This window comes from Ranitomeya imitator, chromosome 8 (assembly GCF_032444005.1).
Source record: "Ranitomeya imitator isolate aRanImi1 chromosome 8, aRanImi1.pri, whole genome shotgun sequence".
NCBI lineage: Eukaryota > Metazoa > Chordata > Amphibia > Anura > Dendrobatidae > Ranitomeya > Ranitomeya imitator.
In genome coordinates, this window is record NC_091289.1 from 45719183 (window position 1) to 45791271 (window position 72089).

General features: G+C 43.8%; 1 protein-coding gene across 1 annotated transcript; it reads left to right on the plus strand.

Annotated features, from left to right (window-relative positions):
• The first annotated feature begins 2244 nt into the window (after positions 1-2244).
• Positions 2245-13161, plus strand: LOC138647664 (galectin-2-like). The gene is made up of 4 exons (XM_069736844.1): positions 2245-2318; positions 8870-8952; positions 10605-10764; positions 12967-13161. The coding sequence occupies exons 1-4, from the start codon at positions 2313-2315 to the stop codon at positions 13111-13113; spliced, it is 396 nt and encodes a 131-aa protein (XP_069592945.1). The 5' UTR covers positions 2245-2312; the 3' UTR covers positions 13114-13161.
• The last annotated feature ends 58928 nt before the right edge of the window (positions 13162-72089 follow it).

Here is a 72089-nt window from a genome sequence, read left to right on the forward strand (position 1 = left end):
GACTATATGAAGATGACAGAGGGAAAAGGACTGATTCTTGCCAATTAACCTTTAATCCAGAAAATGACCTGAATCAAAAGTATTATAATTCCTTCTATGCAGGAAGCCAACCTCACCTGATGCGTAATTTGTTTTCACCGCTTTATCTGGAGGAAGCGAAACATGTATTGGGTGAGGGTGGCTGGTTGCATGTTAATACTTTTGATTTATCTTCTCTTGATGTCTGTTGCTCTCACCTTACACATTGTATTGAGGAGACTTATTTGAGGTGCTATGATTTATTTTTCCTGGCGTTAAAGGGATGTCCATGCTTAGGGTTCAAGTCTGCAGTCACATGGAGTGACTTCAGACTTGTGAATCCTCACAGCGCGCACAGTACACACTGTCAAGATTCTCTGAGGCCAGCGCCGGGAGTGAGCAGTCATGTGATTTGCATACTTCTGGCCACATTCCGACTAGACATATCCATCCTCGTTCAATTAACTCGTATTGAGTGAGGCCGCGGATGTCTAGTCGGCACGTCACTGCATGTGTGAAGAATCCTGACAGCATGCACGCTGTGAGGGTTCACAAATCAGCAGTCACATAAAGTTACTGCAAACTTGAAAATCAAGCCTAGACAACCCCTTTAAAGGGAACCTGTCACCCCGTTTTTTCGATATGAGATAAAAATATGGTTCAATAGGGCCTGAGCTCAGCTTTACTTCAGTACCTTTCATATCCTCTGATTCCCCACCTTTGCTGCAAAAATACCTTAGTAATCTCTCCTTTTTCGTATGTCAACCACCCCGATCCGGTCCGATGGGTGGGGCACTGGAGAGATTACTAAGGCATTTTCTCAGCAAAGGTGGGGAATCGGGGGATATGAAAGATGCTGATGTAAAGCAGAGCTCAGGCCCTAATGAACCACATTTTTATCTCATATCAAAAAAACGGGGTTAAGTTATTTATCTGTACTGTACTACTTCTTTATCTAGTTAGCCTGACCACTTTTTCTTCTGTACTTTTTCTGATATTGTTTATTATCTCTTTGTTTTATATACATATATATATATATATATATATAAATTTGATGAATACAATCATGATTTCATTATTAATCTATATATATAATTGTCTAAGGGTTTTTCCGTCTGTCTGTCTGTCTGTCTGTCTGTCCTGGAAATCCCGTGTCTCTGATTGGTCGAGGCCGCCAGGCCTCGACCAATCAGCAACGGTCACAGCGACGATGATGTCATAATGGTTGCCATGGCGATGATGATGTCATAAAGGTTGCCTCGACCAATCAGCGACGGGTACAGCGACGATGATGTCATAATGGTTGCCATGGCGATGATGATGTCATAAAGGTTGCCTCGACCAATCAGCGACGGGTACAGTCTGCCGAGAATTCTGGAATCATCATTGTCCATATACTACGGGGACATGCATATTCTAGAATACCCGATGTGTTAGAATCGGGCCACAATCTAGTATATATATATATATATATATATATATATATATACAGTATATTATATTGTCAACTCCATACAAGTAAATGGCATAGTGGTAAGGTAAAGCTCCTTCCGTTACCAGTTTAAGGGACTGCAACAAATCAAAAAGTAATGGCTGTATCCTAGTGATTTGCCATCACATGTTATAATGGGTTGACCCTTTACGGTTCCCTACTGGGAGAAGGCGGAAACTGGCCGTTTTGCTATGCTGACGGCTCGCTAAAGAGGCATTAATGGTTAGAAGTGTGAGTAAACAGGTAATGCGACACATTACGATAAAACATAGTATAGAACAGAATGGGATCATTATCTGAAAATAATGCATCTTATATTAGAGATTTTCACAATCTTAAAAGCTATTTGGGGATTTTGCAACTATGGTAACTTTTCATTTTCTATAGCCAGGAAAACCTATTATCCATAAAGGTGAAGGACACGTTGGACATTCGCACCTCCCTAATGGAAATTCTTTGTTTGAAGCCTACATTCCGCATTGATTTTACCTGGAGAAAATAGCCGTCTGACTCATTGCAAACACTGGTGATGTCTCTACATTTGCAAAATCCACAGTCATTTTATATTGCAGATTATTGTATTACCGCTGCCCTAAGGTCACACTAGTCACCGAAAAAAAAATTTCATGTGCTGTTCACTATAGCCGTATTTGTCAGAAGGAAACTGCTCCAAAGTCCTCAAGTTAATATTCAACCAGCGATGATTACTGTATATGACATGTTATATAAGAAGGGTCAGTGTCCGGGAAGGTTTTACTTCCCTGCGGCTTCTCTATAGACGCTCCATCTATCTCTCTGCACCATGGCTGTAAGTTACTTATTGTTTTTTTTTCACACTTCCACTTTTCTTTTTCTTGTGTATCATCATTATCTGCTTTCTAGAATCGAGATATATTCCTATAATGATATACATTCAGAGTGACTCAGACATTTATCTTTACCTTATGTCTGAGCAGGACAGCTACAGTAATTGATTGGCAGCTGTAACTTTTGGCAAGAAAACCTTTTCTGAGGTTTTCTGAGGTTAATTAAAATGGTCTTTTTTTTTTTAGCTCCACTTTTGATCAATTCGGTCATCCTCATACAAGTAAATTAGACTGATTAGTAATTACAGATACAACTCAAAGACTAGAATCAAGAGTAGTCCTGGTTCTGGATAAAAGCAGGTCCGACTTTACAATCCCATACAACATTTCCTACATTGCCAATGATGGCGGAAAATCAGGTCATAAATATAAGAAAGTGTTAGGCCGGAGTCACACACACCGCAGGGAAATACGGTTCGTATTTTACATGCGTAATACGCAGAAATGTTTCCAAAATAGTGATCCGTATGTCATCCGTAGGTAGGGTGTGTCAGCGTATTTTGTATGAAATATAAATACATATATATATATATATATATATATATATGTGTCTCACTGACATATATATATACTGTATACCCCTATACTATGTGTAGACATTTATTCTACCTATTCTTCCCTGTCAGTATGATTTTACTGTACACCCTACTGAATTGCCGGCTTTTCTATAGAACACCGCTGCGTATTTCTCACAAGTCACACTGTTGGTCCATGTGTAATCCGTATTTTTCTCGCCCCCATAGACTTTCATTGGCGGATTTTTTGCGCAATACGCTGACAAACACAGCATACTGCGATTTTCTACGCCCGTAAAATACGGCAGAGAAATATACGGCAGATAGGAGCTACCCCATAGAGAATCATTGGTCCGTGTGCAATGAGTAGTTTTTGCGCCTCTCATACATCCGTAAAACTCGCTAGTGTGACCCCGACCTTATATCTAATTGTGTACCCGAAAAAACATAGATATCAGTGTGATATTGCACTACGTATGGCACATTGAACCAAGAGCTACATTATAAGGGTTCGGTCACACGTTCAGTATTTGGTCAGTATTTTAACTCAGTATTTGTAAGCCAAAACCAGGAGTGGGTGATAAATACAGAAGTGGTGACTATTGATGAGCGAGTATACTCATTACTCGGGTTTCTCCGAGCACGCTCTGGTGTCCTCCGAGTATTTTGGCGTGCTCGAAGATTTAGTTTTCGTCACCGCAGCTGCATGATTTGCAGTTGCAGGACAGCCTGAATACATGTGAGGAATGCCTGTTTGTTAGGGAATTCCCACATGTATTCAGGCTGTCCAGCAACCGCAAATCATGTAGCTGCATAGACAGAAACTAAATCTCCGAGCACGCCAAAATACTCGGAGGACACTCGAGCATGCTCGGGAAAACCCGAGCAACGAGCATTCTCACTCATCACTAGTGGTGACTAGTGATGAGCGAATATACTCGTTACTCGAGATTTCTTGAGCATGCTCGGGCGTCCTCCTATTTTTTAGTGCTCGGAAATTTAGTTTTTATTGCCGCAGCTGAATGATTTATATCTGTTAGACAGCATAAGTACATGTGGAGATTTCCTAGCAACTAGGCAACCCCCATATGTACTTATGCTGGCTAACAGATGTAAATCATTCAGCTGCGGCGATGAAAACTAAATCTCCGAGCACTAAAAATTCTCGGAGGACCCCCGAGCATGCTCGGGAAATCTCGAGTAACGAGTATATTCGTTCATCACTAGTGGTGACGTGTTCCTATTATACTTTTCCTCTGATTGTTCTTCTGTTGGTTTTGGTTTAAAAATGCTGAGGTAAAATTTTAACCAAACACGGATAGTGTGACCGTAGACTAAAGCTCCAACACATCACAGCTTACACCATTTGAGTTTAGGATTGAGGCAAATGAGGAGCAATTCGGACTCACCCCCAGCTCAGTCACCTACTCAGACAGATTTGCCATAATTATGAAACACGAGAAATTATCACTTTAAGGCCATGCTCAGAGTATTTGGTCAGTATTTTACCTCAGTATTTGTAAGCCAAAAGGAGTGGGTGATAAATACAGAAGTGGTGACGTGTTTCTATTATACTTTTCCTCTGAGTGTTCCACTCCTGGTTTTGGCTTATAAATACTGATGGAAAATAATGACCAATTACTGAACATGTGAATGAGGCCTTGAGGACAAGAGAAGCTTGAAATTCTTGCTTTATTTTTTTATTTTTTGCATACAAAAGAAAAGAAGTCACACTGATATGAAGAAAAATTTCAAAGACCAAAAATGGAAGAAAATCAGATTCAGCACTCTGATGAAAACTGATCCAGGCTTAACAGGATATTAGATGCTCCTAGTTGTATGCACAACATACAATAAATTCTATAAATTCATGATCTTTAATATGTCTGTAATACGCCCCCCATACACATTATACTAATGTAAACCTGCCAATATCGATAGGTTGGGCCGACGATCTATTGTACATAATACCAAAGAAAAAAGTGCGATCGAAAAGCACCCAACAATAAAATTAAGAAAAATATAACAAAATCTTTATTGATTGGTTATAAAACAGGACATTTGGCAAAGCCAGGAGGAGAGGAAAAAAGTACTCAAGCCACAATGTGCACAAAGAAACGGCAGGGGTACAGGCATGAGGACCATAACCTTAGTAACAGAATATAATAACAAAATCCCTTTTAGGAGATATGACTAGAATCCATTTGTATTATATCAATCAAGGGAAGAACAAGAGTACAATATTATACCAGGCCATGCCAGGAAACATAGGTGTAGACCATAGACATAGTATCTCTAGTAATGGCCGCACAAAGGCTGACCCAAATTAGCTACATAGTTACCTGAGCAGGCACTGGAAGGCGATAGTCCGCAGCGTGTACCCACCCCAACGCGCGTTTCGGCGTGATGAGACTTTCTCTTCGACGATCTATTGTGTATGGGAGCTTCAGACTATTGATTGTCGGGTTGGTTAAGGATTTGACATGCTGATTTTGGACTGCTGATCCTTTTGCTCTCCTGAAGATAACCCGCCTCCAGAAATGTCTTAGAAAGAACAGCGGAGCGAAATGAACCCTCCTGTGTATGTGAAAGTCTGGAGAGATAGCCGCTGGCTGAAGTTTAATTTGGCCAACAGCCACTTATTGTGTTTGGTGGGCTGTAGTCGCCAGGAAAATATGGAGTACACACAGTCCTCTAGAGATGAGGGGTGATAGGGGTGATGTATACAGAATATTATCTGTATGCTCACTAGTATGGCACCAATACACACCATGTCATAAATGGGGTGTAGAACACATCATATGCTATTGTGTCATGCCTCTGACGGGAGAAGGCAGATGTTATTGATAAAAAGTGTCAGCCATATTGAATTTAAACATGCCCTCTCCTGGGAGATAAACATCCTTATTATCCCGTATCATGTAGACCTGTAAAGCAGTAGCCATTGAATCCCCAACCCTTGAGTGAAAGCAAAAATGTCAGCTGCATGCACAATTTAAATATACCGGTGTATGTATATATATATATATATATATATATATATATATATATATATATATATATATATATATATATATAAACAATTACCTAAATGGCAAAATAGTGCATATATTAAGCTTTTCTTGACAAGTAAATTCCATTCGCAAGTGCACTGGTTGACGTATGAGTGCACTTGCAGCTCTCCTTTGTTTTTCCCCACTGCCACACCCTGTTCCTTGATTGATAGTGGAGAACAGGCATGACATTATGCAGCAGAGCCTTTGCCTCCATTATCAATCAATGGGGAAGCAATTGTTGGAGAAGTGAGGAGCAGCCGAGGACTGCCAGTGAATTACAGTGCACTTGTGGACCCAATCGGTAAAGAGCAAATTTTGGCACAAGTGCACCATGTATGACACCCTAATAGATATCTTTAATGATAAGATCACTGGGCTTTCCTTGTAATGCATAACTAGAGTGGGTCCTCTAGAAAGATACTCTCTTTTTATCAAAGCTTTATTTTGAGTTATTAATCAAGACCCTGATGGAGCTACGCCTCTCTATTAAAGCACCACTCCAGTGTTTTTATATTTATAATTACACCCCTGGAGTGGTGCTTTAAATGTAATTCCCCTGTCCCTGTCTCATACTCTCCTGCCGTCACCTTCATCCTTTTTCAATGTCTCTCCCGTCGGTCTCCGGCGAAAAGTGACCTGCCGGCAGCTCCATTGTTTCATGGTGCACATCGAAAGTCACTTTTCAACACGAGTCTACGACAGCCTCGTTCTGGCTCTCATAGACTTGCATTGAGTTCTTGTGACTTAATTTCTGACTTCCGGCCAGTCAGAAGTTACTGGCACAAGATGGTGTCATGGAACCGATACAAAGTGAAGCCGCCGGGAAGTGAGTATAAGAACGGGGAGCAGGGGGCTTACATTTAAAGCTCCACTCCAGTGCTGAAAAAACCAACGCTGGAGTGGTGCTTTAACGTATATTTCTCTAAATGGAAATGTCAAGATGTTTTCTATCAGATATTCCGTATAAGAGATCTGGCTAATTGTAGGGTAATAAATACGCACAAGTAGGTTTTTGAGAAATAATTGAGATTGATGACAAACCATTTTACTGTTCATGCCCCCTCATACACAGTGCCCCTTCCGCACCCCTATGACCTCTGCACCTTGCAGATTAGATCTGCCCTTTATTCATCTTTGATATGGAGCAGGTGGTTATCGGTACATAATTACCTCTGTTATTTCTGCTTTTATAGTCGCATCTTATCAAGTTGTTCCCTTAACCTATTTAATGATTGTGAAGGGACATGGGAAAACAGGAAGCAATTAATGGTGCACAATTCATCTTCTTCAATGGCCTTGTTAGCTAAAACCCTGTTCCTCTTTATACAAGAGACGTAACTTACAGAATTTATTCGACAGCTTGTGATTTGCCTTTTATCATTTTTATTTACTGTGTCTAAAGGTGACATACTAATGGAGTCCTTTACTATTCCTATTAATTACAAATGCATCACGTGACTACATAATTCCTAATGGGTAAAAGAGAACCTGTCAGGGTTATTATGTAATGTAAAGTAAAGACACGGCTGTAATGGTGCTGTAATACTGATTACATCGGTACCTTTCGTGAAGAAATCTTCTTTGTGGTTCTTCTGCAATCAGCATTTTAAGTTTTGTGCTCATGAGATTATGGTGCACAGGGGCCGGACTGTGCACTGGGTCTCCTCTTTCCGGTCTGTGATTCCCCGGCCCTTCCGCCTACCTCCAGTCTGTGAATGACAGGTCACTGCTAAGATTCCAAACAGAGGAGGCAGGTCATTCACGGACCGGAGGAAAGCGGAGGAGCCAGGGAAGGGAGGAGAAGACCCAGTGCACAGTCCGGCCCCTGTGCACCGAAATCTAGTCACCAGAAAACTTTAAATGGTGATTAAAGAAAAACCACAAAGCGGAATTCTTCACCAAAAGTATCAATGTAATCAGTAGCAAAGTGCCATGTTTTTACGTTACAAAGTCGTGCTGACAGCTCCTCTTTAATTACTGTTGAATAATCTAATTCTGCATAAATCAATAGAAAAACTGATTATAAGAAACTCACTTATCGGATAAGTATGCACTTCTAAGCCACGTCTTCTCCTAAACTCATCAATTATTCTGAAAAATTACAAAAATCCATCTTTGTCAAAACAGGGCACAAGGGCAACTTTCTGTGGTCCCAACTGCCTATTGAAGTTTATGGAAAGGGGAGGGAGGAGAATGAAGGAGTAGCATCGAAAGGGAGAAGCTAAGATATACACACACAAAGATGGTGCTGCTAATTTGCAGAAAGTGTTAATCTCACCTCAGTGCTGGATTCAACGCTACACTGCTCAGTACCGCTGTATAATGTATTTACTGCTGCTGCTTTTGTGTGTTACATAGAGACACGATAGCAAGATTCCTTTGTGCTTCTTGCTTCCACCCACAAATTCAGAGATAACGGAATATTAGACATTGCGCCAGCATAAGAGATAGGTCGGGAAAAATACAGGATGTGAGTGATATCATTGGATGGATGATACTCGCCCTTTCAAGTCTATGGGTCCATGAAAAGAATCAAACCACACTCGGATTAAATTGGATAATGGTTTGATTGTAATGGACTGACATAATAAACAAAATGGAAACAGTTTTTTTCTTTCCACCATTGAGGAAATTGGATTTCACTCTTATCTAGCATAATCAGACCGATTTTCTCAGATGAAGAGAAAACGTTTGTGTGACCCTAGCCTTAGGCCCATTGCCATAAACCATCAAGTTACCAATAATTAATTTTGACTCTAGTATTTCATAGTATTTTAAGTGTGAAAGTGACAAGAGAGAAGCCAAATAATTGTGTATTATGTCCTTTCGTGCCTATGTGTGAGCGACATACAATTTGAATGTGTCAACTGAATGCAATGAGGAATTCCAATGTATAACAGTGAATTTTTTTTTATAAAATAGGAGATATTTGAAATGCTGAACCTTGAGCTGTCACAGGGAGAAAGTTTAAAGCTTAAAGGAAAACTTCCAGGAGATGCCAAGAAGTAAGTTATTTGTTCCCTGTAACAATAATGGCAATGACTATCAAGGGGACATCTAACAGGAGGTTTGCTGGAGAACCTGCTTAGTGCCGATTGTCTGGAACAAAACATAGTACCGTAATACAATAATGAAGAATTCCTTGAAACACTTGAATATCTGAATTTCTAACATTATATTTAAACAATTAGTTAAAGGGCATTTGTCAGTAGGATCAACCCTCGTAAGCTGTCCTTTTGGGCATGTAGGTCGTAGGAAGCTGAATCAAATGATACGTTGATATCTGCAATCTGACGTCTTATTCAAGAGAAATCCTTGCTTTTCTTAATATGTAAATGAGCTGTTATGATCTATGGGAGGGACACATATCTCCATCCGGGAGACATTTAATGACAGACAGTTTACTCTCCTGATCTACATGTCTCCCACTGGTAACGCCGCCTATCATTTAAAATAATCTCTGGAGGCAGATTATCAGGGAGATCTATGTCCAGCCCGTAGATCTTAACATTTACATATTAAGAAAAATATTGAATTCTCTGGAATAAGATATTGGATCTCAGATATCAACGTATCATTTTATTCAATTTTCTATAACCTGCGTGCCAATATAGACATCTTAAAGGTTGATCCTGCTGAGAGATGCCCGTTAAAGGGTATTCCCACTTCATCCTTTGGATAGGTCTTCATTATCAGATTAGTGGAGGTCCAACACCTGGCACCTTCACTGGCCAGATGTAAGAGTTTACAGAGTTGAACAGAACAGCTCCATCAACTGTTTAGTGGCTGCTGCCATGTCCCGAGGATCCTCTCATATATGAATTTTCCTATGAGCAGATCTGCCATTTAACAGTGGACTGAAGCTGTGCTTTTCAACTCCACAACTGCTGACATCTTGCCGACAGCGGAACTGATCACAGCCGATTGGTGGAGATGCTATCTGAAGGATAGGTCATCAATATTAATATAGTGGAACAATTATTTCAAGGAAATCTGTCACCAGATTTCATACATTATTAAATAGGTCTCTTAGATCTGATGAGGCTGGTGTGCTTACATAAAAAAATGTATGTCAGAATGGCTATATATTTCTGCTATTTAGATGTTTCCAGTTAGACCTCATTGCTGAATTTACTATCAGGTAGGTAAACTTAAAAAAAATATATTCTACAACAGTTATAACATGGCTTTTCAAAGTAAATACAATAGCCTCCTCAGGTCTTAAATATCTATTTAATAATGTACTGTATTGTGAAATCTGGTGGTAGATCCTCTTTAAAGGTATTTTTTTCACAATTAACAAGATTCAACTAACAATCAAATAGGTGATGATAAATGGTTGATAGATGGGAGCCCCACTATTTATAAGAAAGACCACACAACCACAGTGAGGAGGAGTTTGAATGAGACGATTGTCAAGCATATGCTTTGCCGCCCATATCAATTCCTGTGGGACTGGTGGAGACAATCAAGGACAATGCTTGACTTTTTTGTCAACCACATAGACAGAATAGAGCGATAGGCTCGACCATCGCACCATTCAAACACCTCCTTACTGCACAATGGCAGGCAGGTGCTCTAGTCTCCCATGCTAGTGATAGGCAGGGATGTCAGCGGTTAGAACCTTTGGTGAAAAAACTGCCTGTCTCTTTCACAGCTTCTCCTTCAATCTGGGCCGTAGCGCCAGTGATATAGGCCTACATTTTAGTCCTCGCTTCAACGAGAACACGATTGTGTGCAACTCCAAGCGGAGCAACAACTGGGAAAAGGAGCAAAGAGATGGACATCAGTGCTTTTCCCCAGGGACAGAAGTCAAGGTAGGTGCAATAAGATTAAAAAAGGGCCATGTCTAAGAGGGAGCCTACATATCAGGGATATACATTAGCACTTAAAAAATTCAAGCCAGTATAAAATGGAAAAAGTATCAATTCAGTGCACCACCTATGTATTAGAGATAACAGGAGGCTTCCAGGGTTGACAGTCTGTTGTCTGGGTGTGCTGCACGGAGTCTGCACTGGTCTGGCGTCCAGGTCAAATAGCTCTCAATGGTCCAAAAGGAGATGTTCTCCAGCACCAAAGTGAAGTGGTTAGCAATGCTTAAGGATGTTTTTACCTGAAACGCATAAGCATTTTTTTAATATGTGCACATTCTTCCAAATTTTTTATCCCATATAATTGTCACGCATGCAGGTGGTGTCCGTGGTTCGTAGACCAACTGTGACGGGCTTGCCAAGGAGGGGCGTAGCTAAGCGGCTACTTGGTGTTCACTAGAGCTCCTGATGGTGGAGCTAGGCTTGAGCTGCAGGTAGTCCCCGGTACTGGAGCTGCTGACCCCAGGGATAGGGTTCACAGACATGGTAACAGACTTGGGCTCTGTTCAGACTACTCCAAGGGCAGGATGGGTACTGACAAGAGTCACAGGCAGGACTGGATTCAGAGACTGGTATAACAGTCCACACCATGTGATACATGTTCAGACACACAGGTTTCGGATACTGTATCAGGTACCATCGGAGTGGTTTAAGAGTCAGATACTGCCAATGTAGTTTCGGATTCATGTACTGCTGAATGCGGTTTCAGGATACAGGCCCTAGTCGTACATGGACCAGGGGTTCGAGTTCTGGGCTTGGCCGCACAAGGACCTAGGGTTTGGGCTCTGGGCCTGGATGCACAAAAGCCAAGGACTCAAGTTCCAACTACTCAGGATTCTAGTACACGAGACCTGGCAATGTACCGTTGCACACACTACGCAAACTACAAGAACTATAGAGATAGCTCTGGCACCACCCTATTGGAGAGGGTGCCTTTTAAACAAAATGCCTCCCAGCTATTGGCTGGGGCATCTTTTCAGGTAAGTACTGTGCCTTTAAGAACAGAGGAGCATGCACACGTGCACATGGTGCCTCACATGGATTGCACAGGAGACAGGAGGCAGAGAAAACGCCAGGGTCCATACCGAGTGGCTGGGCAGTGAATATGTTCGCATCCCTGCATGGGGAAGGAAGGAGAGCTTTCGGGAATGCCGGTATTAGTGTCACAATGATGAAAAGCTTAGTTTTAAAGGGAACCTGTCACCAGGTTTGGCCAACAAGAGATACGGCCATCACCTTTCAGGGCTGATATACAGCTTTCTATAATGCTGTTTATCTGCCCCCAACCCGACCTGCAAGAAAAGTAAAATAACTTTTATTATAGTCACCTGTGGGGTGGTCCAGTCTTAGGGGTGTCACTCTTTTTGGTCCGGCGCCTCCCTTCTTGCAATGCCACCCTCCTGCTTGCTTTGTGTGGATGACGCATCTCTTCGGCAAAGCCTGCTCCTGCGCAGCCGTACTTCTCTGCCCTGTTGAGGGCAGAGCAAAGTGCTGCAGTACACAGGTGCCGGGAAAAGTCAAAGAGCCTCGGCGCATGCAGAGAAGTACGCCTGCACAGAAGCGCTGTACCAAGGAGACTGTGAGGATGATGAAGGGAAGCGTCATCCACACGAAGCAAGCAGAAGGATGGGGATCGTAAGAAGATGTGAGGTGCCGAACCAAGACCAGTGACGCCCATCGGACCGGACCCCCCGCAGGTGAGTATAATAAAAGTTATTTGTCTTTTCTTACAGGTCGGGTTGGGGCAGCTATACAGCATTATAGAATAATGTATATCTGCCCTGAAACGTGATGGCCGTATCTATTCGGCCAAACCTGGTGACAGGTTCCCTTTAACTACTTTCTTTTGATGATGGAGAACATCCCCTTTTGGACCATTGAGAACATAAAATGCAGCCGGAGTTTTCTTGATTATAAATTATCCTCCATAATACATTATCTGACTTGACTATGAAGTGGAAACAATGTAGAACAGAGGACACCGCAAACAGCATTAGATAGACCTTATTATCGTTTAACTTTAGTGACATGCGTGGACTTTTGTCCGTGTCTTCTAAAATGTGAACTTCGACTTTTGGGGGTTTCTAAATGTTGTTGACATCTAATATTTATATAAATTTTTATTTGATTTTTTAATTTCTTCCATAGATCTCAATTCATTTTCATGGAGATAAATTTGTTGTGAAACTTCCGGACGGTCATGAGATCTCATTTCCAAATCGCCATGGGTATGATAAACTGACGTACCTGTCCGTCAAAGGTGACTTCAAGGTCACATCTTTCAAATATGAATGAAATGTCACTTGCTACTTTCCACAATAAATCATGTTTTAGCTAATAAAACGGAATGTCGTATTCTTGATTTAAACCAGGAAACTGAAGTTACGTGGATCAATATCACTTGTTTGGGTAGTTTACTGCTGTCTGATACAAATCCCGGAGAAATAATCATACATGCAAGAACCAGAAAAAGAAAAAAAAGCTATCCACTTCTAGGCTTGGATTTCAATCATTTGATCTCTATAGGTTTTTTTTTCCACCAAGTTGGAAGTAAAGTTTAAGTACAAAGATCAAACAAGCAGTAACCAGCTAGTAGACTAAAATAACAGCGTGCAATGCCAGTAAATTGTTTCTAGGGCCAGCAAGATCCTTTTGTGTGCCAAAAGAGGCATGGCTGCAGGATTCAGAGGCAGAATACCACCGCTTTGGAAGGCATGAATGCAGGTTCATCTAATATATACAGTTCATACTGTGCTCCAGCTCATACAAAGACTGCCCTGGAGTCTGGAAAAGAACACAGAAGACAACAAAACTGATATGGAGAACTGTAGTTATGAGGAAGGATTAAAAATAATGTATTTATTTATTTTTATTTATTTTAATAATTTATTTAACAACATATATAAAATAATATATATATATATATATTATTTATAAAATAGCTAAATAATTAGATCTATGTTATGCTGAGAATGAATGTTCAAGAGGGGACACAAAAAATACAAGACAAGAAAGGTACCTCTCCTGTTGAATTAATAATGGCTTAAAGGGAATTTGTCAGTAGGTTTTTTTTTCAATGTAATTTGACAGCAGCATGATGTAGGGGCTGAGACCCTGACGCCAGTGATGTATCACTTACTGGGCTGTGTGTTGCTGTTTCAATAAAATCACTGTTTTATCAGCAGGAGATTATCACTCAGGACTCAGGGCTATGTGTCTTGTGTCTCCTAGTCCAACCCCGCCCCCAGCTGTCAATTAGTGGTGTGGGCGTAGTTATACAGAACTCTGCTAGATCTATTCCTACAGAGAAATGGAGCAATGTGCCCTCAATAAATAAATATAGTGAGACACAAGTATTGTAGACAATCGATGTGCAATTTTTTTTATTAATAACGCACTTATAAACGTTAATATGGGTATCAGTAACCCACAGAACCATACAGGACGAGTACAAAAAGGGGACAAATCCAAGTACAATGCATCCTCAAAACCCGCTCATAATGCTGCAAGTAGTGGCACAAAATGCAAATTGCATCAATATAGATATCTCAAAAACACAAAACACTTCATACAAAGAAAACAGCTCCAAGTGGAAGGAGAATACTGTATATAGTAGTGTTAATGCCATTCTCTAAGTATAAAGTGCCATTCATAGTGCAGTACAATGAAAGTGCTTACCCATGTGGGAGAAGGAGATGTAAGAGGTTGTACTGTATGTACATCTCCTAAAAGACTAAGAACTGTTGTTCGAAACTCGTCTACCCACATTACATTCCCATATAGAGGTTGTGATTTTTTAAGATATGTAATTTTTCTATTAAATATATTTTTCTAATAATTATTAGTGATGAGCGAATATACGCGTTACTCGAGATTTCCTGAGCATGCTCCATGAGAGTCCTCCTCCGAGTATTTTTTAGTGCTCGGAGATTTAGTTTTCCTTGCAGCAGTTGAATGATTTACAGCTATTAGCCAGCTTGATTACATGTGGGGGTTCCCTAGCAACCAGGCAACCCCCACATGTACTCAGCCTGGCTAATAGATGTAAATTATTCAGCTGCGGCGATGAAGACTAAATCTCCGAGCACTAAAAAATACTTGGAGGAGGACACCCGATCGTGCTCGGGAAATCTCGAGTAACGAGTATATTCGCTCATCCCTAATAATTATTTGTGCATCCGCAATGTCAATTACTGTTAACTATCTGCTAGATGTGCAGCAGGGCAAACTGGGATTCTATCACAACTGCTGAATCCAGTAAACTAAGTGACATATCATTGGAATGAGAGTCTCGGTCCCTACATCATGCTGCTGACGGATTACATAGCTAAAACCTGCTGACAGATTCCCTTCAATCTCCAGGAGAGGAAAAATGCCCCCTATATCTTTAGTTATCTGTAGGTCGAAGTCGATTGTTTTAGCCAATGGATATCTCATCTTTTCCAACACCAACGTAAAAAGTAGCGCTTGGCTTGGGAGAGTGCAAGTCTACTTCTACAGAAGATCTGTGGTTATTTCTCCAAGATGTTTGGAAAAACCTCCCTGCCGAGTTCATTAAAATATGCGTGCAGGCATACCTAGAGGAATTGATAGTTTTGAAGGTAAAGGGTGGTTACACCAAGTATGAATTTGATTTCTCTTTTGTTCTTTCACTTTGAATTTTGTTAATTAATAAAAAATATATATGAACAATTCTACTCTTGAAAGCATTCTTACTATGTGCCATTTTTTCCACACCTGGCTAAATCTTCTGCACCGCACTATAGATTTGTTACTGGATTCCTGCAAGCGATGACTCTGTCGAATGCTGATATAAGAGGGTGGAATCGCATAAGTCGCCCTCTTAAATGATTATTTACTGCTTATTCACACTTGTTCGCATTCATACTCGTGATAGTGAATGGGATAGTTCACATGTGATTTTTTTTGCAGACTGAGCGGTCAGTGCAAAATCGCCGAGACATGTTCAATATTGATTAGAGAGTCACAATCAGAAATGCAAGCCTATGAATCTGTGAAAAATCGGACAGGACTAGGATGCCATCCGTTTTTCATGGATTGCTATATAGGACTTTTTGTGTGTTTTTCTTCCAAGAAAAACTGATGGAACTCTGGCCAAAACTGACACACAGACCAAACTCTGATGAAGCTGTGATAAAAAAAAAACACTGATTAAACTCCAATTTCCTCAAAATCACTGATGTCTGTGTGAACAGGTTGCTGAGATGCAACACACAGATAAGGATGAGGCAGAAGTAGCCAACTAAAGCTATTTATGCTCCTAACACAGAAATGAAAGTGTTAATTATGGAACCAGTTAGTTGTTCGGCTGTTGGGTAACAAACCACACAATATTAGCAATAACAACGATGCAACAATTTCAGTATCATATTCTATGTTCAATCTAGCTAACTCTCAGTGTGAATTGCATTTTAGTTTCTTCTGCTTTAACTCCATGGGCGTCACTTGCAACGTTAGGCCCGTCACTGCAATGAGTCCTTCAGAAGTTTCTAATGATTATACTGGCACTAATAGGGCTCACGGGTATTTCCCGCTAGGCCGCAAGTGCTTAGTAACGAGTCACTTGGTACCTTATGTGTGTTCCTAACACGGACCATCCCTGGTCCCTCCTGCTCCCTGTATCATAATTTTAAGCTCGAACTAACAGCCCAGTTCATTTGCATTCCCTGGTCACCATGGCAGATGTCCAGCCCCGTACAATGATCAGCATTCGACCTTCAGTGTTTGACCTGCGGTGTCCGGATATCGGATCTTCACTGGCAAAGACTGAGCTTTGGGTGTTAACCGGGGCAGTCTGGGCTTTGGATCTTGACTATTGCAGTCAGAGCTTTGGTGCTTGGCACCTGGATGGCCTACATCAGGGGTGTAAAACTGCATTCCTCGAGGGCTGCAAACAGGTCATGTTTTCAGGATTTCCTTGTACTGCACAGGTGATAATTTAATCTCCAACTCATTATTTGTGTAGGTGATTAAATTATCACCTGTGCAGTACAAGGAAATCCTGAAAACATGACCTGTTTGCAGCCCTCGAGGAATGCAGTTTGACACCCCTGGCCTACATGATGCAGTCTCCAGCCACTCTTCGATCGCTCTGCCTCTGCGTTCACATGTCCTCCCTGTTTCACTGGTTGGTGCCAACTGACTTCCCACCTTGGCACTTTGGCCTTTTATATTTGGTAATTGTGCCACAGCTATCACCTGACCCAGTGCTCCCTTCAGGCTGGTCCCTCCAGAAACGCTTCCTCCATCTTCTGGTTCCACCATGCTCGATTTGCTTAGTAGATGGCAACATTTGCTCACAGGTGCCATAGAAAACTAATGAACCATATCTTCAGCTCGCCAGCCCCTTACATTTAAACAAGCCTTTCCTTACTCTGCTGTTATCTTCTTGTTCAGGGCAGAATTTATTCGCCTTGTAATGGGTAAAGTGATGTTTGTACCCCCATGTTAGTGAGTCGCCCACCAGGGCAGGGTACTCGGCAACGGGTCCGGTCGCTCTTAATGAGGATGTCATGGTGGCTGCGACCCGCTCCGTGGTGTGGGACTCACTGTAAAAGAGAAAGATCTTTAAAGGGGAATTGTGAATAAGTCTATCGTGACGCTACCTGTGGTGTTCGGTCAATAGAGGGACCGACGCTGCTTTAAAGGGGTCCTCTGGGGGATGTTGTTGCAGCAATGATGGTGATGCTTTCCGCAAGTGAAGCGGGGTCCCCAGGGGTCCTAGAGTGTATGGTGATGATGGTGTTTGCCGGTCAATGAATAAAGGACACAAGTTGTAAAGTCTTTACCTGGTTTGCTGTAGTTGGCAGGCCATAGTCCAGACTACCGGCAACAGATACATTAGGAGTCCAGACAGCCCGGAAACAAGTGAAATCCCCTTGGCAAGTCAGGTTGGGAGCCTTCCACTGTGCGCTTGCTATAGTCCCTGGCTGTCTGTAATGTCCTAACAAGGTCCTGGTTTCTTCCCCTGTCCTGGGACAGGTACCTGTATGGTAGCTTGAGCCGTTCCTTCTGGGGTCTCTGCACAGTGACTCCAGGCTACAGGGTGCTGCTGTACCACAGGCTTAATTTGGGCAGTATACGTGTAGCTCTGTGCCCTCCGGTTCTGCTAGGTGTCCTACAGTTCCACTCTAGCCTCGGGCTCCCGGAACCCGGTCTCTGCCTCCTTGAAATCTCTCCTCTGTGCTCCTTTCCCTTCACTGTCTGCTCCAGACTAAACTAGCTCCTCCACCAAACCAGGATCTTTATTCAGGGAAGCTGCCCTAAAATGGGGTTTTGAGCTCCCCCTCCTGGTCTGGATTCAGAAGGTGTTGTGTGTGTGATTTACCTGCTAAAGAGATCTCTCTTTTTTTCCAGGCATAGCATGACCCTCCCCAAGAAGAAGGCAGCACTACTGTGGTACCTGGGCTCCTGGAGTGCCACATTGGCGGAGTTTCTATGGTACATGTTGTCCAGAGGTTTATGAGTATGGATTTGTAATGCTGCTTTTCAGTGCAGTTGGCGCTGGATCTTCACAGTGGGCGCTGATGGGCTTATCTGGGAACTGACTGAGGTGTATGTGTGTGACATGTTTTTGTGGCGGGTGGTTGGGCGCAGGAGTGAATATGATGCCATGATGGACCAGTCTGAGGTGAGATGAGTATAGAGAAATAGTTTGTGAACAGTACAGGCAGGGATAACTGATGTGTACAATCTGTGGTGAAATACTAGTGACCCCCAGAGTCTCCATCATACTCCTCTTGGGTAGAGAGAGATAAGATGCCTGTAGTATAAACCAGCACTGATGGTGAAACAGACCCAAAGCCCACCAAAAAGGGGTGATTTTAGTCACAATCCCGTGGCTGAGCCAGAATTCGGCAGTAAAGGACATGACTGCGTATGCCGAGTACGGTTTTATCTTCGGCCGTAATCCTAAATACCGCCAAACCCCCGCCATACCGTCCCGACCCGACCCCATTCCTTTAATAAACACACAACCATTTATATTCATTTGGATATTTTGGCCACAGCGGCCAACTTTTATTAACAAAATAACATAAACAGTAATACAATCAGTATATAAATTCGAGGGGAGGGTTCTTGGAGCTAAAAGATCTGGCAAAACCCCCAAAAATGAAGATAGACCACCATGTTACCCTCAGCTGTACATCACCAGCTCGAGGGCACTGTACTTCCCGATCCGGGAAGAGAAAAACCACCAACAGCTCCCAGGGTAAAAACCCCGTCTAGAGCCCATACCAAAATGCCAGATCAAACCCCACACCATTTTCAATTGCCAGTAATTATGTTCCAATTCCTTCCCCCTACCAATCAGCATCAACTCCAAGAACCCCCACCCCCCACCAACTCCGCCACTGTGACAATAACACAAATAAAGATACGCAAAATTATACCCAACATTCTACCATCATAACTATAACATATACATATATGCACATATCCCTTTTTTTTATTTTTTATAAAACTTACACAACTATACAAATATATAAAAAAACCCAGGCAAAAAACAAAGGGGAGAGTGGGTGGGTCTGGCTCACTCTGGCATATGGGAAAGAATGGCGGTTTTCCCGCACTTTCCCTGCAGATCCTCCCTCCTTGAAGCTCCTCCCCCGCTACCATCCACCTATCACAACCCCGTAGCATTATTCAAAAAACCTCCCGGCCAAAATGCAGTCATGGGGGGCTTCCATATAGCTGCGCCCTACTCCAGCCCCCGTCTGGAAGTAGTGGACCTTTAGCAGAGAGCTAGATAGCGGGGAAGGACAGTGAGTGGTCGGAGACAGTATCCAAGAATGATTGTCTCGAGACAGACTGGGACATGGGCAAGGACCTGTGGGGCTGCCTTACAAGACCAAAAGTTTGAAAGGGTCTTGGTGAAGAACCTGTGAAGCCTCATTAAGCGTCAGCTTCACTCAGACCTGGAGTGCAAGCTGTGGCAGAGAGAGGGTAAGCGTGCAGGTTGTACCATTAGCCCACCATGATTCACAGAGGTGGGAAAGGCTGCTTTGTGCTCTATCTAGTTTGAAGTTCTGCAATGTCACAAGTGTATCTCTTCCATATCGGAAACTCTGTAAAGAAATCAAGTTCTGCAATTACAAAGTGTCTTGTCGAAAAGTCAAGAACTCCGCTAGACTGCAGGTGGTGCACTAACACAGCGGCTTCGCTTCCTTACACCATCATTAAGCCAACAGTCAAGATGTACTGTAAGCACTTATAATAAAGAATATAATTTAACATAGCCATTTTATAATATTTTTTTTTTTACTGGAGGGGCCAGAATTCTAAAAGTTGAAAAAGTTAAAACAATTGAAGAATTCAATTGAAGAATGGGCACATCTTTACTTTCAGCCTTGCTAGAAATGCTGCTATCAGTCCACATTCAATAATCAGGAAAGTAGTCTTTGTGTCGGGTAAAGCAGACTTCACTTACAGAATAATTACCCCTCAAGCATCCGTAGATGTTTCTTTTTATCATATATTTATTGAGAATGATAAAATTAAAACTCTACATCATTGCAGATGATGTAGATGATAATATGTATTTTTATTGTCCTCTAAATGCAGTAATGTAAAGGTCGGCCCAAGCAAAAAGAGAAAAAATAACTTTGCAGTGTTATTGCATACACAAACTAATGTCAATGACAACCTGAAGTGGATAAATAGCATGACGAGCAATTACGGCTCATTTAGTCAAGTAGTTTGGAGCAATGACATGTCTAGCGTGCCGCACAGAATGTGAATAAAGCTGAACAATCTGAACATTTATCAAGGGCAATGTGACAACCAGATTGTTTTCTTTTACATTTATTCTTAGAATTGTGACCAGCAATCTGCAAGATACAGGGTACTCTAAGACACAAAAGCGCACAGAGAGGTCAAAAAATACTCTGTTGTAAAAAAATCACAGTAAATAAGCAAGTGCTAGTCAAAAAATGAAAAAGGGTATTTAGTTAATACGTTTTTTTGCAAAAAAAGTATGTTAAGCTGCTCCACCAATCGCCAAGGTATACCCATAATAGAGCAGTCCTGTCTAATGTATATAATCCCTATCTGATGTATTTAAAAACCTGATCATCTGTATAGTACCTGTATGAACAGGGCTCAGAGAGAAAATATCCATGTAGAACATGCGAGATGGAACAGCTCCAATGCAAATGACCCACAGAGGAGTGGTGGACTCCCCAGTCTTGTAGAAACAAGAGAACAATTATAGAACCCAAAACACATGGGCAACTTGCACAGTGAACAAGTCTGTAGAAACCTGTTCACACCACCAAAGAACTTGAAGACACAAAAACGCACAGAGAGGTCAAAAATACTCTGTTGTAAAAAAGTCACAGTAAATAAGCAAGTGCTAGTCAAAAAATGAAAAAATACAGGGTATTTAGTTAATACGTTTTTTTGCAAAAAAAAGTATAAGCTGCTCCACCAATTGCCAAGGTATACCCATAATAGAGCAGTCCTGTCTAATGTATATAATCCCTATCTGATGTATTTAAAAACCTGCATACAGTAAAGTGAGCAAAAATCTACCCAGTGCTTATTGTTCTCACAAGTAATAATGATGTATATGTACCTGGCCTGGAGATGGCATTCTGAGTACTTGTATTCACTGGCCTTGATTCATTAGGACTGACATTTTGTACGCCATGGTTAATAATGGAATAAGCGGTGGAGTAAGATGTGTCGAATTCATTAATGCGGACATGTGCCAACTAGACGTGCTTTACCTCAGAAACGTCTAGTTGGAATGTGGCGGAAATATGCAACTCGCATACTTGTAGTCACATGACTACCTACTTCTGGCGCCAGTGTTGGAGAACCCTGACAGTGCGCGCAGTGAGGATTCACAAATCTGCAGTCACAACGAGTGACTGTAGACTTTATCTCCAAGCCTGGACAACTCCTTTAAGATGTGTGCGACTCTTAATGAATATTGTGGATCTTTCATCTGCCGTGTGCCACCGCCATAAATGTTACTCAAATCATCGACAGAGAGGATACCCAGATCAGCTATTAAATGCCACTTTAAGTAAAGCCAGTGCAGTTTCTCAGAGGGATTTACTGAATAATAATTACAAACACAATAGAGATAACAAAGGAAAGAGATTTATTTTCAATTTTAGATATGGGCCAATGGACAAACACATTCGTTCAGCCATTTTCAAAAACTGGTACCTCTTAGAACGGGACCAGCTGAACGAAAACCTTTAATTAGATACATACAGAAAATCTACCAGTCTGAAAGACATTTTGGTACAGAAAAGATTATATCCAGACTCCAACAATTGGCTTAGAGATTTTCAACCTAAGGGGAACCACAAATGTGGGAATTGATTGGACATACTTATAGTCCTGCCTGACTCTCACAGGCACGACAAAAAAAATAAAGTTGCATTCTGTAGTGCTAAGACATGTAAATATGAAATATATGAAATATGAATAGTGTTACTGCTCTAGATAATGCACGAGCCACCTTCTTCTCTTCCTGAACCGATACTTCCTGCTTCTTTTTCCTAACCAACACACAGCAAGCTGCAGAGGAGAAATGACTAGTCCAAGTGCACACAAATCATAGAAGAGCATTGTCTCTTAAAGTCACAGTGTAATTTAGTTCTCAGCAGGGGCTGACCAATACATATACATCAAGTCCGAGAATTTATTTCATGCAACGTAGTTAGAAACACGTGTGCACAACTGTATGAGGTGCACGGGTAGGTTCCCAAACCATAATCAGCAAATAATACAAAACCCGGCACTCAACTTTGTGGTGTGAAGAAACGAAAGATTTATTATCCCAAATCAGAAAACGTTTCGGTCCCACAGCTGGACCTTCATCAGTAACGTTTACTGGGACAATGTATAGATTCAAGTGGCTAAATGGCCTGCCCGGAGGTTGCTATCAATATAGTATTGGATACCCAGAAAGAGAAGTTACAGCCTATATGGGTGCTGTCATCGCGGCGTCCACCGCTATACATATAGGCTGTAACTTCTCTTTCTGGGTATCCAATACTATATTGGTAGCAACCTCCGGGCAGGCCATTTAGCCACTTGAATCTATACATTGTCCCAGTAAACGTTACTGATGAAGGTCCAGCTGTGGGACCGTAACGTTTTCTGATTTGGGATAATAAATCTTTCGTTTCTTCACACCACAAAGTTGAGTGCCAGGTTTTGTATTATTTATTTCATGCAAAACACATCACCTAGTTTATGTGATTTTTTTGTCCCTACATTTTTTTACAATGGGAAAACAATAAGACCCCTTCCTTTATGTCCTTTTCAGAGAACATTATAAGTCTATCATCTCAGGAAAGGGTTCACTCAGATTGATCCAGCATGTGCAGAAAGCACATTGCTCAGATGTTCACACCGTAATGTTCTACGCTTTGCAGGTATAGAAAAAGTAAAAATCCAAAAATAGGGAGGTAATCACCACACATACTCCTTAGAATGGAATCAATATGGATTATGTGCACATGAGCAGAGGGTCCAACAAGATTTAGTGACAAATTTGACATGTTATTTTTTTATAATTGTATTTGTATTTTCAGCGTTCATTAATTTGTATATCTTAATCACCATTTTTGTCCATAGTGCCTTTTTTCCTTCTTCATTGCATCCAAATTATGGACTGCTAAACATTTCTGGTATAATTTATTATGCAATTGTTGGAAGCATGTGACCACACCCTATCCCTTCTAAGGTCTGCCCAATTTTCAAAAAGTTGGTGAAGCTAGTTGTGACTGGGGTAAAAACATCAAACATTTAATTGCACAAACAAAATTGCTAAATTTCAAACAGTATAGTGCCATAATTGTAGTGAAACAGACTCCTTTGTGTCTATGCCTTTTTGGGTGCATTTGACAAGTGTGCAAGGTATGAAAATACAAAAAATATATCCAAAACAGCATAATTTCATTATGAAATTTACAAGCAAGAGTCGCCACTCCCGTCACGCTTTCGTCCTGCCCCAGGTGCATCGATTTTGGGCAAAACTGGTATGAAAACTCCAAAAGATGTCACATTTTTGTGCAACTCTGCATTGCGTAAACATTTTGTGACTTTTTAAAGCTTTTTACACCAGAATTCTGGAGTAAAAGCTTTGATGAATTGGTGGCCTTTGTGTATAAGAAGCATTTGCATGGTTACTAGAGTACTATACCACCATAATGTATTATTTAAGGCCTACTGTTCTAAATATCAAGAATGTAATAAGAAAAAATAACCAAAAAAAAGCAGAAATCTTGTACTTTTAAACTTAAGATCGGAGATTTCTGCGAAAGATGTGAAATCATCATGTTTTCTTTTAGTACGAATGTTATTGCTAAATATATATTGAGAGCAATGACAGCAGTAATATTTACTGAGATGGTTCCATCGCCACTTGGTCTTTGAAGCCCGGGCTCAGATCTGTCACGTCACTGTCTAGATTGCGCAAGTTGAACATCTGCTTTAAAAATCTTCTCTTCCCTCCAGATAGAGCAGACGTTATTTGCCTCCAACACTTTGTAATTCAGAGATGGTAAGGGGATATATTCTGGATGCTGTCAAAATACATATTATCATCCGTTCTGACCTAGCTCCAAATAATCACAGACAAATCTAGACCGCTGTCAGATAGAGACTGACGGCGGGGCCTGGAGCGGGTCATGGTGATGGCTCTCTACTAACAATTGGCTGGATTGTCACATTCGTTCATCAATAATAGATGAAGTTCATTTAAATTAAATAAATTGATCTGTTTTCCCAGAAGGGTAAAATATTAAAGGGGTTTTCAGGAATAATAATAATCATAATAGCCTTTTATTAATCATCAATATCAGATCAATGGGGATTCCACTGTACACACCTTCGCTGAGCACCTGATTAAAGGGATCTGTGATTGCCATCTTCCCTGCATTGATTTCCAGGCCCAGCTCCTTACATCTCTTAGTGGTTGTGCCGGAAGCTGCAACTCTTTTCAGCTCATTCCATTCAAGTCAAAAGAATTGAATTGTATTAAACCCCCTTGTTGTGGGGGGAATGGCTTTGATGGTTTGGCTGAGGTGTGGGCAGCCGTGGTCCCATGGTTCTGTGCGCCCCTGGTGCAGTCATGTGGTTGTGCGGTGGTTTGTGCTTGGTGTGGCGCTGTGTCCTCGCCTGTTTCCTGCACTGTATCTGACAGAGATGGATTTTATGTTATTGTAATTTGTGGAATTCATGGTCGTTATTTTGATGCATTTCCCCCCTCTTCCTCTCTCTGTTAATCAGCGACTGGTCCGTACGCTCTATCCAGTATTGTTATCAGCGGATATTCATCCTCTTGTCTACCTGTAGTAATAATTCTATAGCTGGTAGTTATGCTGATTAAAGTCGTGACTTTGTTTATCCATTTCCCAGTGTGAAAATGTAAAACTTGGGGCTAACACAATCTTGGTGGTGAAAATGGAATTTTTTTTTCTTCACTGCCCAATGGTATAAAGTCTGTGACACACCTGTGGTGTCAATATAATCACTGCACCCCTAGATGAATTCATTGAGAAGTTTAATTGGTAAAATGGGGTCACATATGGGAGGTTCTGCTGTGTTGGCACCTCAGGGGCTCTGCCAATTTAACATGGCACCCTCAAACAAGTGCAGCAAAATCTGCGCTGTGATATGGCGCTACTTCCCTTCTGAGCTTTGCACTGTGCCTCAAAAGTAGTTTTCGACCACATATGGGGTATCGGTGAACCCAGGAGAAATTTCACAACAAACTTTGGGGTTCATTTTCTCCTTTTTCCCTTGAAAAACACAAAATTTGTATCTAAAAAAGATTTTGTGGGGAAAATGTTTTTTTATTTTTTTTTTTTATTTTCACGGCTTAACGTTGTAAACTCCTGTGATGCACTTGGGGGTTCAAGGTGCTCATTACACATCTAGATAAGGTCCCAAAGGGGTCTAGTTTCCAAATTGGTGTCATTTGTGGGGGATTTACACTGTTTAGCCACATCATGGGCTCTTCAAACACGACACGGCGTCCGCTAATTATTCCTTCAAATTTTGAGTTCAAAAAGTCAAATGGCGCTCCTTTCCTTTCAAGCCCTGCAGTGCGCCCAAACAGTACTATTCCCCCACATATGGGGTATTGATGTACTCAGGAGAAATTGCACAACAAATTGTATGGAGCCATTTCTCCTGTTACCCTTATGAAAATACAGAAATAGGGGGCTAAAAAAGATTTATTTGGGAAAAATTAGAATTGTTTTATTTCCACGGCTCTACGTTTTAAACTTCTATGAAGCACCTGTGGATTCAATGTGCTCACCACACATCGAGATCAGTTCCTTTGAGGGGTGTAGTTTCCAAAATGGTGTCACTTGGGGGGGTTTCCTCTGTTTAGGCACATCAGGGGCTCTCCAAACGTGACATGGCAATCACTGATTATTCCAGCATATTTAAAAAGTCAAATGGCACTCCCTGCCGTGCACCCAAACCGTTGTTTTCCTCCACATGTTGGATATCTGCGCACTGAGGAGAAATTACACAACAAATTGTATGGTCCATTTTCTCCTGTTACCCTTGAGAAAGTAAATAAAAAATTACCGTATAAGCCGACCCACCTAATTTTGCCACAGAAAACTGGGTAAGCTTATTTGAGTATAAGCTTGACTTGAGTATAAGCCAGGTATACATACTCCTCATTCCTCATTGTCTCATCATTCACTACCGAAGCTACCTCGTCACCAACACCGGGGCTCCTGCAACCCTCAACCTATTGTCTCCTTCCCCATAATCCTGTAGAATGTAAGCCCGCAAGGGCAGGGTCCTCGCCCCTCTGTATCAGTCCGTCATTGTTAGTTTACTGTAAGTGATATCTGTAACTTGTATGTAACCCCTTCTCATGTACAGCACCATGGAATCAATGGTGCTATATAAATAAATAATAATAATAATAATAATAATATTAACCCCTTTCCGACATTGGGCGTAATAGTGTAAGGAGAAGAACCCATCTAGGTGTGCTTCCTCTGTGACGGGTCCGGATCTGTTGGGGCTGTTACCTATGTTGCAGGGGGGAAAGCTTAAGGCCCTGGACCGTTCCCGGCAGTTGAGAAAAGGGGGCGTGGCTAAGCTGAGGGAATTGCAGCGTGCGAGTAATCTGACAGTTACGGCAGGTACGTGCAGTGCGCCAGAGGTCAGTATAGGTGCTTCTAACGCAGAATATCGTGATAGAGAAGGCCTAAGACTTGAAGACCAGAGGGCGATAAATGGAGACTGTTGTCAAAGCCTTGTACCGATATCGCTGACACCGCTGACACAGCTGACAGTGAGACAAAGGGCCCATGTACGGGACATAGCCTCGCTCCCACGCAGACCGGAGAGTCTTACCACCCATTGTGAACTTTATCCTGTTAAGCTTCTAAACAGATCCCACATAGGGGAAACTGCCATGCAGGACAAAGACATTGCCTTGTGTATTCTTTCTCCTCCCGGATCCAAAGCTGGCATCACGACCACAAGGAAACATCGCCCACAACAGGACCCAACACGCCATCTTCTCCAGGACCCAGGACGCCATCCTCTCCAGGACAACGCCGAATTTCCACCGCGCCATTGCCTTGGTGCCACCGTTTTCACCCAGGGAATACACTGAGGACTGCTTCGGATTGATAAGTCTATTTCCTCTGAACGTATTGTCTCAGTTACTTGTTTTACTACCATGTTCCACGTTACAGTAATTTGTGTTCAGAAAATTTCCCTCTACTTCTCCCTGCGTGGAGTATCCACTGTAGAATTAAATGCCCTGAAAAATCTTGCTCTGACTACGTTCCGTTACTGCATCCTATGTGCCTGCTGTCTCCTAACACTTGGCGTAGTCGTCAGGATGCAGTCTACATGTACAGACATGGCAGACCAAGCATCTGGGGAGGGCCCTAGGTCCAGTATCTCTTTGGGGGCAATGCTAAACAATCTTCCGAAATGTAATAGGAATAACACCATGTTATGGAGCTGGACTGAAAGAATGATGAGAATGCACCCTATGACCACCATTTTGCAGGCAGAGGTCGCTGTGATGGCTTTAGATGGGGAGGCGAGGGATTCAGTTATGTTGCGGCCCCCCCAGGAATGGGATATCCTTAACAAAGTGTTGCAAATACGGGATGAGAGATGTGCTAATAAAACAGGCCCTGCGGGAATGCTTGCGCGCGAACCCACGCATTAACTTTGCAGAGGTGGGATGAAGGGCGCGCATGTGAACAGGAGCAGGGGGTGACAGTCCCGGCGGCTAAGGTCCGGAGCGGAGTGGTGGCCGTGAATTTAATTGCTGAACCAGAATGGGTGGAAGATTTACGGAAAGAGATCCAATCCATGAGGGAAGATCTGACCGATACTAAAAGGAAGGTGACCTTGTTAAGTACAACCAGCAGCAGAACATTCTCAGAACCGCGGGGTGGAAGAGTATCTCATCGGGAAGAACCCCCAACTTGTTACCACTGTGGAGAACTAGGACATGTGGTCCAGGTCTGCCCACAACGGGGGCGGCCACTACAGCGCCGCCCGGAGCCAGAACAGACCGAAAGGAGAACCAATAGTCCCACTAAGTGTATCCATTAGTATGGGCCAAAATGGATGGATGGGCCGTACTCTGCCTGGTAGATACGGGCTCTCAAGTAACCACGATGCCTGTAATGTACTTTAAATGACACTTCCCAGAAGCCATGAGACCTGAGTGGGGGCCAGTGATCAAGTTGACGGCTGCCAATCAACTACCTATCCCAGCCACGGGGTTGGCATGGATGCAGATTAAGGTCTGCGGCAAAGACCTGGGCCACATGGGAGTGGTGTTAACCGCCGGCGACCCCACACAGGAACATACCGTCAAACTGGGAATGAATGTACTCAGGGAGTTTGGAAGTCTTTTTATTAACGAGTCTCCTAACATGTTCCTGAAACAGTGGAGCCCGCATACACCACAAAAGAGAGTGTTTCAGCAGTTGATCCGGATGACCCAGGCACAAGGGACTACACTGAGGACTGCGTCGGGTTGATAAGTCGTTTCCTCTGAACGTATTGTCTCAGTTACTTGTTTTACTACCGTGTTCCAAGTTACAGTAATTTGTATTCAGAAAATTTCCCTCTACTTCTCCCTGCGTGGAGTATCCACTGTAGAATTAAATCCCCTGATAACCCTTGCTCTGACTATGTTCCGTTACTGCATCCTAAGTGCCTGCTGTCTCCTTGCAATAGCATGCCCAGTAAGCTCTGTTTGGTGTGGGCTCCACCTCTGAGCCCGCACCTTTCTGGGCACATGACAGCTGATCTGTACAGCTAACATGTGCCTGCAACAACCGCTGGTGGAATCGCGATCCACCCGTGGCTGTTATCTAGTTAAATGTGGCTGTCAATCTCTGGCAGCGGCATTAAACTCGTGCTTACCAGAAGCGCATTGCTAATCCCGCCCATTGGTGACCTCTTCACATGATCGCGGGTCACCGATGGGTCGGCATTACAACCAGAGTTCTGCAGCAGACCTCTATGGTTGTTATTTCCAGATTGCTATGAGCGCCACTCCGTGGTCGATGCTATTAGCAAGTGAGCATTTCTGCTGCACACAAGTGATCTGATCATCGCCTGTATGTAGCAGAGCAGATCAGATTATGGCAGCTTCTATTCTCCCATGAAAACTATTGAAGCATGCAAAAAGTTAAAAAAAAGTTTTTAAAAATACAAAAAAAAAATATAAAAATTCAAATCACCCCCCTTTCACCTCATTCAAAATAAAACAATAAAATGAGGGACTGAGCATGGGCCATGACATTAAGGGCTGTGGGGGGCCATGAATTAAGGGGCTGTGCATTTGGGCCATGAAATGAGGGACTGTGAAGGGGGACAGCAAATATCAGGAGCTGTGGTGATCATACTGTATATGGGGCTGTGGAAGTCATTATACTCAGGGCTATGGCGACCATACTGGATAGGGGGCTTTGGTGAATATTATACTGTTTGGGGTGTTGTTTGTGGGCTATAATGCTGTATGGGGTTCTGTGGGGGCCATCATAGTATATAAGGGCCTGTTTTGGACATCATACTATTTATAGGGGTCTGTGGTGGACAACATACTATATATGAGGGGCTGTGGTGGTGAACGTACTATATATTGGCGGCTTTTTGTGGATATCATATCGTATGGGTGGCTGTGGTAACCATTATACTGTTTAGGCAGACAGTGTTAGGAGTAGCTACATTTTGAAGAGGGTGCGAGATGGGCAGTATGAAGGCATTTTGTGAAAAGGGGCACAGAATGGAGAGTGGACAGCGTCACATGGTGGTACAATATGGAGAGGGGTTAGCAAGACGGGGGGATAGTGTGGAGATATAAAAAGTGTAATGGTTATAGTCCGTGGTTCATAACGGCGGATGGTGTGACAGTTATAGCTGATAATGGTAGACAGTGTGAAGGTCATATACCATAGGAGGCTTATTTAGGTCATAATATGAACAAATATTTTTATGCAGAGGGCATTTTAACCCCTTCCCGACCTTTGACGCCACGTAGGCGTCATGAAAGTCGGTGCCAATCCGACCCATGACGACTATGTGGCGTCATGGAAAGATCGCGTCCCTGCAGATCCGGTGAAAGGGTTAACTCCCATTTCACCCGATCTGCAGGGACAGGGGGAGTGGTAGTTTAGCCCAGGGGGGGTTCACCTATTATAACGGGTGAAATATTACAATCCAGCCATGGCCGATGCTGCAATATCATCGACCATGGCTGGAAACAATAATGTGCCCCCACCCCACCGATCGCCCCCCCAGCCCTCCGATCTGGCCGATACACTGTTCCGGCTCCCCTCCGTCCTGTGCTCCGCTCCCCCCCGTGCTCTTGTCCGCTCCCCCCGTGCTCCAATCACCCCCCCGTGCTCCAATCACCCCCCCTGCATTCCGATCCACCCCCCCGTGCTCCGTTCCACCCCCCCGTGCTTCGTTCCAGCCCCCCGTGCTCCGTTCCACGCCCCCGTGCTCCGTTCCACGCCTGCCGCGCTCCGATTCCCCCCCCGTGCTCCGATCCCCCCCCCCCGTGGTCCCCCCCCACCCCATCATACTTACCGATCCTGCCGGGGTCCCATCCGTCTTCTCCCTGGGCGCCGCCATCTTCCAAAATGGCGGGCGCATCCGTAGTGCGCCCGCCGAATCTGCCGGCCGGCAGATTCGTTCCAAAGTGCATTTTGATCACTGAGATAGATTATATCTCAGTGATCAAAATAAAAAAAATAATAAATGACCCCCCCCCTTTGTCACCCCCATAGGTAGGGACAATAAAAAAATAAAGAAATTTTTTTTTTTCCACTAATGTTAGAATAGGGTTAGGGTTAGAGGTAGGGTTAGGGTTAGGGGTAGGGTTAGGGGTATGGTTAGGGGTAGGGCTAGGGTTAGGGTTAGGGGTAGGGTTAGGGGTAGGGTCAGGGTTAGGGGTAGGGTTAGGGGTAGGGTTAGGGGTAGGGCTAGGGTTAGGGGTAGGGTTAGGGGTAGGGTTAGGGTTTCGGTATGTGCACACGTATTCTGGTCCTCTGCGGATTTTTCCGCTGCGGATTTGATAAATCCGCAGTGCTAAACCGCTGCGGATTTGTGGCGGATTTACCGCGTTTTTTTCTGCGCATTTCACTGCGGTTTTACAATTGCGATTTTCTATTTGAGCAGTTGTAAAACCGCTGCGGAATCCGCACAAAGAAGTGACATGCTGCGGAATGTAAACCGCTGTGTTTCCGTGCAGTTTTTCCGCAGCATGTGTACAGCGATTTTTGTTTCCCATAGGTCTACATTGAACTGTAAACTCATGGGAAACTGCTGCGGATCTGCAGCGTTTTCCGCAGTGTGCACATACCTTTAGAATTAGGCTATGTGCACACGGTGCGGATTTGGCTGCGGATTGACCGCTGCGGATTCGCAGCAGTATTCCATCAGGTTTACAGTACCATGTAAACATATGAAAAACCAAATCCGCTGTGCCCATGGTGCAGAAAATACCGCGCGGAAACGCTGCGTTGTATTTTCCGCAGCATGTCAATTCTTTGTGCGGATTCCGCGGCGTTTTACACCTGTTCCTCAATAGGAATCCGCAGGTGAAATCCGCACAAAAAACACTGGAAATCCGCGGAAAATCCGCAGGTAAAACGCAGTGACTTTTACCCGCGGATTTTTCAAAAATGGTGCGAAAATATCTCACACGAATCCGCAACGTGGGCACATAGCCATAGGGTTAGGGTTGGAATTAGGGTTGTGGTTAGAGTTATGGCTACAGTTGGGATAAGGGTTAGGGGTGTGTTGGAGGTAGAATTGAGGGGATACCACTGTTTAGGCACATCAGGGGTCTCCAAACGCAACATGGCACCACCATTGATTCCAGCCAATCTCGTATTCAAAAAGTCAAATGGTGCTCCCTCACTTCCGAGCCCTGACGTGTGCCCAAACAGTGGTTTACCCCCACATATGGGGTACCAGCATACTCAGGATAAACTGCGCAACAATTACTGGGGTCCAATTTCTCCTGTTACCCTTGTGAATCTAAAAAAATGCTTGCTAAAACATCATTTTTGAGGAAAGAAAAATGATTTTTTATTTTCACGGCTCTGCGTTGTAAACGTCTGTGAAGCACTTGGGGGTTCAAAGTGCTCACCACATATCTAAATAAGTTCCTTGGGGGGTCTAGTTTCTAAAATGTGGTCACTTGTGGGGGGTTTCTACTGTTTAGGCACACCAGGGGCTCTGCAAACGCAATGTGACGCCCGCAGACCATTCCATCAAAGTCTGCATTTCAAAAGTCACTACTTCCCTTCTGAGCCCCGACGTGTGCCCAAACAGTGGTTTACCCCCACACATGGGGTATCAGCGTACTCAGGAGAAACTGGACAACAACTATTGGGGTCCAATTTCTCCTGTTACCCTTGGGAATATAAAAAATTCTGGGCTAAATAATTATTTTTGAGGAAAGAAAACGTATTTATTATTTTCACGGCTCTGCATTATAAACTTCTATGAAGCACTTGGGGGTTCAAAGTGCTCACCACATATCTAGATAAGTTCCTTTCGAGGTCTAGTTTCCAAAATGGGGTCACTTGTGGGGGGTTTCTACTGTTTAGGCACATCAGGGGCTCTGCAAACGCAACGTGACGCCCGCAGAGCATTCCATCAAAGTCTGCATTTCAAAACGTCACTACTTCACTTCCGAGCCCCAACGTGTGCCCAAACAGTGGTTTACCCCCACATATGGGGTATCACCGTACTCCGGAGAACCTGGACAACAAATATTGGGGTCAAATTTCTCCTGTTACCTTTGGGAAAATTAAAAAAATTCTGGGCTAAATAATTATTTTTGAGGAAAGAAAACGTATTTATTATTTTCACGGCTCTGCATTATAAACTTCTATGAAGCACTTGGGGGTTCAAAGTGCTCACCACACATCTAGACAAGTTCCTTTTGGGGTCTAGTTTCCAAAATGGGGTCACTTGTGGGGGGTTTCTACTGTTAAGCCACATCAGGGGCTCTGCAAACGCAACGTGACGCCCACAGAGCATTCCATCAAAGTCTGCATTTCAAAACGTCACTACTTCACTTCCGAGCCTCGGCATGTGCCCAAACAGTGGTTTACCCCCACATATGGGGTATCAGCGTACTCAGGAGAAACTGGACAACAAATTATGGGGTCCAATTTCTCCTGTAACCCTTGGGAAAATAAAAAATTCTGGGCTAAATAATTATTTTTGAGGAAAGAAAACGTATTTATTATTTTCACGGCTCTGCATTATAAACTTCTATGAAGCACTTGGGGGTTCAAAGTGCTCACCACACATCTAGATAAGTTCCTTTGGGGGTCTAGTTTCCAAAATGGGGTCACTTGTGGGGGGTTTCTACTGTTAAGCCACATCAGGGGCTCTGCAAACGCAACGTGACGCCCACAGAGCATTCCATCAAAGTCTGCATTTCAAAACGTCACTACTTCACTTCCGAGCCCCGGCATGTGCCCAAACAGTGATTTACCCCCACATATGGGGTATCAGCGTACTCAGGAGAAACTGGACAACAACTTTTGGGGTCAAATTTCTCCTGTTACCCTTGGGAAAATAAAAAATTGCAGGCTAAAAGATCATTTTTGAGAAAATAATTTTTTTTTTTTATTTTCATGGCTCTGCGTTATAAACTTCTGTGAAGCACTTGGGGGTTCAAAGTCCTCACCACACATCTAGATTAGTTCCTTTGGGGGTCTAGTTTCCAAAATGGGGTCATTTCTGGGGGATCTCCAATGTTTAGGCACACAGGGGCTCTCCAAACGTGACATGGTGTCCGCTAATGATTGGAGCTAATTCTCCATTTAAAAAGCCAAATGGCGTGCCATCCCTTCCGAGCCCTGCCGTGCGCCCAAACAGTGGTTTACCCCCACATATGGGGTATCAGCGTACTCAGAACAAACTGGACAACAATATTTGGGGTCCAATTTCTCCTATTATCCTTGGCAAAATAGGAAATTCCAGGCTAAAAAATCATTTTTGAGGAAAGAAAAATTATTTTTTATTTTCATGGCTCTGCGTTATAAACTTCTGTGAAGCACCTGGGGGTTTAAAGTGCTCAATATGCATCTAGATAAGTTCCTTGGGGGGTCTAGTTTCCAAAATGGGGTCACTTGTGGGGGAGCTCCAATGTTTAGGCACACAGGGGCTCTCCAAACGCGACATGGTGTCCGCTAACAATTGGAGCTAATTTTCCATTCAAAAAGTCAAATGGCGCGCCTTCCCTTCCGAGCCCTGCCGAGTGCCCAAACAGTGGTTTACCCCCACATATGAGGTATCGGCGTACTCGGGAGAAATTGCCCAACAAATTTTATGATCCATTTTATCCTACTGCCCATGTGAAAATGAAAAAATTGAGGCGAAAAGAATTTTTTTGTGAAAAAAAAGTACTTTTTCATTTTTACAGATCAATTTGTGAAGCACCTGATGGTTTAAAGTGCTCACTAGGCATCTAAATTAGTTCCTTGGGGGGTCTAGTTTCCAAAATGGGGTCACTTGTGGGGGAGCGCCAATGTTTAGGCACACAGGAGCTATCCAAACGCGACATGGTGTCCGCTAACGATGGAAATAATTTTTCATTCAAAAAGTCAAATGGCGCTCCTTCCCTTCCGAGCCTTACCATGTGCCCAAACAGTGGTTTACCCCCACATGTGAGGTATTGGTGTACTCAGGAGAAATTGCCCAACACATTTTAGGATCCATTTTATCCTGTTGCCCATGTGAAAATGAAAAAATTGAGGCTAAAAGAATTTTTTTGTGAAAAAAAAGTACTTTTTCATTTTTACAGATCAATTTGTGAAGCACCTGGGTGTTCAAAGTGCTCACTATGCATCTAGATAAGTTCCTTGGGGCGTCTAGTTTCCAAAATGGGGTCACTTGTGGGGGAGCTCCAATTTTTAGGCACACGGGTGCTCTCCAAACGTGACATGGTGTCCGCTAAAGAGTGGAGCCAATTTTTGATTCAAAAAGTCAAATGGCGCTCCTTCCCTTCCAAGCCCTGCCGTGCGCCCAAACAGTGGTTTACCCCCACATATGAGGTATCAGCGTAGTCAGGACAAATTGGACAACAACTTTCGTGGTTCAGTTTCTCCTTTTACCATTAGGAAAATAAAAAAATTGTTGCTAAAAGATAATTTTTGTGACTAAAAAGTTAAATGTTCATTTTTTCCTTCCATGTTGCTTCTGCTGCTGTGAAGCACCTGAAGGGTTAATAAACTTCTTGAATGTGGTTTTGAGTACCTTGAGGAGTGCAGTTTTTAGAATGGTGTCACTTTTGGGTATTTTCAGCCATATAGACCCCTCAAACTGACTTCAAATGTGAGGTGGTCCCTAAAAAAAATGGTTTTGTAAATTTCGTTGTAAAAATAACAAATCGCTGGTCAAATTTTAACCCTTATAACTTCCTAACAAAAAAAAATTTTGTTTCCAAAATTGTGCTGATGTAAAGTAAACATGTGGGAAATGTTATTTATTAACTATTTTGTGTCACATATCTCTCTGGTTTAACAGAATAAAAATTCAAAATGTGAAAATTGCGAAATTTTCAAAATTTTCGCCAAATTTCCATTTTTATCACAAATAAACGCAGAATTTATTGACCTAAATTTACCACTAACATGAAGCCCAATATGTCACGAAAAAACAGTCTCGGAACCGCTAGGATCCGTTGAAGCGTTCCTGAGTTATTACCTCATAAAGGGACACTGGTCAGAATTTCAAAAAACGGCAAGGTCTTTAAGGTCAAAATAGGCTGGGTCATGAAGGGGTTAATAACACTCTTATTTTTAAGCGCACTATGTAGGGATGTTTTGAAAAAAAAACGGAGAAGAGGGAGGTCTGCAGACTTTGTGAAAAGTCATCATGGAATCTAGACAAGATGGAGATGAAATGAAAGAGACAACTCCAAAGAAGATGTAATCTATAAGGTACCTGGATGTAAACGTTTATTTGTGATACTGACTGATTCTCATCAGCACTGTGGGTCCTGTATGATCTGCAGTCTGATGATGACTGTTAATAACAACTCCCAGTGTCTCCATACGATTGATAAGGACATACTAGGAGTTGTAGGGTTGTTGGTTCATAAGATATAATTGTTTATGGGGCTGACTTTATATTACAATCAATTGTTGTAAAAGCTTGGTACTTTTATTCAAGTACTCTTGGTTCTGGTCATGTATTCATGTACTTACTGTGACATATTCATGTACTGATGGAGGTTCTGGTGACATATTTATATACTGATGTGGTTCTGGTGACGTAGTCAAGTACTGATGGTAGGTCTGTTGATGTATTCATGTACTGATGGTGGATCTAGTGATGCATTCATGTACTAATGATGGTTCTGGTGATGTATTTGTATTTGTAAGCAGGTTGCGGGATGAAGTGACAGACAGGAGGCAGAGCAAGGGTTAACAATTTTAACCGTTTTAAATTAACAGGGGGTTAACTCCTCGCAGGGAGATGAAGGAACAAGAAAACAAACAGTTTTATTGCAGAGGATATGCAGAGTTAATGTATAAGGAAATGGCAGTTCTTTTGTACACTTATCGTGTCAGAAGTTCCTCAGGCAGCAGAGAATACTTGGAAGTCTGTAGCGCCAGCAACGGCGGGTGCGGTGCTTGTCCAGAAAGATCCTGCTGTAACAGTGGTCCATCTTATGGCAGCAGTGGTTGGTTTCCGGCACATTCCGCTGAGCTCCTAGTCCATAAACACGTGCAGCTGGAGCAAACAAGGCCACAGCACCTTTGGAATTCAACGGAAATGGTTGCGGAGCAAGTGGCAGGGAAAGTCGCAGGAGTCTGTCCGGGACTCTGTTCTCCTGCCTTCTCATGTGCGTGGTACTCACAGTCGTCGAGTGCACCACGCTACTCTCTCCAGCTACTGCAGAATGCACAGCAGCTCTTTTTGTGATGGTTGCAGAGCTCACATGACCTCTCTGCACAGCAGTCCCTCTGCAGACAGCAGGGCCCATCCAATGCAGCCTGTCGCAGTGCTGGTAACATAGTAACATAGTAACATAGTTAGTAAGGCCGAAAAAAGACATTTGTCCATCCAGTTCAGCCTATATTCCATCATAATAAATCCCCAGATCTACGTCCTTCTACAGAACCTAATTGTATGATACAATATTGTTCTGCTCCAGGAAGACATCCAGGCCTCTCTTGAACCCCTCCACTGAGTTCGCCATCACCACCTCCTCAGGCAAGCAATTCCAGATTCTCACTGCCCTAACAGTAAAGAATCCTCTTCTATGTTGGTGGAAAAACCTTCTCTCCTCCAGACGCAAAGAATGCCCCCTTGTGCCCGTCACCTTCCTTGGTATAAACAGATCCTCAGCGAGATATTTGTATTGTCCCCTTATATACTTATACATGGTTATTAGATCGCCCCTCAGTCGTCTTTTTTCTAGACTAAATAATCCTAATTTCGCTAATCTATCTGGGTATTGTAGTTCTCCCATCCCCTTTATTAATTTTGTTGCCCTCCTTTGTACTCTCTCTAGTTCCATTATATCCTTCCTGAGCACCGGTGCCCAAAACTGGACACAGTACTCCATGTGCGGTCTAACTAGGGATTTGTACAGAGGCAGTATAATGCTCTCATCATGTGTATCCAGACCTCTTTTAATGCACCCCATGATCCTGTTTGCCTTGGCAGCTGCTGCCTGGCACTGGCTGCTCCAGGTAAGTTTATCATTAACTAGGATCCCCAAGTCCTTCTCCCTGTCAGATTTACCCAGTGGTTTCCCATTCAGTGTGTAATGGTGACATTGATTCCTTCTTCCCATGTGTATAACCTTACATTTATCATTGTTAAACCTCATCTGCCACCTTTCAGCCCAAGTTTCCAACTTATCCAGATCCATCTGTAGCAGAATACTATCTTCTCTTGTATTAACTGCTTTACATAGTTTTGTATCATCTGCAAATATCGATATTTTACTGTGTAAACCTTCTACCAGATCATTAATGAATATGTTGAAGAGAACAGGTCCCAATACTGACCCCTGCGGTACCCCACTGGTCACAGCGACCCAGTTAGAGACTATACCATTTATAACCACCCTCTGCTTTCTATCACTAAGCCAGTTACTAACCCATTTACACACAATTTCCCCCAGACCAAGCATTCTCATTTTGTGTACCAACCTCTTGTGCGGCACGGTATCAAACGCTTTGGAAAAATCGAGATATACCACGTCCAATGACTCACCGTGGTCCAGCCTATAGCTTACCTCTTCATAAAAACTGATTAGATTGGTTTGACAGGAGCGATTTCTCATAAACCCATGCTGATATGGAGTTAAACAGTTATTCTCATTGAGATAATCCAGAATAACATCCCTCAGAAACCCTTCAAATACTTTACCAACAATAGAGGTTAGACTTACTGGCCTATAATTTCCAGGTTCACTTTTAGAGCCCTTTTTGAATATTGGCACCACATTTGCTATGCGCCAATCCTGCGGAACAGACCCTGTCGCTATAGAGTCCCTAAAAATAAGAAATAATGGTTTATCTGTTACATTACTTAGTTCTCTTAGTACTCGTGGGTGTATGCCATCCGGACCCGGAGATTTATCTATTTTAATCTTATTTAGCCGGTTTCGCACCTCTTCTTGGGTTAGATTGGTGACCCTTAATATAGGGTTTTCATTGTTTCTTGGGATTTCACCTAGCATTTAGGTACTCGGGGGACAGAGCGCACCGCTTGCCTGACTGCACGCTGCTACGGGTTGGTGCCAAACTCCCTGCTGCGTTCACTTTTCTTTTTATGTTACCCCGCCTCCCTAGATCATCAGGTTGGTCCATCTCCTCATTTCTTCCCCTGGAAAATGGGATGCAGCTTTAACAATTCCGGACTCAGCAAGCAGGTACCCGCAGCCCGGTCTTCCTCCTTACATATTCATGTACTGATGGTTGTTCTGCTGACATATTCATGTACTGAGGGTGGTTCTAGTAACACATTTATTTACTGATTATGTTTCTGGTGATATATTCATGTACTATTGATGGCTCTGGTGCTTTTGTTATGTACAAAATAATGATTTTGGCTTCATATTCATGTACTGATGATTGTTCTGGTGATGAATATATCACTAGAACCATTATCACTGCATGAATACAGCACCAAAACAATCATCCCATCACCACATGAATATGTCACCAAAACTCGAATACATCACCAGAACCACCATCATTTTTGTGCAAGCTGTATTTGTCGCATGATGGATGCAAAAGTCATCAGACGTATCCTTTTATTTATAATGGGGGTCTGTTTATTTTCCATTAGAGCATCTGCCAAATGTTGGACACCTTAATTGAAACCAAACGGCCCCAATAATAGTTATGCTTTATTAGTTTCCATGACTATCCTTGGGTTCAATATTTAATAAAATATAGGACGTCAGGGATGAATATCGCTATTTTTTCCCCTGTATTGTGTAAATGGTCCACAAAAAATGATTGACTCTGTATCTAATGTTGAAATTGCACTGCCTGTTAAGTACACCATTTTTTAAAATTTTAGATTAAATTTTTTGCAAAGAAGGTAACAATTCTAATGACAGTGGTCATTAAAGTTTGCTACCTAACCCATAGGAGGGAAAGGGAGGAGGTGCATTTAGGGTCCTGTTACCTTAGTCTCTGACCCATTCCCTTGCTTTGGGGTGGGGGGACGCCATTGACTTCATCTGCCTAAGGCACCAAAATACAGGTGCTTCTCACAAAATTAAAATATCATCAAAAAGTTAATTTATTTCAGTTCAATACAAAAAGTGAAGCTCATATATTATATAGAGTCATTACAAACAGAGTGATCTATTTCAAGTGTATATTTCTGTTAATGTTGATGATTAGGGCTTACAGCCAATGAAAACCCAAAAGTCATTTTCTCAGTAAATTAGAATAATTAACAAAAAACACCTGCAAAGGTTTCCTAAGCATTTAAAAAGGTCCCATAGTCTGTTTCAGTAGGTTCCACAATCATGGGGAAGACTGCTGAGTTGACAGATGTCCAGAAGGCAGTCACTAACACACTCCACAAGGAGGGTAAGCCACAAAAGGTCATTGCTAAAGAAGCTGGCTGTTCACACAGTGCTGTATCCAAGCATATTAATGGAAAGTTGAGTGGTAGGAAAAATGTGGTAGAAAAAGGTGCAATGTGAGGATTCACAAGCATGTAGTCACAAGGAGGGAAAGCAGACATATATCCTAAGGGCGGACAGCCCTTTAATTTCATGGCATAAGTCAAAATGCATAGTGCTCTCATTCACAATACAGCGCCTCTATCCACAATGTACTAGCTATAGACTATACCGCCATACATAGTGCTGTGATGTGCTGCTGCAGTGCAGTATAGAGCAATCTCCACCAGGGGGTGCTGGCTAAGGAAAGGAGGCTGCACACACAGCACAGCAACACTGAGCAACAACACAGGTGTCACAGGTAATGAAAGGGACATGAAACAAGCCAAGGTCATACACGGAGATAGCAGCGCGGTACAGAAGGGGCGAGCAGAGAATCGTCGGGGACAAGCAAGACGTCAGAACCTACCGGGAACGTGGTAACCAAAACGTGAGACGGAGACGGTGTCGGGGTACAGGCCAGAGGTCAGAACAAGTCATAAACGGGTGTAGGCAGACAGAGGCAAACAGGAACACAATAACAGGGATCAGGTCAGGAGCTCAAACCGTGCAGCATGAACTATAGCTGACACTGGCCCAATGGCTGCAGAGGACTTAAATAGTTCAGCCAGCTCCAGGGTGAGGCAGAGAGGATTACCTCCCACATGACCAGTCCAGAGACAAGAGAGCTGAACATAATCTCAGAACTGGATCATGACAGTACCCCCCTCTCAATGGGGGGCCACTGGACCCCCAGGCTTCTCTGGATAACGAGCATGAAAGGCCCGGACCAGCCGATCTGCATGGACCAAACACGCTGGCACCCATGACCGGTCCTCAGGACCGTAACCCCTCCAATGGACCAAGTACTGCAGTGAACAGCGGAGCATACGAGAATCCACCACCCGTTCCACCTCATACTCGGTCTGGCCATCAACCACAACAGGCAGAGGGTGCGCGGGAGAATCACCTGAGGAAGGCACTGACGGTTTCAGAAGCGCCTTATGGAATACATTGGGGATCCGCAACGACGGAGGCAAGCATAGGCGGAAGGACACAGGATTAACCACCTCCAAAATTTCATAAGGGCCAATAAACTTGGGACCCAGCTTAGCAGAGGGAATCCTCAATCTAATATTCTTAGTGGATAACCATACCTTATCCCCCAGCTGGTAAGTCGGCCCCACAGAACGTCGTTTATCGGCAAAAAATTTATACTTGCCCTGAGCCTCCCCAATGTTTCTCTGAACCTCCCTCCAGATCTCTCCTAACCGCAGAAAGGCTGAATCAGCCCCTGGACACCCCGAATCCAGCCGGGAAAACTCACCAAAGTGAGGGTGAAACCCATATTTGCAAAAGAAAGGGGACGTACCAGTGGATTGATTGACACAATTATTAAAAGCAAATTCCGCCATGGGTAACGCAGAGCACCAATCATCCTGTCTGGACATAGCAAGACATCGCAATATCTGCTCCAAAGACTGATTGGTCCTCTCAGTCAGACCGTTGGTCTCGGGATGGTAGGCCGAAGAAAAGGACAGACTGATACCCAGCCTTTTACAAAAAGCCCTCCAAAATTTTGCCACAAATTGCACTCCTCTTTCAGACACCACACTGACAGGCACACCATGCAATCGGACCACATGCTCCATGAATAGTTTTGATAGTGTCTCAGCATTAGGGAGACCCGCTAAAGGTACAAAATGTGCCTGCTTACTGAACCTATCAACAACTACCCAGATAACGGTTTTGCCATGAGAGTGGGGAAGATCAGTGATAAAATCCATGGACAGGTGAGTCCACGGTCTATCTGGAATTGGCAGTGGTACCAATTCCCCGGCCGGCCGGTTACGGGAGGTTTTAGCGCGAGCACAAGTTTCACAGGAAGACACAAACCCAATGACGTCAGAAGCCAACGAAGGCCACCAAAACAGCCTAGTGATGGCTTTACGTGTGGCCGAGATTCCAGGACGCCCACTAAGAGCCGAGTCATGGAACTCCCGAAGCATAGTAACGAAAAAGAAAATCCAGCTCACCATAGTAACAGTTCCACTCGGAGCACGGAAACGCTGTGTCAAGGCGTGGGGAATCCAAAAAGCAAAAAAAGAATATCCAGCTCAACGAGACAGTGATGATTAAGGGTGCTTTGCCACCTGAAACGCGTAGATAGATAGTGTTCTTATCCTTATTGTGCTGATGTTTTTATCCTCTGCTTCTATATGAAGTGAATAAAGTACCACGTTTTTACTTTTCACTGTCTCGTTGAGCTGGATATTCTTTTTTTGCTTTTTCAACTCCCGAAGCACCCTTAACCGATACTGGACAGGTACAAAGAGCATATCATTGGGTACGGACGAGGGAGCAAGAGATTGGGCTTCACGAATCTCTCGCTCCAATACTGATGACACCGCAGCCACCACCACTCCGCGCTGCAGTATAGAGCAATCTCCACCAGGGGGTGCTGGCTAAGGAAAGGAGGCTGCACACACAGCGCAGCAACACTGAGCAACAACACAGGTGTCACAGGTAATGAAAGGGACATGAAACAAGCCAAGGTCATACACGGAGATAGCAGCGCGGTACAGAAGGGGCGAGCAGAGAATCGTCGGGGACAAGCAAGACGTCAGAACCTACCGGGAACGTGGTAACCAAAACGTGAGACGGAGACGGAGTCGGGGTACAGGCCAGAGGTCAGAACAAGTCATAAACGGGTGTAGGCAGTCAGAGGCAACCAGGAACACTATAACGGATCAGGTCAGGAGCTCAAACCGTGCAGCATGAACTATAGCTGACACTGGCCCAATGGCTGCAGAGGACTTAAATAGTTCAGCCAGCTCCAGGGTGAGGCAGAGAGGATTACCTCCCACATGACCAGTCCAGAGACAAGAGAGCTGAACATAATCTCAGAACTGGATCATGACAAGTGCTACATGCATAGAGTGTCTCTGTACAACGCTTTTCAAACAGGGAATGTTCCTCAGCTGTTAAAGTAATTTTGCTATTTTTTCTTCAATGCAGCATTTCTTTGATGTTTCTTCTCTGATCCGTTTTTCTGAAATGTATAACATGTACTTAATGGGAATCTATTAGCAAGGTCAACCACCCCATAATGCATATATTGGCATTCAGGTCTTTGAAATGTAAATTGATAGACACCTTTCGATTTTTTATCTGTTGCTGCATTCCCGAGAAATTTGCAATTTTATTCATATACAAATGAGGAGTTATGTGCCCTGGGCATAAAACAACACTTAAATCGGATGTTTCTTATAAAATTAGTTTATACCTTGACTGCAGTTTGTTATAAAACCGCAAACAGCACTATACTCACGTTCCTTGGGTCCACCGGTGAGTCTCTGCTGCTGTTCCGATGTCCGTCATTGGCCATGCAGTCAATCAGTGAGCTCAGATATCAGATAAAAAGATGTTGATGGACTTGTAGTCCAAAGACCTGCATGCGGTTTGGGGGGTTGATCTTACTGACAGATTCCCTTTACCTATATTTCTGCTAAAAAGCAAGTCTTGGAAGACATTTTATATCCACCTGTGAGTCATAAATTTAGAATTTATACTGGAAATAATGCAGATGAACGGCAGATGGCAGCACCACTTTAATGTTGATACAGAAATAGCTCATCCTTTTTCTTTCTTACTTCTCACCTCATTATGAATGAATATCACAACTTAGATGGAAATCATATTAATAATATCACTTTTTTCTTACACATACCAAAGCACCACTTTTAGCACGACTAAAATATGAAATGTTAATGAGTTTATAATGGATTTGTAGTTACATGTGAAATTATTCCTAAGTGTTAGAGGAATATTGTACTTTCTTCAAATAAGGGTTATGTAATGTATAATAAAAAAAATTATAAGCTTTCTGTATCAAGTACAGTTATGGCTGAAAGGGTTTGCACCTTTGAAATTGTTCCAGAAAATAAAGTATTTCTCCCAGAAAATTATTGCAATTGCACATGTTTTGCTATAAACATGTTTATTTCCTTTGTGTGTATTGGAACAACACAAAACAGCAGAGAAAAAAGGCAAATAGGACACAATTTCACACAAAACCCTCAAAATGGTCTGGACAAAATATTGTGTGTAAACAAAGTTGTTTCAAGCATGTGATGTTCGTTCAAACTCACCTGTGGCAAGTAACAGGTGTGGACATTAAGAAAATCACACCTGAAACCAGATAAAAAGGGGGTAAGTTGACTTAATCTTTGCATTGTTTGTCTGTGTCACAATAAGCATGGAGAACAGAAAGTGGAGGAGAGAACGGTCTGAGGACTTGAAATCAACACTTTTGAACAATATCAACACTCTCAAAATTACAAGTCCATATCCAGAGATCTTGATGTTCCTTTGTCCATGGTGCGCACCATAATCAAGAAGTTTACCACCCATGGCACTGTAGATAAACTTCCTGGATGTGGACAGCAGTGAAAAAGTGAATAACAGTTGCTACACAGGAAAGTCTGGATGGTGAGTCCCCTCCTCATAACTACTCATCTCTTCTCCTCCAAAACCAGCTTCTCCACCATTGCGGAAGGTCAACTTTTGTCTCTACTCTCCAGATCACATCTTACCACCTGTGCACTTGATCCGATCTCATTCCACCTCATCTCAAACCTCACCATAGTCTTCACCCCAACCGTAATCCATCTCTACAGCCTATCACTAACATCTTCCCCTTTTGCTTCAAACATGCCTCGATCACACCTAGCCTCAAAAAGGCCTCCCTTGACCCATCCTCTGTGTCTAGCTTTCACACCATATCACTTCTCCCCTATGCCTCAAAACTACTGGACCAACACATCTATCTTCAACTGTCCTCCCACCTCTCCCCTTGCTCCAACTTTGACTGCTTACAATCTGGCTACGACAGCATCATTCTACTGAATCTGCCCTATCTAAAGTCACCAATGACCTACTAACCAAGCGACACTACTCTGTCCTCCTCTTTGACCTGTCCACTGTCTTCGACACAGTGGACCATGCCCTCTTACTACAGATTCTCTCATCTCTTGGCATCACAGACCTGGCCCTATCTTGGATCTCTTCATACCTAACAGACCAGACATTCAGCATCCCTTTCTCACACACAATCTCCTCATCTTGCCCCATCTGTCGATGTCCCCCAAGGTTCAGTTCTAGGACCCCGGTTCTTCTCCATCAACACCTTTGGCCTTAGACAGCTCCTAGAGCCTCACGGCTTTCAGTATCATCTCTATGCTGATGACACATCTACCTCTCTGGACCTGATATCACCTCCTTACTAACCATGATCCCACCATGTCTGTCTGCTATTTCATCCTTCTTCTTAGCTAATTTTCTAAAACATAATATGGATAAAACAGAATTCATCATCTTTCCCCCATCTCACTCAAACCCCCAGCAGAACTAGCCATCATCATCAATGGCTGTTTACTCTCCCCAGTCCCACAAGCTCACTACTGTGGGGTAATCCTTGATGCTGATCTCTCTTTCAAGCCACATATCCAAGCCCTCTACACTTCCTGCAGTCTCCAACGCAAAAATATTTGCCGGATCCATACATTCCTTAATCAAGAATCTGCAAAAACACTAATGCATGACCTCATAATCAAGGCATGCACTAGCGTATCCTACAACCTCCTGCTCTGTGGTCTTCCTTTTAACGCTCTTGTACCCCTCCAATCTATCATAAACTATGCTGCTTAACTAATCCACCTGTCCTGTCACTATTCCCCCCTCTCCTCTCTGTCAATCCCTGCACTGGCTATCCATTGCCCAGAGACTCCAGTGCAACACCCTAACTACGGCATCCACAACCTGCCTCCTCCATACATTTATACATCTGTGAGTTAGTCATCTGGTACTTACCTGCATGCAACCTTCGACTCTCACAAGATCGAAGGAGATCTAATCTCCACTTCCCACAATTGCATACAAGATTTCATTTTCCCCTAGTTTGGAACTCCCTACCCCAACATATCAGACTCTTGTGAGACTCTGTGGAAATCTTTAAAAGGAACCTGAAGACCTATTTCTTCCAACAAGGCTACAACCTGCAGTAACCCTTGTTCCACCATACCACTGCACGATCAGCTCTACCCCCACCTACTGTATCCTCACCCATCCCTTGTGGACTGTGATTCCTCACGGGCAGAGTCCTCTCCCTCCTGTACCAGTTAATGAATTGGTTTGTTCATGATTATTTGTTTTTTATCATGTATACCCCTTTTCACATTTAAAGCACCATGGAATAAATGATGCTATAATAATAAATAATAACGATAATGATGGTTAAACAGCGACCAATCAAGTTCCAAAAAAATTCAAGCTGTCCAGCAGGCTCAAGGTGCATCAGTATCATTCTAGACAGATGAGACAAAGATAGACTTTTTTGGTAAAGCACATCATTCTACTGTTTACCAAAAACAAAATGGGGCATACAAGGAAAAGAACACCATACCTACAGTCAAATATGGTAGAGGGTCAAAGATATTTTGGGTTTTTTTTTGCTGTGAAATGAAGATTACCAATGGAGTTTGCATCGCAATGTAGTTCCCAGTGTCAGAAAGCTGAGTTTGCATGCTAGTTCGTGGGTCTTCAAGCATGACAATGACCCCAAACATACTTAAAATAGCACCCAGAAATGGATGGAAACAAACCTCTGGAGTGTTCTGAAGTGGCAGCAATGAGCATGGACAAAAATCTCATTGAACAACTGTGGCGAGAACTTGAAATTGTTGTTGGGAGAAGGCGTCTTGTTGTGAATTCTGTGGCAGAGCTCCCTCCTGTGGTCACAAGTGGTACTTCGGCTGGTTCTCTCTGTGAGCTTCCGTTGGTGGAGGAAAGTGGTACTGCGGCTTCTGAGTTTCCTTCCTCAGGTGATGTGATGAAGTCGTTAGGTGCTTCTCTATTTAACTCCACCTAGTGCTTTGATCCTGGCTTCCAGTCAATGTTCTAGTATTGGACCTGTTTCCTCCTGGATCGTTCCTGTGGCCTGCTGCTCTGCATAGCTAAGTTCCTCTTTGCTATTGTTTGCTGTTTTTTTCTGTCCAGCTTGTCAATTTGTTTTTTTCTGCTTGCTGGAAGCTCTGGGATGCAGAGGGTGTACCTCCGTGCCGTTAGTTCGGTACGGAGGGTCTTTTTGCCCCCTTTGCGTGGTTTTTGTAGGGTTTTGTGTTGACCGCAAAGTTACCTTTCCTATCCTCGCTCTGTTCAGAAAGTTGGGCCTCACTTTGCTAAATCTATTTCATCTCTACGTTTGTCTTTTCATCTTAACTCACAGTCATTATATGGGGGGGCTGCCTTTTCCTTTGGGGTATTTCTCTGAGGCAAGGTAGGCTTATTTTCTATGTTCAGGCTAGCTAGTTTCTCAGGCCATGCCGAGTTGCATAGGCAGCGTTAGGCGCAATCCACGGCTGCCTTTAGTGTGGTTGGAGAGGATTAGGGATTGCGGTCAACAGAGTTCCCACGTCTCAGAGCTCGTTCTTGTTTTTTGGGTTATTGCCAGGTCACTGTATGTGCGCTGACCTCTATGTCCATTGTGGTACTGAATTACCTTTCATAACAGTACTGGAAGCCAAAGTACTAATGATTCTCAATAGAGGGAAAAAAGAAGTTCTGAGACCATTTTTTTTTCTTTGCACTGTGTTTTGCCTTTTTTTCCCCTAGACATTTGGGTGGTTCAGGACACAGGTGTAGTGATGGACATTAAAGGTCTGTCTTCATGTGTGGATCAGCTCACGGCAAGAGTGCAAAGTATTCAAGACTTTGTGGTTCAGAATTCTATGTTAGAACCGAGAATCCCTATTCCTGATTTGTTTTTTGGAGATAGAACTAAATTTCTGAGTTTCAAAAATAATTGTAAACTATTTCTGGCTTTGAAACCTCGCTCCTCTGGTGACCCAGTTCAACAAGTTAGGATCGTTATTTATTTTTTGCGTGGCGATCCTCAGGACTGGGCATTTTCCCTTGCGCCAGGGGATCCTGCATTAAGTAATATCGATGCATTTTTCCTGGCGCTCGGATTGCTGTACGATGAGCCTAATTCTGTGGATCAGGCAGAGAAGAATTTGCTGGCTCTGTGTCAGGGTCAGGATGATATAGAGGTATATTGTCAGAAATTTAGAAAGTGGTCCGTACGTACTCAGTGGAATGAAGGTGCGCTCGCAGCTATTTTCAGAAAAGGTCTCTCTGAAGCCCTTAAAGATCTCATGGTGGGATTTCCTATGCCTGCTGGTCTGGGTGGGTCTATGTCTTTGGCCATTCAGATCGGTCGACGCTTGCGCGAGCGTAAATCTGTGCACCATTTGGCGGTATTACCTGAGCTTAAACCTGAGCCTATGCAGTGCGATAGGACTTTGACCAGAGTTGAACGGCAAGAACACAGACGTCTGAATGGGCTGTGTTTCTACTGTGGTGATTCCACTCATGCTATCTCTGATTGTCCTAAGCGCACTAAGCGGTTCACTGGGTCTGCCACCATTGGTACGGTACAGTCAAAATTTCTTCTGTCCGTTACCTTGATCTGCTCTTTGTCATCGTATTCTGTCATGGCATTTGTGGACTCAGGCGCTGCTCTGAATTTGATGGACTTGGAGTATGCTAGGCGTTGTGGGTTTTTCTTGGAGTCCTTGCAGTGTCCTATTCCATTGAGAGGAATTGATGCTACGCCTTTGGCCAAGAATAAGCCTCAGTACTGGACCCAGCTGACCATGTGCATGGCTCCTGCACATCAGGAGGTTATTCGCTTTCTGGTGTTGCATAATCTGCATGATGTGGTCGTGTTGGGGTTGCCATGGCTACAAGTCCATAATCCAGTTTTAGATTGGAAATCCATGTCTGTGTCCAGCTGGGGTTGTCAGGGGGTACATGGTGATGTCCCATTTCTGACTATTTCGTCATCCACCCCTTCTGAGGTTCCTGAGTTCTTGTCTGATTACCGGGATTTATTTGATGAGCCCAAGTCCGATACCCTACCTCCGCATAGGGATTGTGATTGTGCTATCGATTTGATTCCTGGTAGTAAATTCCCAAAAGGTCGACTGTTTAATTTATCTGTGCCTGAGCACGTCGCTATGCGGAGTTATGTGAAGGAGTCTTTGGAGAAGGGGCATATTCGCCCGTCATCGTCGCCATTGGGAGCAGGGTTCTTTTTTATAGCCAAGAAGGATGGTTCACTGAGATCTTGTATAGATTACCGCATTCTAAATAAGATCACGGTTAAATTTCAGTACCCCTTGCCGTTGTTATCTGATATGTTTGCTCGGATTAAGGGGGCTAGTTGGTTCACCAAGATAGATCTTCGTGGTGCGTATAATCTTGTGCGTATTAAGCGAGGCGATGAGTGGAAAACTGCATTTAATACGCCAGAGGGCCATTTTGAGTATCTAGTAATGCCATTCGGACTTGCCAATGCTCCATCAGTGTTTCAGTCCTTTATGCATGACATCTTCCGAGAGTACCTGGATAAATTCCTGATTGTGTACTTAGATGACATTTTGATCTTCTCGGATGATTGGGAGTCTCATGTGAAGCAGGTCAGAACGGTGTTTCAGGTCCTGCGTGCTAATTCTTTGTTTGTGAAGGGATCAAAGTGTCTCTTTGGTGTTCAGAAGGTTTCATTTTTGGGGTTCATCTTTTCCCCTTCTACTATCGAGATGGATCCTGTTAAGGTCCAAGCCATCCATAATTGGACTCAGCCGACATCTCTGAAAAGTCTGCAAAAGTTCCTGGGCTTTGCTAATTTTTATCGTCGCTTCATCTGCAATTTTTCTAGTATTGCTAAACCATTGACCGATTTGACCAAGAAAGGTGCTGATTTGGTCAATTGGTCTTCTGCTGCGGTGGAAGCTTTTCAAGAGTTGAAGCGTCATTTTTCTTCTGCCCCTGTGTTGTGTCAACCAGATGTTTCGCTTCCGTTCCAGGTCGAAGTTGATGCTTCTGAGATTGGAGCAGGAGCTGTTTTGTCGCAGAGAAGTTCTGATTGCTCGGTGATGAAACCATGCGCCTTCTTTTCCAGGAAGTTTTCGCCTGCTGAGCGTAATTATGATGTGGGCAATCGTGAGTTGCTGGCCATGAAGTGGGCATTCGAGGAGTGGCGTCATTGGCTTGAAGGAGCTAAGCATCGCGTGGTGGTCTTGACTGATCATAAGAACTTGACTTATCTCGAGTCCGCCAAGCGGTTGAATCCTAGACAAGCTTGTTGGTCGTTGTTTTTTGCCCGTTTTGACTTTGTGATGTCATACCTTCCGGGCTCTAAAAATGTGAAGGCGGATGCTCTGTCTAGGAGTTTTGTGCCCGACTCTCCGGGTGTATCTGAGCCGGCGGGTATCCTCAAAGAGGGAGTAATTGTGTCTGCCATCTCCCCTGATTTGCGGCGGGTGCTGCAAAAATTTCAGGCTAATAAACCTGATCGTTGCCCAGCGGAGAAACTGTTTGTCCCTGATAGGTGGACGAATAAAGTTATCTCTGAGGTTCATTGTTCGGTGTTGGCTGGTCATCCTGGAATCTTTGGTACCAGAGAGTTGGTGGCTAGATCCTTTTGGTGGCCATCTCTGTAACGGGATGTGCGTACTTTTGTGCAGTCCTGTGGGATTTGTGCTCGGGCTAAGCCCTGCTGTTTTCGTGCCAGTGGGTTGCTTTTGCCCTTGCCGGTCCCGAAGAGGCCTTGGACACATATCTCTATGGATTTTATTTCAGATCTTCCCGTCTCTCAAAAGATGTCAGTTATTTGGGTGGTCTGTGATCGCTTCTCTAAGATGGTCCATTTGGTACCCTTGTCTAAATTGCCTTCCTCCTCTGATTTGGTGCCATTGTTTTTCCAGCATGAGGTTCGTTTGCATGGCATTCCGGAGAATATCGTTTCTGACAGAGGTTCCCAGTTTGTTTCGAGGTTTTGGCGAGCCTTTTGTGGTAGGATGGGCATTGACTTGTCTTTTTCCTCGGCTTTCCATCCTCAGACTAATGGCCAGACCGAACGAACCAATCAGACCTTGGAAACATATCTGAGATGCTTTGTTTCTGCTGATCAGGATGATTGGGTGTCCTTTTTGCCTTTGGCTGAGTTCGCCCTTAATAATCGGGCCAGCTCGGCTACCTTGGTTTCACCGTTTTTCTGGGTTCCATCCTCGTTTCTCTTCAGGGCAGGTTGAGTCTTCGGACTGTCCTGGTGTGGATACTGTGGTGGACAGGTTGCAGCAGATTTGGACTCATGTGGTGGACAATTTGACTTTGTCCCAGGAGAAGGCTCAACGTTTCGCTAATCGCAGATGCTGTGTGGGTCCCCGACTTCGGGTTGGGGACTTGGTTTGGTTATCTTCTCGTCATATTCCTATGAAGGTTTCCTCTCCTAAGTTTAAACCTCGTTTTATTGGTCCGTATAGGATTTCTGAGGTTCTTAATCCTGTGTCTTTTCGTCTGACCCTTCCAGATTCATTTTCCATACATAACGTATTCCATAGGTCATTGTTGCGGAGATACGTGGCACCTATGGTTCCATCTGTTGATCCTCCTGCCCCGGTTTTGGTGGAGGGGGAGTTGGAGTATATTGTGGAGAAGATTTTGGATTCTCGTGTTTCAAGGCGGAAACTCCAGTATCTGGTTAAGTGGAAGGGTTATGCTCAGGAAGATAATTCCTGGGTCTTTGCCTCTGATGTCCATGCTCCCGATCTTGTTCGTGCCTTTCATATGGCTCATCCTGGTCGTCCTGGGAGCTCTGGTGAGGGTTCGGTGACCCCTCCTCAAGGGGGGGGTACTGTTGTGAATTCTGTGGCAGAGCTCCCTCCTGTGGTCACAAGTGGTACTTCGGCTGGTTCTCTCTGTGAGCTTCCGTTGGTGGAGGAAAGTGGTACTGCGGCTTCTGAGTTTCCTTCCTCAGGTGATGTGGTGAAGTCGTTAGGTGCTTCTCTATTTAACTCCACCTAGTGCTTTGATCCTGGCTTCCAGTCAATGTTCTAGTATTGGACCTGTTTCCTCCTGGATCGTTCCTGTGGCCTGCTGCTCTGCATAGCTAAGTTCCTCTTTGCTATTGTTTGCTGTTTTTTTCTGTCCAGCTTGTCAATTTGTTTTTTTCTGCTTGCTGGAAGCTCTGGGACGCAGAGGGTGTACCTCCGTGCCGTTAGTTCGGTACGGAGGGTCTTTTTGCCCCCTTTGCGTGGTTTTTGTAGGGTTTTGTGTTGACCGCAAAGTTACCTTTCCTATCCTCGCTCTGTTCAGAAAGTTGGGCCTCACTTTGCTAAATCTATTTCATCTCTACGTTTGTCTTTTCATCTTAACTCACAGTCATTATATGTGGGCGCTGCCTTTTCCTTTGGGGTATTTCTCTGAGGCAAGGTAGGCTTATTTTCTATCTTCAGGCTAGCTAGTTTCTCAGGCTGTGCCGAGTTGCATAGGCAGCGTTAGGCGCAATCCACGGCTGCCTTTAGTGTGGTTGGAGAGGATTAGGGATTGCGGTCAACAGAGTTCCCACGTCTCAGAGCTCGTTCTTGTTTTTTGGGTTATTGCCAGGTCACTGTATGTGCGCTGACCTCTATGTCCATTGTGGTACTGAATTACCTTTCATAACAGTGTCTTCACATATGAGAGACCTGGAGCAGTTTTCAAAAGAAGAGTGGTGAAAAATTCCAGTTGAGAGGTGTAAGCTTGTTGATGGTTATAGGAAGTGATTGATTGCAGTTATATATTCCAAAGGGTTAGGAAGTGCAAGCAAATATTAAGTGGAGAGTGCCAACACTTTTGGCCAGCCCACTTTTTGGGTTTTGTTTAAAATGATGTCCAATTTGCCTTTTTTTCTTCTGTTGTTCTGATACACACAAAGGTAATAAACATGTGTATAGCAAAACATATGCAACTGCAGTTATTTTCTGGGATGAAAGCTCCATTTTCTGGACCAATTTCAAGGTTGCCAACACTTTCAGCCATGACGGTATAGCACCCCAGGAGTTCGGGTACCACAGTCGTGCTGTCTTCCTCACGCGGAGGATAGTGCTCTGTCTGGAGACAAGTGAGATTTCCTTTGGTAGGTTTACACACACACATAACACCTTTCACTTCCAGGCCAGGAGGGGGAGCTCCAAGCCCTATTTTAGGGCAGCTTCCCTGAATAAAGATCTTGGTTTGGAGGCGGAGACAGCTCAGTTGGTAGCAGGAGTCTGTGCGCGAGGACAGACAGGAGTGGAGCACAGAGGAGAGTGAAAGCTCCAAGAGGCGACAAGCAGGCCTCTGAAGAGTATCAGCGCAAGTATCCGGGTTCCCGGGAGCCCGAGGCTTTTGTGGATTATAAAACACACAGCAGATCCGGAGGGTATTGTTCTACAAGGACTTTGCCGATAATTACCTGTGGCACAGCAGCACCTTGGAGCCTAGAGTCACCGAGAACAGACCCCAGTTCACACGGCCCAAGGTGCCTGCCATACAGGTACCTGTCCTAGGACAGCAGTACGATTAAAGACCTTGTTGAGACACTTAGTGGCAGCAGGGACTTAGAGACAGAAAGCGCAGAGTGTTAGGCTCCCACCTTACTTACTCAGGGGAACTCGCTTGTCTCTGAACTGCCCGAACTTCTCTGCCTGCCCTGCGATCTGGTGCTCTGGACTGTGGATGCTGAAGTCTTCAATAAAGGTAAAGAGACTGCAACCCTGTGTCCTCGTTCTTCTCTGCACCACTCACCATTCACCATCTATACACCGGGAAGCCCTGGGGATATACGTCACCTGTTGGAAGGTATACCATCTAGCTGCCATAACATCACCCCAGCGGACTCTTAAAGCAGCGTCGGTCATCCTGACCGAATACCACAGGTGGCGTCACGAATATAACTCTATCCCTTTAAAGACCTTTCCCTTTTACATGGGCGCCCTGGGCCACGGACTGGGTCTCAGTCACCGTGACATCCTCCTGTGAAGTACCAGACCCGGTACCGAGTACCCCTAGCCAGTGGGGTGACTCAACTCTATAAAAGGATAGTCACAACTGCAGCCATATGAAGATTAGTCCTTTTAGCACAATTAGAACAAGGTGTGTCTGTGTCATTCACAAAAATGGACCAGACTAGCATGTCAGAAATAAAATATATACAGTACAGACCAAATGTTTGGACACACCTTCTCATTTAAAGATTTTTCTGTATTTTCATGACGATGAAAATTATACATTCACACTGAAGGCATCAAAACTATGAATTAACACTTGTGGAATTATATACTTAACAAAAAAGTGTGAAACAACTGAAAATATGTCTTATATTCTAGGTTCTTCAAAGTAGCCATCTTTTGCTTTGATGACTGCTTTGCACACTCTTGGCATTCTCTTGATAAGCTTCAAGAGGTAGTCACTAGGAATGGTTTTCTCTTCACAGATGCGCCTTGTCAGGTTTAACAAGTGAGATTTCTTGCCTTATAAATGGGGTTGGGACCATCAGTTGTGTTGTGCAGAAGTCTGTTTGCCAGCATCCAGCCAAATACAAAGGTATAAAGGGAAATTGTCAGACGAATCATGCAGCCCGAACCGCCGGCACATGAATCGCAGCCTGCCTGCACATTTGCAACCAGATATATTATTTGATGAAGCAGCAGAGAAAAAATATACTATATAAACTTTAAAGATCTTAATAACTTAGGAAAGACTAAAAATTAGGCGTTTTAAAGGGAACCTGCTGTCTAAGTCACAGGCAGCATGAATTACAGCTTGGCTTCATGATTTCAGCCAGGTACTGTATATTAACCTGAAACACTCCCGCATTTCAGAAAACAATATACTTTAAAGATTCTACCAGAGGACCATAGCACAATGGGAGACTAGTCTGGCACTGCCCACATCCGTCTCTTTAAAGCCGTGCTGCAAGTGATTGACAGGTCTCTCCCTATGTGCATGCGAGGGAGAAACCTGTCAATCACCTGCAGCAGTCCTGGGAAGAGCCGGCCAGGAGCGGTACCGAACTAGTCTCGTCTCCAGCCATTAGACAAAATATGGCCACTGGGTACATTTTTCAAATAGCCAATTCACAATTCAGCCATTATACAGCCATTATTATTATTATTTTATTATTATACATTTTTATAGCGCCATTTATTCCATGGCGCTTTACATGTGAATACGGGGCAAATATAGACAAATACATTAAACATGAGCAGATAACAAGGCACACGAGTACATAAGGAAGGAGGACCCTGCCCGCGAGGGCTCACAGTCTGCAGGGGTGGGTGAGGATACACTAGGAGAGGGAAGAGCTGGCTGTGCGGCTGTTCAGTAGGTTGAGGATCACTGCAGGCTGTAGGCTTGTCGGAAGAGATGAGTCTTCAGGTTCTTTTTGAAGGTTTCTATGGTAGGCGCAAGTCTGATGTGTTGGGGTAGAGAGTTCCAGAGTATGGGGGAAGCACGGGAGAAGTCTTGGATGCGGTTATGGGAAGAAGAGATGAGAGGGGAGTAGAGAAGGTATTGGTATTTAGTTGAAAAAAGCAAACTCCACATAGGCTTTAAACAAAAAAAGGATGAAAGCTGTTTTTGTAGCTAAAATTTATGCTTTATTGAAATTACACATGTAGCAAGCAAAATGATTCAATAAAAATAGAACAACTGCAAAAGAGTATTTTGTCAATTAACATTGCATACGTTTAGTATCAAAGATAGCTGCATTGATATGAATACACAAATCTAATAAGTAGAGAGTAGTAGACACAATAGTCAATATCTACTATATAACTGTCTAAGGGTCACTTCCGTCTTTCTGTCTGTGCTTCTGTCTGTCCTTCTGTCTGTCACGGATATTCATTGGTCGCGGCCTCTATCTGTCATGGAATCTAAGTCGCTGATTGGTCTCGCCAGCTGCCTGTCATGGCTGCCGCGACCAATCAGCGACGGCCACAGTCCGATTAGTCCCTCCCTACTCCCCTGCAGCATCAATAGTAAAAACATCTAATGTAAAAAAAAAAAAAAAAAATCATTATATACTCACCTTCCGCCGCCTTTCCCACTCCTGGCTATGCTCCGGTAACCGCTCCATGCAAGCGGCAGGTTCCGGTGGCAAGGATGGTATGGGAGAAGGACCTGCCATGACCGTGATGTCATCACAGGCCCTGCGCGCCTGCGCGAGAAGGACCTGCCATGACGTCACGGTCATGTGACCGCGACGTCATCACAGGTCCTGTGCGCCTGCGCAAGAAGGACCAGTCATGACGTCACGATCATGTGACCGAACTGCAAGGGGCCCTCGGAAGGTGAGTATATGTTTATTTTTTAACCTGTGACATACGTGGCTTGGCAATATACTACGTAGCTGTGCAATATACTACGTGACTGGCCAATATACTAAGTGGCTGGGCAATATACTACGTGGCTCTGTGCTGTATACTACATCACTGGGCAATATACTACGTAACTGGGCAATATACTACGTGGCTGGGCAATATACTACGTCACTGGGCAATATACTATGTAACTGGGCAATATACTATGTGGCTGGGCAATATACTACATCCCTGGGCAATATAATAATAATAATAATAATAATAATTTTTATTTATATAGCGCCAACATATTCCGCAGCGCTTTACAAATTATAGAGGGGACTTGTACAGACAATAGACATTACAGCATAACAGAAATACAGTTCAAAACAGATACCAGGAGGAATGAGGGCCCTAATAATATACTATACTAGAGGGCCCTAATAATATAATAATATACTACGTGACTGGGCAATATACTATGTAACTGGGCAATATACTACGTGGCTGGGCAATATACTACGTAACTGGGCAATATACTACGTAACTGGGCAATATACTACGTGGCTGGGCAATATACTACGTAACTGGGCAATACACTACGTGGCTGGGCAATATACTACGTCACTGGGCAATATACTACATAACTGGGCAATATATTACGTGGCTGGGCAATATACTACGTCACTGGGCAATATACTACGTAACTAGGCAATATACTACGTGGCTCTGTGCTGTATACTACATCACTGGGCACTATACTACGTAACTGGGCAGTATACTACGTAACTGGGCAATATACTACGTAACTGGGCAATATACTACATGGCTGGGCAATATACTATGTCACTGGGCAATATACTACATAACTGGGCAATATGCTATGAGGCTGGGCAATATACTACGTGGCTGTGCAATATACTACATGGCTGACCAATATACTACGTGGACATGCATATTCTAGAATACCCGATGCGTTAGAATCGGGCCGCCATCTACGTGCTGCAGACATAGAACATATCAACAACATCTCTAAAAAGATTCACATTTGTTTTAGGTATACGGCAGTAATTATTTTACCCATCATGAATATGAACTGCTTATTGCTACCAAATTGTTGCACAGTTATGCTTCCCAGACCTATGTTTCGTGTACATAGATGTCACTTCCTCAAGGGGATGTGGTGTAACCATCTGACACCATTGTCTCCAGTTGTTGTGTCCTGGCTGGATCATTCAAGTATATTTTCTTTTAAATACCAATTAAATCCTCTAGTACAGATGTAAAAATACATAACTAGTTAGCATTTGCAAAGTTACAAATATTTGTAATATACTTCATTGCCATATATTGTTTCCTTCTCTCAAAAGGATCATGATGAATTTGCTGTTTCAACTACTGAGTTTATGCTCTTTTACAAGCTGCTTTGATCTATTGCTCTATCAAGAATACATACTCAAACAATATTTACAAACATTCACCCTGTGTGAGCTTCCCTGGTCCCCTACCTCGTGCTCCCACAAGGAAAGTGTTTATAAACAGTGTTTGTAGGAATTATATCTAGAGCAGCAGTTCAAAGCAGCTTGTAAAATAGCATACACTATGCAGTTGTTATGTTTCTATCTCGTCTTTAGGGCCTGGCCTCCTTTCCCTCTTGGCCGCCACCATTTTCTGCGCTCCACATCAGATCTTACTGTCTTGGCCAACTGTTCTTCAGTAACATCATAACCCAAGGTCTTTTCGAAGCCCACTTTAACACCGTGTCTGAGTATGGAGTCAGTGATGTATTCAGTTTTTATTTGTTGTGCAGAATGCCATCATATAGTTTTTTTTCTGTTGCCATCATCTCCTGGGATTCCTATACCTTTCTGCAACCTGCTTCTAACTTCACAGAGACCAGCTGATTAACCCACCATCATTATCAACTATGTCTTAGAAACTGTTGAAATTGTGTTGCAATCATCTTTGCAAATTCATGTGGCTTCTACCACCTGTATCTACTTCTGCACATACCTGCTAATTAACCCATCGTATCCTACCTGCTGATTAACTCATCATCTGTTGTAAGTATTATGAATTGTTACCTAAAGGCTGTTCACATTATGCTGCTGTCATCTCCAGTGGTTTCTACAACTTACATTTACTCTCCTGGTTCTGTGGCTTCTGTTCTGTCTTGCTTTGCTTGTCTGCCGGCTTTCCAGGTACTCTCTGTGCCACATGTCATCTGATGAACCCAGTCCACTGTGCATTAACCCTTGGTCTATGTGTTCACTCTGACCTGCGGCTTCAAAAATCCACCTCACCAGGTGAGCACTAACGGCACTTTTAGCATGGTGAAACAAAATAAGGTCATGGAATATACAAAAAAGATTCATAACTTTGCAAAGGCTGATCTGATTTTTTTTTTTTTTTACTCTTTCAGGATTCCTACATCTCTATAGAGCCAAAACGAATATCAGTACCTGAATATAACACCATAACCATAATCAATACATGCATTCAGCATGAAAACCAAACATGAAAACAACATATCCAACATAAACACATGAATACATTACCAGAGTCAACTGAAGTAAATGAATACAGCACTAGTACCATAATCAGTACAAGAATACAGCACCAAAGCACCAAAGTCAATATCAATACATTAATACAGCACTAGAACCAACATCAATACATTAATAAATCACCAGAGCCATAATGTGTACATAAATACAGCACCAAAATCATTATCAGTAATTTAATACAGCACCGGAATCATCATCAGTAGAAAAACACATAATCAGAACCATTATTAGTACAGGAATATATCACATGAATACGGCATCCGAACCACTATCAGTACACAAATACAGTACCAAGACTATCATTCATTCCATACATGAATACATCATCAGAATATTAATATGTCACAAGAACAATTATCAGTATAACAATACAGCAACAGAACTATCATCACTACATGAATACAACACCAGAAAGAACAGGTGACTTATGAAAATATGAGCTACGGCTACCATAAGGCTAGCAAAATGTGTAAAAATCAATCTAAAAGGGCTGTTAGCCTTTAAAATAAACTTGCCCTTTGACATTATAGTCAAATGGGTCTATTGAGCCTAGTAGGAACTAATTGAGGAGCTGCCACTGAGCATATTGGGAGTTTGTATTCGACCTGTGATGCTTTCTACATCTTTAGGAACAAGGGGGTGTGCAATTAAGGATATTAAACCATAGAGTAAGTATACTCAGAGCTGCAAATTTCTATCCACTCAGACCCAGAGAATATTATAATTTGGAAGGATAGGACCCGTTCATATCTTCAATATGTGTTCAAACCAGTGAAGGGGCGCTGGATGACAAACCTGTGTCTCCCTGTTTCCCATACCACAGGTTATTACAACAAAGGATTTGGGTTGAACTGGGGAGAACTGGCTGAATCCCACCTCTGCTTGTGCATATCTTAGATAAGAAAAATAGATTGTGAGCCATGGAATTGAAACTAAATTTGAAGGTGACAATCTCTGTACTGCACTGAGGAAATATATACAGCAATAGGGATTAAATAATTAGGAGGTTTACAGCCGCACACAAGGTGCGGTACAGATCTAAAGGCACTCTATATGTGCAGGATTCATGCAAGCAGTCTATCAAGAGTCAGGCAAGCAGCAATACAACCGACCTTACGTTTACTTTTTTAAGAGCAGATTTTTAGTCATAACAAGTTTTACACTGGTGGATGTGGACCCACTACGCCACGGGCCGGGCTTACCCTGGAGGGGTGTAAGTAAGCTGCTACCTGGTCTTCTCTAAAGATTCTGATGGTGAGGTTAGGCTTGAGCTGCAGGTAGCCACCAGATACCACTCCAGGGCAGTCCTTGGTGCTACAGTAGCTGACTCCAGGGGTCAGGGACGCAGGTATGGACTCAGAGTGTCAGGCAAGACAGGATCTTGATCACTGGCAATATGGACACTGGTGTTGATCAGGTACAGGTGATGGTTCTGGCAGAACGGGTTCAAAATCAGGTTCAGCTATGGACTGTAAAGGTTATAGTTCTGGTTAACAGGATGGGTTCAGGAACACAGAATAGACTCAGGTACAGAGTCACAGAACGAATTCAGGATTAAGGACTTGATGACTAACTAGCAAGCAGAAGACACACTAGGTACTGAAGTTGCTCAGGCACCTCCGTAGAGGGGAAGGAGCCTTAAATACAGAATGCATTCTAACTATAGACAGGGAAAATTTTCATGAGTGTGCATGCTGCCCCGTGAGCATGTCAGCATCCCTGCCAGTGGTGATATAAAAGGAAGCATGCAGGGATGTCGGCGTTACAACAAGAGACAATTGGCAATATAAAACGTTGATCATCGTTTGTTTAAAGAGGTGTTATCATTTTGTTCATTTGTAGATACGGGTTCCACCACACATTTTTCTAGCTACTGTCTCCCTGCCATGTACCACTGTCAGTGGAGAAGCAGCCGCACATACATGGCTCGGCTCTCTCCAATCCTTTGTATGGGAGTTCCAACCACCTCTCTACTGACAATGGCGAGTGATATGGTTTCATTCTATAGGTAAATGCCCCATCTGTGGAACCCTTGTCTGTCATATATTTATGAATTAAGGATACTAGGAAAGAGGGGTAAAAGTGCTCACAGAATACCACTGTGAGAACAAGAGTATTTTAGTGATAGGTTTGTGGGGGCTCCGGTTTCCCATAAGTGTTATGCTCAACTTAAGGAGTTGGGTTTAGAATAGATACTGATGAGTTTGTCAAACTGCTGCCAGCTCCGATTCGGCACTCGGTGCCTTTTGTAAGTCAATGTCCTGAGAAGTCAACAAGAGCCTTGCAGGCCAATGGCAGTGTTAAGCCGAAGAAGAAAGGTGCTGCGATGATTTTGTGTAAAGACAATGTTCATTATTTAGTAAGAAGGCATTAAAGCATTTTGGGATTGTAAAGAACTCTTCGTCAAGATAGTTCACAATATATATTAATGAATTTCTGGTCACAATAGGCATTAATATTGATTGTCATATATTGTGAACCATTCTGACAAAAGTTTTTTTTTTACACCTATGATTATTATTAGTATTAGTTTTATAGAACTTTGCATCATCATCAACCTTCTTCAGATAAACAGCAGGGCAGTCAGCCACTGGCCGCAGGTTCTCTGTCCAGCCCAGGTATCATACATTTTTCGCATGTATAGGAATGAAAGTATCCCTGGAAAGGCCCACTACTAATCGTTTTGTCACCATACACTATATTGTCTGCAGTACATCCCTTGCTTACAGGAAGAAACGTGCTGTCATCAGCCATGATTTTTTACACCACATGACCACATAAAACTTCCACATTTACATGGGCCAATGATCTGAATTCGGCCTATATTAAGGGGTCTTATGTTTATACTAATTAAGAAATTTCTTTATGTATTTATTGAGGATGAAGATTTTTATCTGCAACACTGATTTTGCCTGGGTATCACCTAAAACATGACAAACCCATAAAATGCTTTGTTTAGACCAGTAGTTTCTAACGTACACCTCTCTGGCTGTTGGGAACTCACACAGAAGATTATGGAGAGCTAGTACTACTAGTTCAACTAATAGAGTAGAAGATTCCAGCTTCTTAAAATTCCCCCCAAAATGTATTTACATCTTTTAAAAATTGAAATATATGGATCCATACTGTGATCAGGAGCAACGCGTTTCAGACTCTCTCCTACCATCTTTCTCAAAGCTCACCAGTATTTCACTAGCTCAACTACTAGGTTATTGACTTGAGTAACATTTCTTGCGAGGCGCATGGTGCACGGAGGTGCAAGTCAATGATAAGATGCATCAAAAATCAACAAGTGGTGTGCGGTTCTTAATGAATTTGGCGCATCATATTCATATACACTGCTTAATAAGACTGGCGTATGACACACTAGTGTAATGGCTCATTCAGATATCCATGCAAATCGGCCCAAGACTCGACCTCAATGCACGGCTCCTACTACCCAAGTGGGTCAACCTCATAGAAATAGATGGAGCTGACATGCTTGGGTTGGGAGGCCATGGGCAGTCCGTGCATTGTGGCCCAGTCTTGCACTGATTTGCAAGAACATCTGAATGAGGCTTTAATGAATCGGGGCCCATACATATGAAAAATTGGGACCTGACGATATATGGCAAAGGACGTTACACTTTGCAATTCTCTCTGTTTCATCAATAATCCGATACGGGGGTTGTGGGAGAAAGAAAGCGTAAGGAGCAAGGACAGATTAATGTTCGTGATTTTCATGGTCATTCTGGGAGAACTGGTATATCTGCTTTAGAGAAACTATTTATGCAGTATATTGATCTTTCCATAGAGGAAATCCAGGTTTAAATCACCTTGCTCTGCAGTGACAAGATACTTAAGATTAAATAAGTCTGGCAGCAAAATGTATTTAGGAGCTGGCTGCGTATGTGCGCTCCAGCAGGTATTCATAGAACAGGCAACACTATTGGCTCTGTGTTCAAAAGAGATTTATTAAAGAGGAACAGACACTCCCAATATAATGACACTTTCATACCCCCTATTCACTTCTCTTGGCAAGCTTGACTAATTTTATAACTCTCACTTTTGACTCACTCTTTGCTTCTAGGTGCAATTCCAATTTCCTGCAAGTCTCATTAGGTGGGCATCATGGCCAAGGCTGTAGTCACTCAATGTTCCCCTGTAATGTTTCAGCAATTCAATATGCCACCATAAACAGTACAATGCCAAAGTGTTAGGAAAGTGTGGCAAAAATTCTGCATAGTAAAAATGCTTTAAAAATAGCATTGATTGGTAATTTTTATCATTTAACAAAATACTAAGTGAATAGGCAAAAAAAAAAGAAATCTAAATCAATCAATATTTTCCGTCACTGTCTTTGCCTTCAAAACATCAAGTCTTCTAACTACAATCGTACACAGTTTTTGACGGAACTCAGCAAGGAGATTGTCCCAAACAACTCGAAAAAAAAAAACAGAAAAAAAGAAGTATGCCAAAGAAAGCACTTTGCCCCTGAGGAAGCCACCCATTTGGTGGTGAAATGCTGTTTTGTTTCCACCTAGCTTCTCAATATTCATTTCATGGGTTCTATTGGAGCGCCCCCAGACACAGGGCCACGGGACTCTTGGTACCGGGCCTCTCTGGTTCGGTTCTGAGGCTGTCACGGTGGCTAGACCCGATCCGCGACCCTGCTAAGGGGCGTCCAATGAAGGTGGTGGTACAGTCTGTCAGGGGTTCGTGACGCCACCTGTGGTGTTCGGTCAGGGTGACCGACGCTGCTGTGGGGTCCGCTGGGGTGATGGAATGGCAGCTGGATGGTATAACTTCCCACAGGTGAAGTATATCCCCAGGACTTCCCAGTAAGGTTGATGGTGATGGTGTGCGGTGCAGGCAATAACGAGGACACAGGGTTGCAGTCTCTTTACTGAAGACTTCAGGATCCTCAATCCAGAGCACGTTTAACAGGGCTCTCAGAGACCGGCCGGTCCGATGGGCACATCCAGAGTTTCCTTCGCAGATGGAAATCGTTGCCTACCAATAGCGCCTGTGTGTTGTAGTCTCTGCTGAGCATTCGGAATAGTCCTCACAACTGCTGTTCTCGTTCGTTCGTTCTCTACAGCTCTCTTGTTCTTTGGTTCCAGATGTTACTAGTTTCTAATGTCCCCCAGGTATGTTATGGCTAGGACGCCACCCGTATGACGGGAAGGCTCGGAGCTCTTCCGGGACCCTAGAGACGCCCCTCTCCACGTGTTGCCCCCTATGTCTTCGTAGGTGTAGAAGGTAGACAGCCAACCTATAATTAACTGTCCGGCGGAGTTTGAAGTAAGGCATGAAGTCAGTTACTCCTGCGGTGTTCCGGCCACCGACTATGCGCCTCAGTAAGATGTTGCCTCTCTCTCTCAGCACGACTCTTACTGGCTCTCCTTTGTGCTTGATCTCGTTTACACTGTTCCACAATATCCTTCCCTTCGTGTCTCTCTCCTGGATACCGCCGCAGGGTGTGCAGGCGCGGTTCCGTTACGTTCTGTTCTGTTCGCTAGGCACCTGCCAGGTTCCCACGCCTGACAGGGACCCCCCTGTGTCTTCTCCCTGCAACACCCCCTGCCACGGGATGTTGCCTGAATCCAACCCAGTCAGCTTCTGACTAACTTCCTCCCCAGCCCCTAGTTTTACCAATGTGAGGAGTGGCCCAATAAATAAAGCCTTTTTTCTCCCCCTAGTGGCCGGAGTGTGAAGTGTAATGTGTTCTGGTGATACCTGGTCAGGAGAACTCCTTAGTGCCATCAGACGTACCGCCACTCTCCTTAGCGGCAGAGTGCCATACTGCAACGACCAGGTCTCTGGGGCGCTGCACTATCATCATTCTGCATTCTTTCCAGTCAATTAACTGTTAGAACTGCCTTCCGGTTGTCCTAACAGTATACATTGTTGGTCTTATTTGCATTGACTAGCTTTCATTCTTTGTTCTTGTTACTTTATTGTCCTCTATTACGTGGTCAATCATTATACTCACTATATTACAGTAACAGCATACTTATAATGATTATTGTATTTACCATTCATAACCTTTGTATCATATGACTAGATAGGGCCATTTATAGCTGTTTTATAGACTTGTCTGGTTAGGTTTTCATTGCCATTGCGCTTTTTTTCCTGTGATTTTAATTTTATATATATTTCCATAAATATTCATCACTCATATCCCTTTCTTTGGCATACTTATTTTTCTCTGTTGCTTTCTGGATTATGTATGGTATACTATAGGTTAATCGGTTTGATAGGGTGGTGCCCTCTTCACTTTTTTGTCTAAAACATCTTGAAGAAGTAACCACAGATCTTCTGTGGATGTGGACTTGCAAAAATCCTTCTGTCTCGTCATGTAATCTCAGACAGACTTGATGATGTGAGATCAGAGCTATTGGGGCAACTTCCAGGTCTCCCTGTTCTTCTTTATGCTTAGTAAGCTGTTGTCCTGTAACAGAATAATTTTGGAGCTACTTAGATATCTACCTGAAGGTGTTGTATGATGGATAAGTATCTGTTTTTACTTTTCAGCATTATTATTATTATTATTTATTTATATAGCACCATTAATTCCATGGTACTGTACATGAGAAAGGGTTTGCATACAGAGTTATAGATATCGTTTACAGTAAACAAGTTTACAATGACAGACTGGTACAGAGGGGAGAGGACCCTGTCCTTGCGGACTTACATTATATGGGATAGTGGGGAAGGGGCAGAAGGTAGGGGCGAGGCGGCGGCTCTGGCGATGGCGAGGCGGCGGCTCTGGCGATGGCGAGGCGGCAGAATAGTTATTGCAGGCTGTAGGCTTTCTTGAAGAGATGGGTTTTCAGGTTCCGTCTGAAGGAGCCGAGGGTGGTGGATAATCGGATGTGTTGAGGCATGGAATTCCAGAGGATGGGGGATATTCGGGAGAAATCTCGGAGGCGGTTGTATGAGGAACGAATAAGTGTGGAGGAGAGTAGGAGGTCTTGGAAGGATCGGAGATTACGTAAGGGAAGATATTGGGAGATTAGTTCAGAGATATAGGGAGGGGACAGGTTGTGGATGGCTTTGTAGATCAGTGTTAGTAGTTTGAACTGGATTCGTTGGGGAATTGGGAGCCAGTGGAGGGATTTGCAGAGGGGAGAAGCAGGGGAGTAGCGAGGAGAGAGGTGGATTAGCCGGGCAGCAGAGTTGAGGACAGACTGGAGTGGTGCAAGAGAGATAGCGGGGAGGCCACAGAGGAGGGTGTTGCAGTAGTCGAGGCGGGAGATGATGAGGGCATGCACAAGAGTTTTGGTAGATTGTGGGCTGAGGAAGGAACGGATTCTGGCAATATTGTTAAGTTGGAGGCGACAGGAGGTGGCAAGAGTTTGGACATGTGGTTTGAAGGACAGGGCAGAGTCGAGAGTTACCCCGAGTCAGCGGATTTCAGGTGCAGGAGAGAGCGTGATGCCGTTTACCATAATAGATAGGTCAGATAGGGGGGATACATGAGATGGGGGAAAGATGATGAGTTCGGTTTTGTCTACATTGAGTTTTAGGAAGCGAGAGGTGAAGAAGAAGGATCTGGGCTGACAGACACTTTGAGATTCTGGACAGCAGAGAGGTGACATTTGGGCCAGAGAGGTAGATCTGAGTGTCGTCCGCATACAGGTGGTACTGGAAGCCATGGAACTTTATGAGTTGTCCTAGGCAAAGAGTATAGATGGAAAAAAGTAGGGGCCCTAGGACAGAGCCTTGAGGGATTCCAACAGAGAGAGCACAGGATGAGGAGGTGGTGTGGGAGTGGGAAACACTAAATGTGCAGTCGGAAAGGTATGAGGCAATCCAGGACAGGGCAAGGTCTTTGATGCCAAGGGAAGAAAGAATTTGTAGCAGTAGGCAGTGATCGACTGTGTCGAAAGCAGAGGACAGGTCAAGAAGGAGGAGGATGGAGAACTGTCTGTTAGCTTTGGCTGTGAGTAAGTCATTAGTAATTTTTGTCAGGGCAGTTTCGGTGGAGTGGTGGGGCCGGAAGCCAGATTGGAGGTTGTCAAGGAGAGAGTTAGATGAGAAGTGGGAGGAAATTTGAGCATGGACATGCTGCTCAAGGAGTTTTGAAGCAAACGGGAGCAGTGATATGGGGCGGTAGCTGGGCATAGCAGTTGGGTCAAGGTTAGTTTTTTTGAGGATGGGTGTGATGGTGGCATGTTTGAAGGCTGAGGGGAAGGTACCAGAAGATAGCGATAGATTGAAGAGATAGGTTAGGGCTGGAATGAGCATGTTAGTGAGGTTGGGGAGCAAGTGGGAGGGGATGGGGTCAAGTGTACAGGTGGTGAGGTGCGATTTGGAAAAGAGGCGAGTAAGCTCTCCTTCAGTGATGTTGGAGAGGGAGGTTATTAAAGAAGGGCAGAGGTCTGGTATATGGAGTGGTTGGGGTCGTGGAACAGTTACGGTTTGCTTTGTTTGGTCGATCTTGTTTAAGAAGTAGGTGGCAAAGTCCTTGGAAGAGATGAGGGGAGTTGGAGGTGGCAGTGGTGGGCAGAGGAGGGAGGTAAATGTGCTGAATAGTTGTTTTGGGTTGTAGGATAGTGAAGATACAAGGTTAGTGAAATAGGTCTGTTTAGCGGAGGTGAGGGCTAATTTGAAGTCAAATGTAGCTTGTTTGAAAGCAGTGAAGTCGTCTGGCAGGAGTGTTTTCTTTCAATGCCGCTCTGCAACCCTGGATGCTTGCCGAAGTTTTTTTGTGAGATTGTTATGCCAAGGTTGCCTATTGGTTCGTCGCACTGTGCCATGCATGAGAGGGGCGACTGAGTCTATGGCTGATGTGAGAGAGAGTTACAGAACGCGGTGGCGCTGTCCATGTCGTGGAGTGAAGATATGGAGGACAGGGGTAGGAGAGAGTCTGAGAGTCTGTGAATGTCTAGATGTGTTAGGTTTCTGCAAGGATGTGGTAATGGCTGGACATGGGGGGCAGGTGAGAAGGACAAGGATGAGAAAGTGAGTAGATGGTGGTCAGATAGGGGGAAGGGAGAGGTTGTGAGATTAGATAAGGAACAGAGGCGGGTGAAGATGAGGTCTAGCGTATGTGCGTCTGTGTGGGTGGTGTTGAGGACCACTGAGTGAGTCCAAAGGATGAAGTAAGGGCCAGCAGCTTGGAGGCTGCTGGCTGGCGGGTGTCAGTAGGGATATTAAAGTCACCCATGATGATGGTGGGGATGTTAGCAGAGAGAAAGTGAAGGAGCCAGGAAGAGAATTGGTCGATGAAGGCAGTGGCAGAGCCCAGTGGTCGGTATTTGACAGCCATTTGGAGATTGGAGGGAGCGTAGATACGGAAAGAGTGAACCTCGAAAGAAGGGAGGATAAGGGAGGGTGGGGGTTGGATAGGGTTGAAGGAACAGTTTTTAGAAAGAAAGATACCCACTCCTCCACCATGTCTGTTGCCAGAGCGAGGAGTGTGGGTAAATTGGAGGCCACCGTAGCTCAGTGCTGCAGGCGAGGCTGTGTCAGGGGGCGTCAGCCAGGTCTCAGTGAGGGCCAGGAAGGAAAGGTTGCCGGAAGTAAAGAGATCATGGACCATGTGGAGCTTGTTGCAGACAGAGCGGGCATTCCAAATTGCCCCAGAGAGGGGAAGCAGGGGGGTGGGTGTCAGTGGCACAGATTTGAAGTGTGAGGGGTTACGATAGTTTCTCATAGTGTGAGAAGGATAGGGGTGAGGATTAGTGATGAATGAGGCGGGGGCAGGATTGGGGGATGTGTCACCAGCAGTGAGAATAAGCAGAGAAAGAAGCAGGTGGGTGAAGGAGAGTGATTGGCTTATATTATATTTTGGTGGTAGAGGTCTGAGGTTAGAGAGTAGGTCTGCAGATGAAGCGAGGTGGGGGGTAAGAGAGGGGGAGATAGTTATGTGGTTTGAGGGTGCAAGGGTATGGGGTTAGTGGAGGAGAGTGAGGATTAGTGGAGAAAAAACAATGGGGGAAATGTGAGCATGGTTAAAGAGCAGGGGAGAAAAAGATAGGCAAGTAAACTTAGAAGACAGTGTTAAGTCTTACCGTCTGGCCGATTTCTGGACTATTTCTGGTATATTTCAGATGATACACTTAAAATATGTCACTTGAAATTAGGTCACATCTGACTGAAGTCTGATCTGACCTGCTCCATGCAACTTATACCATTCAAATGACCAAGAAATGAAGCCAGGTGAGAGAGGGAGGGGAGGAAGGAGGTGGAGAATAGTTCACAGCAGGGGACAATTAGCAGATTCCAGTTAATACAACATTTGACTACCAAAGATGAAGACGGAGGCAGGATAAGATCAAAAGATGAGGCTAGGTGTGAGGAGCACAGACATGTCAATATGCAGTCAGACTATTTTCAGAATTATACAGGAATTGAAGTCAGGGAAAAAGAAGCAGCGTACGACTTAGAACAGAGAGAGAGAAGTACATGGGATTCAGGGGTGCAGTGGGTATTTCAGGATAGGAGATAGTTCAGACGTACCACGTAGCATTGAGGACACCAAAGAAATGGGCAACATGGAGAATTGAAGACGCAATTGTCAGACAAGAAAACTTAGTGCAGCAGATGAAAGACTCATAATGTTACTTCCCTTTGAAATGGGAAGGTGTCCAGCTGTGCCATCAGCTCAGAACTGGCAGCAACCAGTAGGACCCAGCTACACCCATCTACCCACTGATTCTAGTTTTTCTTATTCTCCTCTCCACCCCTCTATTCCAAAGTTATGCCCCCTTTATTATCTAAAGGTACACATTTGCCTTTCACCCAATTAGGCATATAGCACAAAACTTCTCTGTTAGTGTAGCATTGTTTTCATTGACCATTCTCAGAGCACCACTGCAGCTTTTCTTTTTTATCGCAATGCTGGAATAGTGATACTTATCTACGTTCTCTGCCCCTAGTCTTATACTCACCAGCCACCATCTTCATCTGTTGTCGGTGCCGCTTGAGTCAGTCTCCAGCAGTTTGTGACCTGCCGGATCAGTCCAGTATGTGCTGGGCGATCTGGAAGTCTCAACTCAACGTAAGTCTATGAGAGCCAGAATGAGGCCGGGACGAGGCCCTCATAGACTTACACTGAGAGCTTGTTAGTTACCGTCTCCTCTGACTTCTGGTCAGTCAGAAGCTGTGGTCACAAGATGGTGGTGTGGAACTGTGAAGGGCTGAAGATGGTGGCAGCTAAAGTCTGGTGACAGATGTGCACATTGAGTGTTGACAATCGACAGCAATTTCTTATCAGAGTTCAGTTTAGCAGAGGTTTGTAGATAGGAAACGCGTGTCTGCCCGGTGAGACAACACTGCTGCCGCCTGCCGCTCTTTACTGGGGAGTTTGTATCCTATGTGGACTGTGTACATGACACACAGTTTATCACAACACAGAGGCCATTGTCTGGGAATTTCAGCCTGTGTTTGTTCTGCTTACTTTTGTGTCACAATCACACAGTGCAGAGGGCAATGCCCAAACAGAACTGTGACTTCAGCCCTCTGGAATGTCTCCCCCTCATCTTTCATCCTGTGTCAAGAAGGAAGTGGTCAACCTTTAGTTCTCCACTACATATGCAGGCTGTAACTAAGTTAAAGACTGCGATACTAAAAAGTATATCTATGAAAATATCTATCTCTCTATCTGTCTTTCTATCTATCTATCTATCTATCTATCTATCTATCTATCTATCTATCTATCTATCTATCTATCGATCGATCTATATTTCCCATATCTATCGATCGATCTATCTATCTATCTATCTATCTATCTATCTATCTATCTATCTATCAAGATTCAAGATTCAAGATTCAAAGAAGCTTTATTGGCAGGACCAAATACACATCAGTTTTGCCAAAGCAAGTGTATAGAGGCAATAGGGATAGGGACTGAGGGGATGTTGGGTAGGAGCTGTGGGGGGAGGTGGATGGGGCAGATCCAGGGTGGGGGCTATAGTCCATGACATAGGGGAGGTGGATGGGGCAGGTCCAGGTTGGGGGCTATAGTCCATGGCATAGGGGAGATGGATGGGGCAGATCCAGGGTGGGGGCTATAGTCCATGGCATAGGGGAGGTGGATGGGGCAGGTCCAGGTTGGGGGCTATAGTCCATGGCATAGGGGAGATGGATGGGGCAGATCCAGGGTGGGGGCTATGGTCCATGGCATAGGGGAGGTGGATGGGGCAGGTCCAGGTTGGGGGCTATAGTCCATGGCATCATGGTTCTCTTTCTCGCAGTCTATGACATTCGCTCACATACCGCGCTGCTATCTCCACCGCTCTCTCTTCTTCTCCCAGCAAGATATAGGTTTTCTCTTCCTCCTTCATGGTGATGAAGTCTGGGAAGAGATGTGAGAGTCTCCTGAAGTGAGTGTCCCTCACTGCTGAGTATTTGGAGCAGTGTAGCAGGAAGTGGGTTTCGTCCTCTATGGCCTCCTGATCACAGTGTTGGCACAGTCTTTCCTCCCTGGGCTTGTAGCTCTGCCTGTGTCGGCCACATTCGATGGCCAGACTGTGGGCACTGAGTCTATATCGGCTCAGGATCTGGCGGTCTCTGGGGTCCGGGAGTTTCTCCAGATATGGGGCCAGTCTGTAGTCTCTCTGTAGGCTCCGGTACATGGTCAGTTTCTGTGAGCTGATGATATCATTCTTCCAGTCACTGACATACCTCTCCTGGCCTTCATCTGCCATCTTCCTAATTCCGGCTTTTGTCAGGTTGTTGTGATTGGTGTTCTGCTCCGGTTGGGTTTGGCTGGGCTGTTCCGGGGGTTCTGGTTTTTCTGTCTATCTATCTATCTGTCTTTCAATTCAATTCAATTCAATTCAAATGAGCTTTATTGGCAGGACTAAGTAC

What these genes read in the sequence shown, in the direction of transcription:
- LOC138647664 (XM_069736844.1), top strand. An exon ending in CTTCCAGGAGATGCCAAGAA is followed by an intron (nt 8,953 to 10,604) that starts GTAAGTTATTTG and finishes TCTCTTTCACAG; the next exon opens with CTTCTCCTTCAATCTGGGCC. An exon ending in CCCCAGGGACAGAAGTCAAG is followed by an intron (nt 10,765 to 12,966) that starts GTAGGTGCAATA and finishes TTTCTTCCATAG; the next exon opens with ATCTCAATTCATTTTCATGG.